This window comes from Pleurodeles waltl, chromosome 1_2 (assembly GCF_031143425.1).
Source record: "Pleurodeles waltl isolate 20211129_DDA chromosome 1_2, aPleWal1.hap1.20221129, whole genome shotgun sequence".
NCBI classification, from domain to species: Eukaryota; Metazoa; Chordata; class Amphibia; order Caudata; family Salamandridae; genus Pleurodeles; species Pleurodeles waltl.
In genome coordinates, this window is record NC_090437.1 from 469,493,331 (window position 1) to 469,565,419 (window position 72,089).

At 45.7% G+C, this 72,089-nt stretch overlaps 1 protein-coding gene across 2 annotated transcripts; it reads right to left on the reverse strand.

The window, feature by feature from the left end:
- Positions 1 to 19,725: 19,725 nt before the first annotated feature.
- On the reverse strand, positions 19,726 to 35,926 carry LOC138300963 (uncharacterized). 2 transcript variants are annotated; one of them, XM_069240915.1, is made up of 3 exons: positions 35,681 to 35,926; positions 30,018 to 30,117; positions 19,726 to 24,288 (listed from the first exon to the last, which is right to left on the reverse strand). In XM_069240915.1, exons 2-3 carry the CDS (start codon positions 30,072 to 30,074, stop codon positions 23,980 to 23,982), a joined length of 366 nt encoding a protein of 121 aa, XP_069097016.1. In that variant the 5' UTR covers positions 30,075 to 30,117; positions 35,681 to 35,926; the 3' UTR covers positions 19,726 to 23,979. The 2 variants fall into 2 exon arrangements, with proteins under 2 accessions (XP_069097016.1, XP_069097007.1); XM_069240906.1 differs by having other exon boundaries at positions 19,726 to 27,509.
- Positions 35,927 to 72,089: the final 36,163 nt, after the last annotated feature.

Consider the following 72,089-nt stretch of genomic DNA (forward strand, 5'->3'; position numbering starts at 1 on the left):
TCAGACTATGTCAGGAAGAGCACCCAAATAGAAGTTAAAAAGATACTGATCTGGGTGTCATTGAACCCCCCAGAGTCCCTGGGCTAGCCCAGTAGTTTCAGTCCCCAAACCTCACTCCAAAGGAGAGAAAAAGGAAATGAGGTTCTGTGTAGATTATAGTGGCCTCAACTCTGTTACAAAAACTGATGCACACCCTATTCCAAGAGATAATGAACTCATAAACTAGGGGCAGCCAAATATCTGAGCATCTTTTGATTTAACATCTGAGTACTGGCAGATTTGCCTGACCCTAGGAGCAAAAGAGAGGTATCCTAGTGGGCACTATCAGTTCACTGTTATGCCCTTTGGATTAAAAAATGCACATGCTACCTTCCAGATGTTGGTGAACAAAGACCTTGCTGGACTGGAATCGTTTAATACAGCTTATCTGGATGACATAGCTGTCTATAGTTCCATCTAGCAGGATCACCTGATCCACCTAGAGAAAGTTCTTGAGGCTCTGCAGAAGGCAGGCCTCACTATCAAGGCCAGTAAGTGCCAGATAGGATGGGGGGGAATTGTTTTCTTGGGCCACCTGGTTGGTGGAGGCCAAGTCCAACCCCTCTGACCCAAGATTCAGACCATTCTGGCTTGGGAAGCTCCCAGAACCCAGACACAGGTCAGGGCATTCCGTGGCTTGACTGGGTACTAAAGGAGATTTGTGAAGGATTATGGCACCATAGTTGCACCCCTCACAAAGCTAACCTCCAAGAAAATGCCCAAAAAGGTTAACTGGACAGTGAGTTGTCAAAGGGCCTTTGACACTCTGAAGGAACCTATGTGCTCTGCTTCAGTCCTACAATTACTAGATTACTCCAGGCAATTCATAGTTCAAACAGATGCTTTTGAAAGCATGATAGGAGTGTTTTTTTCCTTGGAAAATGATGATAGACATGACCAGCCAGTTGCTTTTATAAGAGAACCTATTCCCTAGGGAACACAAATGGAGTGCCAGAGAGAGGGAAGCCTTTGCTGTGGTGTGGGATCTGAAGAAGCTGAGGCCATACCAGTTTGGTTCTCACTTCATAGTTTAGACTGACCACAGGCCTGCCAGATGCCTACAACAGATGAAAGGTGAAACACCCAAACTGCTTAGGTGGTCCATTTCCCTACAGGGAATGGACTTTAAAGTGGAACACAGACCTGTGACCGCCCTTGCCAATGCAGATGGCCTCTCCGGGTTCTTCCACTTAGACAATGAAGACTCACTAGGGAAAGGGTAGTCCCATCTTCTTTTGTTTTTGGGTGGAGGTAGTATGAGAAAAGTGTTCTTTTTGACATGGTTAGCCCCCACTTTTTGAAATCATAAAGAAGTACCCCACGGGGAAAACAAACCAATCACACCTCACTCATACAAGCAATGAATCTCTCTATTGATCAGCTAAAGTCAAAGGAATCAGGGGTGAATTTTTTAATATAATTCCAAATAAAAACCCAAATCATACAAAGACAAGACAACCACATAAAAACTAAAACATCAATAGCACAAGATAAATATCGAGTAAAATTCAATAAAAGGGAGACAAACACAAGACATGTACAATAGTCTATAGAATAGAACTGTCCCAATATTGATAGGAATAGGCTTATCGATAATTATCAACACTCTTTATTCAATAAGAGCCTCCTTCTGTGGGTCCAGTAAAGGTAATGCGTTGACGCGTTTTGGTGGGCTTCCAAACCTTTTTCACCACCTTCTTCAGGACTATATATTATGCTCCCCAAGATGGTTCGATAAAACCTACATATAACACAATAGACTAAATATATATACTTTTCACATTTCATACCCCCAAATACACTATTTGATCCCCCAAGACAGCGAATTCATTCTCCAAATTCCAACCAGATTCCTTGATATTTATCATCACAGATAGATATTTCATTGAACCCCTTCCACATCCGACCCTGAACATAATTGCACTGGCATGCATGTATGTGTACATGAATGTCAGTGCATCATAATTCAAAATATATGTATATATCCCCACACTTACTACCTCCAGGGTATACCTCCAATTTACATTAAAAAGTTTTTCTAAAAAAGTTTTTTTCTTTTTTTTCCCCTTATAAAATTTTATTTGTATATTTATAAAGAACTAACTATGGAAACAGTCCCCATCACTCACCTCCATAAGTCAATTCAAACCATCCACACTTATACATATAGATACTTTCCTTCACATCCACAGTCTTTGTGAAGTATATTTCTGTATAAGTAGAATTAAAAAAACATAAATCCACTATTCAACATTAGACAAAGGCCCAAACACCATGCTGTGACCCATATAGTGGTGGAAATTCATCCATACTATCCTTTACCCATAGGTGCACACCAGGTTTAAATAAAATATTCCACTAGGTGTAAAAGAGAGACAGGATTTATACATATCCCACATGCAATTCAATACTGTTTTTAAAATTTTAACATATCCAAAATATCTTTTAATTTCATGGCATGCACTGGTCGTAGTCCTAAGACTTACCATGGAATCCAAATCTATTGAACTAGGTCAGAACCAAATATAAATCAACTGGTTCAAGCCTTAATTCTACAATGAGAATCAAACATTTAAAATTACAAAATTGCACAATGCTCGCATTATTTATAAAACTATAGATCAGAAATCACCCTGCTGCTACACTACATCACAATCCATTACCAAAAACCAATTTACTTAATCCTCATATTTCGACTATTCACATTTTATGTAGTCCTATAATGTGGCTAGACATGCTAAGTAAGACCCAAAGGCCCCTTCTAATCTAGCAAGTTCCATAAACTAACCTTTGAGACGGCGTTCTTATATTTTTCTTCTTTTCACTGCCGCTTAACGTTTATTCTGTGGAGAAACCCGGCTGACCTGACCTCAGCCTATTTATAGCGGGTGCACGTTTCAGACGAGTTAGGGCGGGAAGTGAAATCACTTCCTGTTTCATCGAATTCACTACCCGCCCGCACCACACAGGACGCTAACCTCTCAAATGCTTACTCGCGGCACCACACGGGTGCCGTATTTGAAACCAGATAAATCCAGCAAGGCGCCCGCCTCACTGGTCTATCAGAGGTGCCATCTTAGGGTGCCTCATAGTTACGAAAAAAGGCACTCACCTATCTCATCTACTACAACAGTATATAGAGGGGACCCACACCACCTCCATTGTTATATTTCTACTATAAATATATAAAAAAAGGATGTATAAAAAATAAACAAAACAATGATAAAAATACCAAAATAGTACTATACTAATCAAGGAAGGAGGAGCAGCTCAATACCAGAATTATACAATTATTATGTGATAAAAGACAGAATAACTCACTGATCAAACTGTGAAGAGCTAAAAACCTAAAAACCTCCACCTTACTTATTAAAACATATTTTCTATATCTACACATGAGCCTTAATATGCACCCTAATCTATATATAGGCAGCTATCTCCTGAATACAAAAAATAAGGGGTAAGGTATGAATGGACAACCAGATCTATCCAAGACAGCCTTACCATGATCAGAATCCTTCCTCTTTGCAATTTAAACCAGATTCAATGGTATCTAACCTAGTGATATACCACCATTCATGTTTTTTCCTAAGTAGCTCGCAGTTTCCACCTCTCTTCCTCTGGAATATTTTCTCTATAATGAACCACATAAAATCTGTTTCAGAGTGTTCACTTCTCATAAAATGTTCCACCAAGGGTTCATTGACCTTCTTTTTAGTTCGAATGGCGGATCTGTGTTCACATAAACGAACCCGCAATTCACGCCCCGTCTCTCCCACATATCCTAATCCGCAGGGGCAAAGAATCAAATACACCACATTCTTACTGTAGCAGTTATTAAGGGCTTTGGAGGTAATACTTACTCCCTTATATTTAATGCCTTTTTCCTCTAGACATTGATCACAACAACTACAATTGCCACATTTGTAGTTACCTCTAACTATATTACCAGTTAACCCCAACTGTCCAGTTTGCCGGTCCTCCCTATATGTATGGACCAATCTATTTTTCAAATTCTGGTTACGTCTGAATGCGAAAAGGGGCTTTTCCAACTTCATCTCATCTGCAGCATCTAATACATGCCAATTCCTATTTATCACATTTTTGATTTTATTACTAATCACACTAAATTGCCTTTCAAACACTATCCGTTTATTGTCGTTCCGTTTTCGATCCTGATTGAACATACTCTCTCTATCATAAAATCGGGCTCTCTTAAAGGAGTGACTAATTAACTTATTCGGATAACCCCTATTTTTCATTTTTGGTTTCAGCACATTTGAATGTTTATAAAAATCTTCCAAAGATATACAATTTCTCCTCAATCTTAAAAATTGTCCAAACGGGATACAATCCCTCTGGGCTTTAGGGTGATAACTCTTATAGTGAAGCAGGGTATTTTTGTCGGTAGGTTTTGTAAATAACTCTACCTCTAAACATCCATTATCAACCTTGATAGAAATATCAAGGAAATCAACCCCCGTATTACTGGTGTGGGCTGTGAAATGTAGATTCAGATCTCCCAAATTCAACCATTCAAGAAACTCCTGGAGCGTCTCCTGTGGTCCTTCCCAGAAGTTGTAGTGCCCAGGGCCCCTGCTGACCAGGTTCCCTGGGCCAGATCTCCTTTCCTAAAACTGTTGACACCTTGGCACAATTAGAGACACCTTTAGCCATATGTCCCCACTCTTTCCTTGCCAATTCTTGGGGATGCTGGACACTTGTCAAACACGGTTTTCCCAGCTACATGATGACCACTCTGAACACTGGATTGTTGGTGTCGAACAACTCAGAATGATAAATCCAAACTGGTACCACTGTTGGATGTATTACTAAATGAACACAGGGGTCACCTTAGAGGTGCCCCTTACAAAAGATAACTGGCATGGTTGCTGACTGGTTATCTGGTAGTGGCAGACTGGTTAGAACCAATCTGCAACCTTGGGTGAGAGATTCTTCTCTCTGGGTTTCAGACAAAGCCCTTCCTGGGTGGAGGTTCTAACACTCCCCTCCCTCAGGAATGTGCACTCCTTTGTCTTACCGCCTTTTGAAACTCGGCCTCCAAGCCTGCTGCTAGTGGTAGATACCTACCCCTGTTTCAAAACCTCACTTTTGGCGGGAGCAACGGCGGAAAAACTACACAAAAGATAGGAGGAGTGGCCCCACATGCCATGCACCCACCTCGGATGTGTTGCCCGCGAGGTGGACACTCCATTTCATTTGCCTCCATCTTGGATGAAAGGAAATTTGACAATCAGGTACAGGGATGTGACCACTGCCCACTGAAAATGGTAATTTAGTGGGTGTAGCTACCCTAAGGTAGATGACCTACTGGTCACTACCAGGTTTCCCCTAAGACGCCCCCTAAATTGAATATTTCGAGGGGAGCCCTAGACCAAAACTTTAGATTTGACAGACAAAAAGAAGACCAGCACGAAGAAGTACCAAAACTGTGGACCTGCAGAATCGAAAAAAAAGGCAACAAACCCTGCCTGCTGCACCCAGGACCCGACCATCACCTTGAGGAGCTACTGCACAACTCTACAAAAACCCCAAAGGATCTCCAGGCTTCGCCAATTGCCAGAGAACTCCCTTCAGGGTGGATGTACCACTCCAAAACCAAAGCAGAACCAGCAAGTCAGTGTGGGTTACTTCACTGACCAGCAGCTAACTCCTGAACCAGACGTTGCAGCTGGGCCAAACTTCCTCCCGACGACTGGGAGGACAAACCAAACCCTGCCAGCGTGCAAAGTTTGGTGGCACTACACGTTCTCATGGTCAAACTGTGCCAATACACGTGGTATTAGTCAGCTAACATCTGACACCAAGAAAAACAGCCAACCCGGAGCTGCAGAAGGACCAGGAGGAAGCCCCAGCCGAGGGACTTCAGAAGCAACCTGAACCTCCAGCCAGAGTGCCCCGTTGTCCTGTAAACAACCTTTGAGACAACTTGACTCCTGCTCCTAGGGCATCTTTGTGCACAGCTTCTGCTCCACAGTATTGCTCTGCATCCGGCCACCCTGGGCTCTGCACAAAAGAACCTGCTGTGCTCTTAGTCCCCCACCCCTTTCTACCTTGAAACACCAAGGGGACCCCAAGGATTTATTTTTAAACTTACCTGTGCAGTGCTTTTTCAAGTGGTCCAAGTGACCCTGCACCAGCTCCTGAGACCTTCTCCTGCTGCTCCCGCCAGAACAGGGAGCTGCCTTAACTCCAGCCAGCACAGTGTGCTCACTGAGAACCTCGACAAATCTGCAAAAGAAGAACTTGGTAAACAAACTGTATGATTTTATATGTGTTTTTAAATGTGATTTTTCCATTGAATCCTATGGTGCGTAATTTTGCATGAAAATACTATTTTTACTAAACTTCTTCAAAAGGTCTTATCTCAAAAAGTACCTAACCAGTTCTGATGAACTTTGTCTTAAAATGTATCTAAAAATCTGAAGTATTTTTATAAATAAGTCTCGAGTTATCCCTTTGAGAGTGAGTTGCAAGATTGATACTGTGAGTACAACAAATGCTTAGTACTTCTACAAGTTTGGCCTAACTGCTCGACCAAGCTACCTCCACAAATTAGAGCATTAGGAGATCTAGTTTTACCTCTGTAAACCGTGTGGTTGCATGGACCCCCTGCACAGTGTGCCTAGCTTTGGACACTACATAGAGGTCCAGCCTCCTACAAATATCACTTTGCAGTTGCTTTGACCCAGAGCAATACGGCAGAGAAAATGAAAATCACTGAAAAAAATGCAGCTAAAGCATTTGGCGAGGGTAAGTGCCGTAACAGACTTAAAGAACTTTAGAATCTTATGATCCATAAAAATTGTGGCTGTGTTTGGCTTCTAGCAAGTGATGTTGCCACTTAGCGAAGCCTCATTTTGTTGGTAGTAGCTCCCTCATAGCTACCGTGTAGTTTTGCTCCATGGGAAGCATTTTCATGAGTAGTAAGCTATGGGATGAAGGTAGCCAGTGTTTGGGTCCTTTTGAGACAAAACCTCCCTGAGAGCAACTTGCGAGGCATCGGCCTCCACAAAGAAGGGTTGATAGGGATCTGGATGCTGTAGTACTGGTGCTGATGTAAATTTGTATTCTGAGGTGAGGAACATTTGGTCAACTGCATGAGACCGGACAAATGGTTACCCTTTTTTTTTAGTAGCCAAGTTACCGGAACAACTGTCTGTAGAAGTTGGCAAAGCCAAGCACTGATTGAACTTAGATTACCATGGTTGTGGCCGGCCATGCTAAATCAGCTTCTACCTTTTTAGGATCCATAGTAATACCTGCAAGTGATAAGTGGTAGCCCAGGAACTTAACTGATCGTACATGAGAGAAACACTTCTCCTCCTTGGCGTACAAGGCATGTTCTCATAAATGCTCCAGAATGACATGCACATGTTGAACATGCTTGTGATTTGTTTTAGAATAAATCAAGGTATCATCAATATAGACAATTGCACATACATCGAGGAAGTCATGGAGGTCTTTGTGGGTGAAATATTGAAATGTCGCTGGGGCATTACAGAGGCCAAAGGGCTTTACCGTATATTCAAATAACCAAAACTTCGTTCGGAAGGCTGTTTTCCACTCATCACACATTTTAACCAGTATAAGGTGATGGGCATTGCACAAATCCAACGTAGTGTAGATGGTGGAATCTCATACCTGGTCTAACAGGATATGAACTGGGTTAAAGGTTACTGATTCTTTATGGTAGCCTTATTGACAATCCTGTAGATGGTGCAGACCTGTCATTCTGCATTCTTTTTCAGGACGAAGAAGAGAGGGAAATATTCAGGTGTGGTGGGGTGTCATATGAAACCTAGTTGTAAAAGCTCTTCAGAGTCATTTCGCGAGTACTGTGTCTCAGGCTCAGTGAGGGTGTATACCCTGCTTCAAGGGAGTGTCACCCCAGGAATGAAATCAATGTGACAGTCAAAGGTCTGGTGTTGGGGTAGCTGAGTTGATTTTGCTAGGTCTAATATGTCCTAGAAATCATAATATTCCTCATGCAGAGCTTCAGGGTGCATGGCTTGTGTAACTGTGCAGTGTAATGGTGTAATTAGAAATAGAGCCTCCTGGTAACATGTTGTCATGCAATTTGGAGAACCTAGGATTATGGTCCTTAACAGGCAATAGATCTTTAGATTGTGATACTCCAACTATGTTATTCCAAGAATGATCCCGAAAGTTTGGGGTATCAATTAAATTAAGTGTCAACATTTCAGAATGTCCATTGCCAAAACATGCGTTAATGGGTTATTGTTAAACCTTATGAGCCTGGCAGACAGTGCACAGCCGTCGCCTCAGTGGTTCAAATTAATTCTTAGCCACATGTGAGATTCCTAGTTTGTCAGCCAGAGATAAATGAAAAAGTTCCATGTGGCCCGAGAGTGGATAAGTGAAGGAAGAATTGGTCTCCTTTGTGGAGGTAATGACTGTCACTCTAATAGTCATATGCCGAGAAAATTGGTTGGCAACTTTAGTCAGGTATTAGGATATCTCATAGTCAAGTACTCTCGGAAAAATGATCTCCTAGTTGCAGAGAGCTTCAGTTTTCCTGCACCTTGTCTGGAACTTAAAATCTTGCTATGGTCTCTTTCTTTTTGGGCTTTACTGTGCAATCAAAGGCAAAATGCCCAGCTATGCCACAATAAAGGCATAAATTAGCTTTATGCCGTCTGTCCTTTTCATTTGTTGATAAAGGTCCTTCATAACACTAATTTGCATGGATACTGACTGAAGTTTTATCTTCCATTTCCTTTTTCTCAGACTTTAGGTTTACTACTCTGGTGTTGATACAGTATTTTCCCCTCTTATGCTCTCCAAGCCTATGGTCCAGTTTGACTACCAGATCTATAAATTCTGAAGGGTTGTCTGGTAAGTCTTCGATACGTGATGAGTCTTTTAGGTCATCCTATAATCTCCTATCAAATAAGGAAGTATGTTTTTCCCCTGGCCAATTCATTTCTGCAATGAGACAATTAAAGGTGGTAATATACATCAGGATGGCTTTTGTACCCTGATGTAGATTGAGTTACTCATTGTCACTGGACCGGGTAAAAACATGTTGTGTGAAAAGCCGGGTCATTGCTGCCTTAAAGGTGGTGGAATTGTACAAGATGGGGTCATTTGTTTTAATCAAAGGAATAGACCAATTAGCTGCCACTCCCCCTAAGTATGAAATAAATACAACCTTGGGTAAGTGTGACGTGAAAACCTGAGGGTTGCATAAAAAGTGTAGTTGACATTGGCTCATGAATACAGGGAATTTCACGCTCTCTCCATTGAACCACTTAAGGGTGGCCACTGGCACAGGTCTGGGTCTTGTAACAGTTACATGTAGTTTCTGATAGGAATGGGAAGGTGGATGGCATCTTATCATAAGTTTCCCCCAAACTTCTGTGGATTTAGAGTAGTACGGGGTTATCTGTTCATATGAACCGAATCATTTCCATCATCACACTATGTAGAAAGAGTTCAGCTGTGTCTGTGCTGGAAGCACCAATATGCAGTATTAAACACAATAGTCCCACTGCTACGCAGAGTCAATATAATAGTTCACTACATGCAAAGTTCAATGTGATTGTCCTATAGGAGATTTCCTGCTTAATGCAATCTGTATCTGCTGCTCTGCAGTTTGTTGTTCTTGAGGTAAGAAATCATCCAGCCAGAAAGCTTACTTTTACCTTCTTTCTGAAGCAAGAGCTTGATGAGTGACTTGCATGGACTCTGAATACCTATTGCGGAGTCAGTCTTCTTTCTGGGTTCTTTTACAGGAAGGGTTAGAGCCCTGGAATGCAGACTTTGTGAAACAGAAGTGGAGAGAAGAACTAAAGACAGGGACACAAATTGGAGTCTCTAGAGCAGGTAAGTGACAACTCTCCAAACGAGGCTAAGTCTGGATTTGGGCTCAGGGGTGGTGTAAATAGCTGCTTGACGAGCAGGTGGGGCCAGCATGCATGGTGCAGCAACAGTTTCTTAGTGGGGAACTTGACGTGCACATGGAGTGAAACAAAGCAGTTTGAATGTGCAGTTAGTGCAGATTGCTTTGGCCACAAGTTCCCTACTGCCACCATGGAAAAGGGTGTGTCTGTAAGCAATACATTTCTAATAGAGCCAAGTACAATGGAGTGATTGCCTACCACTGCTGCCTGATAGTGGTTTTATGACCTCAATCATACCAAACCACGAGCCATAGGGTGGCCCTTAGAAGATGCGACTGTCACAGATCCCATGTCCTTAAAAGCGGCTTGCACTATTGTATGTTCATGTTAATCACCAGTTTGGTAGTGGCCCCCCTCCCCATTGTCCTAGTATCGCAATAATGTAGTTTCTTGTATCACTTCATTGTGTGCCTTGATATGCTTCACTCAGTTTCCCCAGGTAGGAACCTAGGGTTATGGTCCTTGAGTGCCAATCGATCTTTGAATTGTGATACTCCAACCATGGTATTCCTGGAATGACCCTGAAAGATTTGGGTATTGATTAAATCAAATGCCAACCTTTCAGTATGTCCATTGTCACAAACTATCTTTAATGGGGTAACGTTAAACCATATGAGCCTAGAAGACAGTGCAGAGTCATCAATAATACAAACTGGTTCAGATTCATTTTTAACCACATGTGACATTCCTAGCTTGTCAGACAGAGATGAATGAAAAAGTTCCATGTGGCCACAGAGTCGATAAGCACAGGAAGAATCTGTCTCCTTTGTGGTGATAATGACTGCCACTGTGATAGCTATATGCTGAGGAATGTGGTTGAAAACATTAGTCAAGTAGTGTCAAGTAATGAGGGGCAAATGATCTCCTTAATCATGAGAGCTTCAGTTTTCCTGCACCTTGTCTGAAACTTCAGTACTAGTTATAGTCTTTCTTTTTCGGCTTTACTGCACAATCTGGGCGAAATGCCCACCCTTGCCACAATAAAGGCATAAATTAGCTTTGCGTCATCTGTCCTTTTACTCTGCTGATAAAGGACCCCTGATACCACCAATATTCATGGGATCTGACTCTGATGTTTTAAGACCTGCTTCCACTCATCTCAGACTTTAGGATTACTACTCTTGTGTTGCTACAGGGCTAGTTACTCCTACACTCCCCAAGCCTATGGTCCAATTAGACTACAAGATCTATAAATTCTGATATGTGATGAGTCCTTTAGGGTGCCCTATAACCTCCTATACAATAAGGAAGTATGATTTTCCTCCAGCCAATTCATTTCTGCAATGAGAACATTAAAGGTGGTAATGTAAGCCAGTAGGTGTCTTTCGTACCATGATAAAGATTGTGTAACTCATTGTCATTGGACTGGATAAAAACATGCTTTAAGAAAAGCTGGGTCATTGCTGCCTTTAAGGCTGTGAAATTGTGCAAGGTGGAGGTCACTTGTTTCAATCAAAGGACTAGACCAAATAGCTGCCACTCCCTCAAGTATAAAATAACAAAGGCAACCTATTCTATGTCTGATTTGAAAACATGAGGTTTTCTTTAAAAGTTTAGTTTTTTTTGGCTCATGAACACAGCAAACTTCGTACTGTCTCCATTGAAGCCCTTGGGGTGACCAACGTCACTGGGCTGGTTGTCATAACCAGTTACTGTCAACACCAGGGCAGTGCGCGCTCTATTGACGACTAGAATGCAAAAACCCAGCACTCTCAAGACAACGTAATTTATGCATTGTGCTGATATGTTGTTGTTTAACCTTTTGCATTGCAGAGTTTAATCCTGAAGACTTATTTTTAATGTGTTTACAAATACTGTTCATTTGCAATGTATTGTTGAGGCTTTCAGAGTGTGTTAGGGTGTGGTCGTTTGGCTGGGCCAAGACTGTATAAAAGGGAGCCAGCCCAGCTCCAAGTGCTCACTATTCAGAGGTCCTGGTGCAGAGCAGCAGCTACTTCCTGAGCTCCTGTCCAGGTGGCCTATTTGATCTTCCTGGCCTCTGCCCTTCATTCTTCATTGGTGATCCTTGTTCTGGGTGGTAAGACGGTGGTTGGGCTGATCTCCCGACGCCGTTATCAAGAACTTTCATATTCTTGGCCTAATTATTTAATGATTAACAGATTACTTTGCGCGCTACCATTTCTTGACATTTACATGGTGGCTTACGAATCGGCAAGACGCGCGATTCGTTTAATGGTGATTTAACCTTGATATTCATTGCGTGCTACCATTTCTTGACATTTTACATGGTGGCACTCGAATCGGCAAGACGCACGATTCTCTCTTCAAGCTTAATTCATGTTGTTCATTGTATGCCATTATTCTAAGACATTTATTAGGTAATATTCGAGTTGACAAGTTGTGTGATTTGTTTCCTGAATCCATATTGGGTTATTCATGGTGCACAAAGCTTTTATGGTGTTTACTATATATATGAAAATCTGCAATGTGCGCAATTCTTGTTGAAACATTTCAAGAGAACACAGAAGACCATAGTTTCTAGATGCAATATTGCATGGTCCTAGTTTGCATTCTCAAAAAAGGATTCATATGACTAGTTTAGAATTTATTCAGAATGTTTTCCTGATTCTCATGTAAAGGAAAGTACTTGAATTTGAAATTTTCATTTAATCCATCTTGATTCCCTTACAGGTATCCAGCCATCTTGAAACTTAGTCATTTTAAGCCTAATTCTTAGGTTGCTCCTGTTTTCAGAAGGACTAGGCTTAGAGTCATAGTCTAGTATTGATTTCATGAGATGTAATTTTCATATTGTGTTATAACCTTTTTCTTACTACAGGTCTCCTTCCCAGCTGTTCACTTCCTAATCCCCTCTTACCCTCTCTTAGCCTCTGTGATTTATCTATCAGAGTCTTGGAGCTGTTCAGTGGTGGACGTGTTGGGAACGTGCGCAGACCCCGAGGATCTGGTGACTCTGACAGTTACATGTAGTTTCTGATCAGAACGAGAAGTGGGGGGCATCTTTTCATAATTTCCCCCAAACTTGAGTGGATTTAGAACGGAACCGGGTTCTTTGTGTGGTGTCCCTCAATTAAGCAAGACTGCATTTACACTGTGATAACTCCCCTTCAACTCAGAATATTCCTTCCTAAGTCTTTGCATTTATCTGTGTAAATTCACCACTACTATGGCAAACTCTTCAGTCTCTGAGGTGTCCCCATCCAAGGTCTGTTAAAGACCTGGTATGTATTGTGAATTGCGACCCTCCATGTCATGGCCCAAAGGGAACACTAGTTTTTGTGGCTTAGCCTTCTGTTATTTGCCACTCACCTAAACTACAGGCGGTTCTGATGGAGCAACGATAGTAATCAAATGCCCCCGATGACTAACGGAGGTAGAAACTTCAGAGGGACACCGCACCAACAGTGGCCCCCAAATGTAAGGGGGGGGTTGTGATAGAGAGTGGAAAGAGAGTAAGTGCTTTCATGGATCTAGTTTGTCACCGGACTCTGGAGGGACTGCCGTCCAAGATTGCAATTCCTAATGACATTGGGCATTCAGTGGTGTGGCAATGACAACACCTGTAATGGCCAGACATATTACAAACTGGATGCAGAATTCAGGGTTATCGTATAGTCACTTCAAACAGCGCTCATGCACTAAGTTATAAGGGGAATAACCGTTCCTTTCCTGAGGCACAATAACAGCATATTGCACCATACACTTTTCATATGAACCATGTGATTTCCATCATTACACTATGTAGAAAGAGTTCAATTGTCTCTGTGCTGCAAACACCAATATGGAGTATTCAACATGATAGTCCCACTGTTATACAGAATTAATACAGTGGTTCCACTTACATGCAAATTCAGTGTGATTGTCCCACAGGAGTTAACAACTTTCCTGCTTAGAGCGATCTATATCTGCTATCTTCAGTTTGTTGTTCTTGAGGTAAGAAATTGTCCCTCGTTTTATTAGTATTGTTAAAGTATGCTTTCACCTTGCTTCTGAAGCAGGGGCTTGACTCGCACAGAGGCTGAGTACCTATTGCTAAGTCTGCTTTCCGTGTTCTTTAACAGGAAGCGTCAGGACATGGCCTTATACACTACAACGAAGGGTGTCAGAGTCTATTTATTAGGACAGGCTTGCTTATAATGATACAACAATATAACCATAACTTGAATAATAACTTCATCTTAAAACTTGTAACTCCCCTTTTGTACATCCTCACTTCAATCCACCAAGTGTCCTTGCTCACCCAATTTCCCCTTTCATTCCCCCACATCCCCTTTTCTTCGTACCCCCTGCCTGCCTCGGGCCTCCTCCCCAGTCTGTCATCCTTCACCTACTTCTTTTTCCCCCCTAGAAGGGTGGACAAGCCCGCATCTGACTATCCACCCTCCCCACCTACTGCCACCCAGCACAAACCCAGTTGGCGTTTTGCTGCCCTACCAGCGAACCCACTGCAACACATCATGCCTCTTTATTGCTTGCACTACGCCAAAATCTTTCCCCCCACAAGTTAGTAAGCATGAAACGCAATTCCATCAAATAGTGTGCATTCCTGATGTCCGCGAGATGCACACCGTCGTCCCTGAAAACCACCTGCTCTTCTTCCTTTAACCCTTCAATACCTTTATGTCCTGTGCCCAGCAGAACACCCTCATAGCCCTATTGACCTTCCTCTGGGCCCTCCCAATGGCCCCATGTTTCTGTGCTCCCCGCCATTTCCTTCTGGGCACAAATTCAGTCCATACCAAGTAAGTTCCATGCATGTTGCGCTTCATCAGTACCAAATCACGTTGTATGTGTTGCAGAAGGGTGAGCCCAGAGAGACGCACCAGGTCATTCTCTCCCAGATGTAAGACCAATACGTCGGGAGAACCCCATGTTGGTAAAATCGATGTGATAAAAGGAAGCAAATTGCCCCACCTCATGCCGCTCTTTCCCCACCACAGCACTTCATGCATGTTACTCAGGAGTCCCAAAGATCATCCATAGACCTGTTTCTCAGCAAAGCTTGCTGCTCAATGAATGAAAAAATTTTGACCAACCACATGCTTGCCTTCTGTTTCTCCGGGCCACCCACGCAACCTGGAAAGGAAAGAAATGTAAGGAGGTAGACAAAACAACCCTCCCTCCCCCGCAAGTTCACCCTTTAGGAAGCGCACTCTATCCAAATTGCTGAAAACCCATCTCCATGACTATTCAAGGCCTTACATATCTCTCACAGCACTTTGAACACCAACGACCAATGCGCCTGATCCTACCCCAATCTCACCCCAACCTGGCAGCTTCCGTCGCCGCACCAATTCTAAAAGAATGCGTAGCAAAATTTCCCGTCTGTCTACCCAGTCGCCTCAAACCCATTCTCATTACTGAGAAAAGCTGAAAAGATGTAACCCTCGCACCATTCTCATGAATAAACACACCCTCCCCTGTGTCCAATCTGGCTCCCCTGAAATTGTCCCATTTCCGTACTGGGCATGCTTTTGACACTCCCCCTTGCTCCAACCATACTACTGAAAAGATGGTAAGGTCCCACTATATGAGTGATATTTTTGATGTTTGATTGATTGCCTTGAATTCAATAAAGTTCATGGAAGAGGACTGCAAGAAGAAACTTTGTTACTCCAATTCAAGTTTTATTGTTGGAAGGCAAGTGACTCCTGGTTGAAATACAACAAAATGGGTCCCAAAGTAAAGCAGAAGCTCAGCCAACACGTGTTTCGCCCCACAGGCGCATACGCCAGGGCTTTCTCAAGGCTGAAAAAGCGAAGCATCATAAGACTGGGAATTATATTAAAAGGGGTTATGAAGAAAAAACACAGAAAAGTGGAAACCCAAGGTCCGTGAGGAGGGTTATACACCTCAAAACATAATTCTTCATTCCAATAAAAGCTTTTCAATGGTGATCCAAAAGAGTGAAAACATTAATTACAGGTGCTGTTGCGTGTGTCCTTTCAAGCCGAAAATTATATATGATGAAAAAATGAAGGGTGAAAAAAGACGTGAAGAGATTACCTAAGGATTTTTGATTGAGTAGCTGGAAAGGATGAGAATGCGAGACAAGTGTTAGTCTCAGAGCAGTATTAGTGGTGCCGGTACTGGATTCTACATCCGAATGGGAGAGCTATATAATTGTGCTAATTAGTACTACTCAGAAAATAGATAACGTAATAAAAAATAGATTTATGGCAAAATAGGTAAATGCAACATACCATACTATGTAGACAATATTTGGCTTACAGAACAATCAGCTGTATAAACACTATTTCAATAGATAATCTGCGAAATAGATATATAGGATCGTCATATAACGTGTTGTTAATCGGAAGTACCGTAGGTAGACAAAGGTGAATGCAATTGGGGAAAAAACAATCAAGATTATGGTGCTTATTTACAATATCTTTCTATGAAAAAATATATCTGTTGTATAGAGAATACGAGTGACTTCGGAGGTACAGAGTTAACCCAGGTATAAATAGATACTCACAAGGGAATACTTTACAAATGTACAAGTCATGCTCCAACCATATCCACTTGGCCTTACCCAATTGATCCGTCTTCGAGCGCATCAACCAGATACCCAACCTGTCACTGAGACGATGGACCTCACTCCTTTTCAAGCCGACCCCTTTCCCTACCCCCAACAATTCTGACACACCAAAAGCAGCAAAAAACATCCATATCATACATAAACGAAACAATGCCACTTCATGTGCATTAAAACAGCAAAATGGCAACACGTGTAAAATATCAAAGAGTAACGCAAATGTAATTGCTTCACGAACATGAACTACCCCTGCGCAAATTCTCCCCCACCCCTTCAACATTTTGCCCAAAACATCATTCCGAGCCGGATCACAACCAAAAAACAATTTTCCATAACACTCCTGCCAATTTACCCCCGATTGTGGCGGGCGATAGCTCCTTCTGGATCAAGAATACCACAAAACGCATCGCCCTGGCCTCTAACATTCCCTGTTCCTGCATCCAAAACTTCCCCTTGTAGACTTAAAAATCCTGAAATTCCAGCCATGCAAGTCGGTAACTCATGAGGGTGGAATCTGCTAGTGACCTCTCCACCAGTTGCATGACCATCACATGCCCCGCTCCCAAACGTCTGCCGGGACCGCCGTCTTGTGTTCCTCTGCACCGGGCGCCAACTGCCGGAAACACTGCCACTGTGAACGAGACAGGGTATCTGCAATAGAATTGTTTACCCCAGGAATATGTGCAGCCTTAAATATAATATTTAAAGTTAAGCAACGCAGCATAAACCACCTGAGCGACCGCAGCACCCTCAGATCCTTGGCTCTGTCTGTTTACCAACTCAACCACTGTCAAGTTATCAACATGAAACATCACCAACCTATTCGCCAGCTCATCCCCCCACACCGCTTATGCCACTAGCAGAGGAAAAAATTCCAGAAATGCAATGCTCCTCCCTTGCCTCAATCACTGTGTCGGCCATGTCTCAGCGTACCAACGACCATCCCAAAATATACCAACACCAGCTGCACCAGTCGCGTCCGAAAAAATTTGCACCCGCCACACCGCGTCCTCTTCCCAAAAAGACATGGAAGTGCCGTTGAAATTCGTCAAAAACCTGTTTCAAACATTGATGTCTTCCAGCAGACCAATGATCAACCTGATCCTGTGATGTGGTAGAGAAGCACATGACATTACCAAACCCATCCGCCTACAAAAAGTCCTGCCGCCCCTGACCACTCTGCATGCAAAATTCAGAAACCCAAGCAGCTGATGCGCCACTTGCAATTCAATTTTATGCTTCACCCTGATCCTCTCCAAAAATAGCAAAAACTTCTCCACTTTTGCTGCCGGCAGATGCGCTATGAGTTCCTCAGTGTCCAGTTCAATGCCCAAAAAGGTCAAAATGCAACTCTGGCCCTCTGCCATAGCCAGCCATTCAAAGTGCCGGAGCGCCTTGCCACACGATCCCGACTGTGCTGTACCTACGAACAGGAAATCATCTAAGTAGTGTGACACCGTCCGGTGCCCACTGACCTGAACAAAAACCCACTGCAAAAAGGTGCTAAAAGCCTCAAACAGCGCACAAGAAATCGCACACCCCATGGGAAGGACCCTGTCTACATAGATAGCCCCCCCCCCCAACTGCATCCCTTGCAATGAAAAATCATCTGGGTGAATGGGGAGCAATCGAAAAGCTGCCTTAATGTCACACTTGGCTAGTTCTGCCCTTTTCCCACAACTTCGGATGAGCCGAATAGCATCATCAACTGTGGCGTATACCACCCGGCTATCCTCCTGTGCGATGAAGTCATTCACTGACGCCCCTTCCGGCCATGACAAATGATATATCAGCCTGTAATCTCCCTTGTTCTTTTTCGGTACTACCCCCAAAGGTAAGATTCTTAAGTTCTCCATTGGCCACTCATGAAATGGACCCAATATTCTTTCTTCTGCCACTCCCTTGCTCAATTTCACTGCCACCACCTCCGGCATGGCTTTAGCAGATTGTAAATTTTCAGCCCATCTTCATTGCCTTGGCCCCTGATAGCCCACTCGGAAACCCTCTCTGAAACCCCATTCCAACTTTAGCGCTGTGTCCGTATCCGGTACACACACAACCAATAAAGTAGCCTCTCCAACTTAATTGGAGTAGGTGCCCTTTGGCCCAGTAGGTCCTTGTCCCCCCCCCCCCCCACACACCCCCCCGATCTTACATGGGTGCCTGGAGCAAAACCCTTTATTGAAATTCCAACACGCTCCCGAGGTGGATACCTGCACCCTCTGAGGCATATCCCCCACCCCGAAGCGGGGTGCTGCTGAAACGGCTTATAGACTACCGGGAGACCACTATCTGTGTGGGTGGAGGCCGCAGAAGGCGATGAAGCCACCCATTGCATCCACAGCTCCGAATCCACATCACTCCAAGGTTTCTCAGGGTTTATGTTAACTGGGGCCTGAAACTCCTCCTCGTAGTTTAACCATGCAAACCCCCCAAAATGCAATTGAGCCTTCCGGATAATGTCCATATATGTAAACATGGCCATGGCTCCTGTCAATGTATTTCTTACAGTATATACTGGCGTAGATCAAAAAGGCAGAGGTCCAGTTGTCCATAGTGATTGGAACACATGGTCTCCTCGCCAATTCCCACTCTTCTTCCTTGGATCCCTCTTTTGCCTGGATGTCCCTATCAATAGTTTAAAAACATCCACATATTCATGGTTCCAGATTTTCGCCTTAGTCTTGTTTGTGACATGTGACCCCAAAGGCATAGCAAGACCCATGTAAGGAAGCCTGTTCTTATGCCCCGCCCGCCCTTATCCTCCTCTGCCTTCTCCCCCTTAGCCCCTGTATCTCCTTCCTTGCTTTGTGTCGCAGTCTCAATACCCCTTGCGGCTTCCCCGCCGGCCTCTACCGCACCTGTAGAAGGCTGCACATGTATGGAATCGTCCCCCCACACTGTTGTATTGTGTTGCGTTGTCGCATAGGCTCTCATTATCCTAATGAAACTACTGGATTTTGAGCGGCAAGATCGTTCGCTGTGGACTAGGTCTGACCCACAGTGAAGGACCCTTGTCACTCTAAATCCGGGTTTTGCTCCGGCTAACTAGCAGTGCCTCATCTCTCCGAAAGGGAAGAGACAATTGGGCAGCCGAGCGCATGACATCTTAGTACTTCCCAGGGAAGTTGTGGTCACTCAGGTCAAACCGGTTCTCTCATACACAGTATGGTCTCATATAGAAATGACAAACGCAGTTTAAGTTTTAAAGATTGGTTTAATAAAACAACTGCGTTTTAGATAGCAAAGCGTGAGCTGCAATAACCAGAACTACACAACACAGTAGGATTAAAATAGTAACGATGAGAGTGAAGCACAAGAATAAGGCTATCATAGTGCAACTAGATTATGTTCTCTAGTTATATTCTGAGCACAGCATGTGAAGCTCTAAGCCTGCCTTTCAGGTTCCCCCGGGAGGACATCAACCCTCATACCTGAGCAAAGGCCTGTAATCTGCATCAGCATCTGCAACGGGGCAGTCAGCATCTAGTTGCAGGTTCCTGGTCGGAATCTCCCTCTAACGTGTACTAGGACTAGGAAGTGTTTTTATAACCAACACGCAGATGTTCAAAGAAAATGTCCCTACATAAGGATGTGTATTTTCTACGAATACTAGAGACTAAACTTCTACCACATTTACCGGCAATGTACCAGACTGTAGCCTTGACTGAAGCACAGGGCGATCAAGAATGCATTATTTGAGAACACAGTGCTGAACTAAGCTAAACAGTGTGATAGAGCAAAATTAAAACAAGACCGTAAAACTGGTTATTGTAAAGTAACAGTGCAAGGCTGGATAAAATGTATCTAGGGCAAAGTGCACAGCGGCCTAGTATGCTAAACTAACGTGCATGAAGCTATATTAAAAATGTCTACACTACACCCTCCCCTTGTCGGTAGAAAGTGGTTTAAGCCGAAGCTAAAATATCATAAAAACCCTATTCAATTTTAACAAGTTAAGAGGACACACAAGCATAGAAATGTACGATTTAAAACTGGGTATGCGGCCAAGTGCCGAATTCAAAGGATAATGTCAATTTAGAATAAGTCCAAATCAAGCATCAGTCATGGAAAGCAGGAGATTATCCACCTCAGCAGATGACAAAACTGGAAAATCCACACCAAAAACTATCAAGGAGCAGGTGTGTTCCAGAGCCCCAGTGTCAACCAAGGCGGCATCCCGTGCAGTGCCTACGAACAAGTTAATATCAACTTCCTCCAGGAAGGGTATCCCGTAATCAGCCTCTCTAAGCAAACGCAGCCGCAGTGCGCATGTCTGGTAATGAACCCTCATCGAGAACATCAACAGATCAGCATCAATCACTGGGGGGGCGTTGCTGTGAGAGACAAACGTCCAGTGCATGTTCAAAAGAGCACCAACAGCACCGAAACACAGGCTGCACACAAACCAAAACCGGTCTGAATGACAGAGACCAGTCATACCAAATGTTTCAGGAGTGTTGCTCCAAAGTGCTGCATCATGCGTTCACGACACAGCTGCGCTGATGGGAGCGCCCACATTCGTCCTTGTTGCGGCAGGACAGCCATTGCGGAAAAACAGTAACAGCAAAATGCCGGTTAATAAAGCCAAAGTTATCGGAAATCCCCCAAAAATGCATCAGAAAATTGAATGAATAGCCAAAGGTATTAAACCGAATATGAAAGAAAAGGTATGAACGAAACCAATACCAACAGCTTTGAAAAAATTTGCTAATCCAGCAGTGCTGGACGCATTAAATATACGTCCCATGAGTTCACCAAAGTGTCTCGGAAAGTTTGTATTTAACAGGGACTGTGTTTCCGCCGATGACTTTGCCACCTGAAGTGCGTAGGTCTTGCGTGCAGATGTAAGGGCCACATGCTTCTCAAACAATAAAGCATTCAGTCTACTTAACTTGTCAAAATTCACCTTGGAAGTAGTAATGTGAGGCCAAATATCTGCTACCTCCCTAATTTTAGCGGGGGGAAACTGCACATTCCCGCAGCATGTAACGATCTTAGTGACTGAAACAACGTAAACTATTCCGGCCCGCATGCCACAACAGTCTTCACTATTGAGGAGGACGTAGCTGCCGTTTGAAAGCACCTGGTACGTGCGTTTAATCAAGGGTACTGGAACTCCCTTCAGATAGCAAACCAAGTTTGCAACTGAGGCATTACACTCCCCATGCAAGGACAGCTGCTTACAAATCATTGAATGGCTGACTGAAGTCTCACATTCACTCCCACTAAGAAAGACCTCTTTCATGCCATTGAGACATTTGTACGAGAAGGGAAGCTCCCACACCTCATGGATGTAACTATCTCCCAACTTTTCATATCTGCCTACCGGAACATGTTTCAAACAAGAAGTGAATTGTAATGTTGAAATAGGCAGATTAATAACCCTGTGTATCAACCACTCTGCTGAGGGAATCTCGGCCATGGTAAAAAGCAATCTTTCTAACTTTTCAATGTTGAGCATGACATAAGTCGCCTCTTAGCCATTAGTTGTTGTTGTCGCGTCCAATTAAAGGAAACAAATATTTCCCTGGCACTGATGCGCTGCTACGGAACACAACCAGCCTTCAATGTCTGAAGCGTCCAACCCAACTTGCATAATGGACCTGGTCTGACTCTGTCCATGTTATAAAGAAGACATGTCAGATCGTATAATGTCTATAGCAGGAGAAACAATGTTGTTAATTGTATATATCCGGTTGGACAAGGTGTGAATTCCATTATCCACAACAGCAAATGCGTTTTTCCGATTGTCCTGATCTATCTGCCTTAGCCGGGCTGCAGCCTCTTAATGAGAAAGTTTCCATATTTCATTGTATACTTCATACAAGAAACGCTTCCTACGTGGTATCTTTGGCCCTGACAAAAAAATCTTGTAAGTCAGTGTTATTAGACATGAGAGTGAGATGTGTCTTAACTGCATCTAGCGAGGATGTTTTTAGCCATTGCTGGCACAATTTTCCTACACTATATGTTGTAATTTATTTCAGCATGTTCTGGTGATATATAGCGAGGGTCTAACCTACTCGTTCGGAAACCCCCCGAGGAGGTGACAACACGTTGATGACACCCGTTGGTATATATTTGCCACAATAACCACCCGCCTGGACGTGTCAGTGAAGTGTTAAATGTACCATTCTGGACCCATTCAACTCACTAAAAGTCGCATTTGTGTACTTTTACCAGTTATTAAATTTCACAGGGGCAGGTATGCTGGGCATGTTTAATTCTCTGATTGTAGCTAAGCCTAGGCAACTGGTCTGTTGTACTGTTTCCTAAAAAAAAAAAAAAAAATTGAACGGAATGAGACATGCTCTAAACAATGTTTCTCTACCCTTAGTTTGCCAACTTTTTGTTCCCCAAACACTTTTCAAATCAACATTTTTTTGACCAATATTCATAACCTTCAATTGATAACCGGGAAACAAAGGAGTCCGAATATATACATTTCGTGTTGGTCAACAACATTTGTTTATCCCTAGTCAGAGTTACCTTAAAATAAAATGACTCAGCATTCTTTTGATGATGCCCAGAAAAATATGTACATTTATCAAAATAAGTTTTTGAACTCCCTTGCAGGGGAGTTGGGCAATGTTCCCATTGCGTATAATCAAATATTGTTTTTGGACTGCTCGCTTTATGTATGAAATGATGCCCATAATAATTATAGCAAAACATGTTACCATAATTGTCTCTAAACTGGTAAACATCTTCATTTTCATAGACAGTGTAATATTGCAATTCTGTCATCGAGTCAACTGTCTTCACATCCCAATCATCAGATACAATGCCTGTTATTACTATATCATTCATAGATAACTTTAGCACATACGGTATTTGAATTATTTCAGTGGGACCGTCTATATCAAACAATACTTTATGCCACACAATCCCATCTGGAATTGCACTGCAGAAATGTTCACAAAGGACAAGTCTCTTCGAACCTTATGTGATGAAAAATGTGGTTTCAACACCTCCTTCACCTGTTAAACTGCTGATCTCTCGGGAAGGAAATTACCATGTATCAACAGAAAAAAGGTAATGACAAACCAAATCCAAAGAAAAAATGCTAGCATAGTCAATAAGAGCCACAGATAGTTCCATGGAAAAACAAAATACGTATCTTTAAGCCAGCGTATCAGCTTACGTGGACCTGGCAGGTCAGCAGTCGAAGAGGCAAACGAGTCCGATAGACCATTGTTGTTGTCGGCAAAGTAACCAGAGGCAGTTCGTGCAAAAGGCGTTGCCGTAGTCAATGGAGGAGTTGATGTTTCCCGCGGTGGTACACTGTAGACAGCACCATCTGTCACGTTTGTAGTCATGGTGACTTGATCAAATGTTTCTAAGTTGGTCGTTGTTAGTGGAACTAATGCAAGATCATCATCCACCCTCCCCAAGCTCGGAGAGTCAACAGTGTTGGTATAGACAACTTTAAGCGGAACTTTTTCTCCATTAGTGAGAGGGATTCGGGAACTACTGGACGTTCCTCTTGGTCGGCTGTGTAGAATCGGCGACATGTTGTAACTTGACATTGTCAATAGAAACAAAGCGTTTTTCTTTGCCACCTGGCAACGGGGGTAGAATAACAGTTCTGGTTCCGTGTATCCCCAACACAGGGACTGGTGCACGATAAGAAGAGCCAAATTCTTTTTTCACTGCAACCTTTTCACGCACAGGATCCCGAACCCTGGGAATCCAGCCGGTAGGTGTTACTGGCACATCCTTAATTCCTGTGGAGGCAGCACTTTTAGAAGAGTAATCTTCACGGAACTGCTGTAATTCCTGTAAAACAGTGACACGATCATTTATGTCAAAAGGTGTTTCCGCCACCTCCACACCAGGACCATCAAGATCCGGAACAAACATTTGTGTTCCGAACAGGCACTCATATGAAGTACGACCCCCCCAGGGACCTTCTAGGCAGGTTATTTAGTGTACTCTGAACTCCATACAGTTGGGTTAGCCAACTACAACCCGTACCTAAGACTCTGGCTGTTAAGGATTGCTTTAAATCGCGGTTTAATTGCTCCACAACAGAATTTCCCTTGGGATGAAATGGAGACGAGTACTGGAGCTGGACCCCCAATGAAGCCATGGTGTCCCTGAATGCCCTTGAGGCAAAAGCAGGGCCCTGGTCGAAATGAAATGCCGCAACTGCATATGTACCGACAAAGACTCTCAAATCTTTAATAACAGTCCGAGCGTCAGCCGAGCGTTGTGGCCACACCCACGCAAATCTGGAGCAGGAATCAACAGCGACTAGTTTATATTTGTATGCACTATCCAGTGTTAATGAACCGCAATGATCCAGGTACACACATTGTAATGGTCTGAGATTAAGAGGGGTGTCTGCGACAGGCAGATGCCACTCCCTCATGCACTGCTTTAATCAGTTGTGGTCTTACATCTTTGTTGGGGATGTTGGGTACGCCCACGCTTGGAATTTTAACTTCAGCGTTCAGCATACTTCCCATCAAGTATTGATATTTATTAGGAAATCCTTTAGTATACGGCGTACCATCAACCGTAGCTTTTATAGCAGCCATAATTTCTGTGTCTGGTTTGGAACTCAAACGAGTCACTGCAGCTACAGTGGCAACTGCCGACTTTGCGGCTTCATCAGCCAAAGTATTTCCAGCAACGTGTATTCCAACGTGCTGGTGTCCAAGTGTATGCACAACATGGACTTTGGGTAGCGTCTCTTCCAAGTCTGCTACCTTCCCCCACAGTAGTCTGTGTTTTATGGTTTTGCCTTTTGAATCTCTGAACCAATTCAAGCGCCAGTAATGCAGGTATTTATTAAAGGACTTGCCACAATAATACGAATCACAAACAATCCGTGTGAACTGTGTCAGATCTGCATGGTCTAGTGCCATTAGCAGAGCTTTTAGTTCAGCCAATTGTGCTGACCAATCCCCTAAGGTCTGTGTATAGGTATGTTGGGGGCAGAATTTCTCCCCCTCCATATAGCCGCTCACAACCGCACATGCAGTAGAATATTGATGTTTTGTTCCAATCGCTAGTTGCGCAGAGCCTTTGGTATACATGACTACTTGATATTGATCAATAGGCAACGTGTCAGTGGGAACTGGATATTCAACTTCATATTGTAGAAATTCCTGAGTTTGTAACTGGGGGTAAAAAATGTAGTCTACACCAGTGGCTGTTAAAGACGTAGCCCATTGTATCCATTGTGGGTGAAGTGCTTTTGCGTTCGGAACGCGAGCTTTTGTAACAGCCTCAAGGGCCAGAATAGGAGAAACGACAATGCGTTTTCCCTGGGCAAGAGGTCTCTCTTTAATAACAGCCCTCTGTACAGCAGTGAGAATTTTCTCTGTGAGTAAAAATCGTTGTTTAGCAGCAGAATACAAGTGTGACTTGTATGCAATCGGGACTGTCTCACCTTCATTAAATGTGACATAAGTAAACCCAATGACCCTAGTTATCACCCTGATGACCAAATGTGTCTTATTGTCCTGTGTGTGTAGATGTTTTGCTGCTAGCATATCTGCTTGTAACTCTCGAAGAGTATGTGTATGTTCAATTGTCCAAAATTTGCTTGAAAAATCAGGACGTATTCATTCATATAAAGGTTTTATGCGTGTAGCATAATCCGGAATGTATGTTCTGCCAAAATTTAGAAAGCCCAACAATGATTGGAGTTTCTCAATCGTATTTGGAGGTTGCAATTGTGCACACTTTTCTAAGAATTGTGGCGCTAGGCTCTTCCCTTCATTCGACAGCTCATATCCCAGGAACAGGACGCTGAGGAAGGCAATTTTTGATTTTTTGAAGTTAAATTTGTAGCCGAGTACGGCAAACCCTACAACAATGCGGGCTACGTGTCTTAAATGCTGTAGTAACTCGCCATCCGTAAGATATATATCATCCACATATGACAACGCTTCAGGGTCTAAATCGTGTAAAATAGCAGTCACACGAGCTGCAAACAGTCCTGGGCTGTTCTTATACCCCTGAGGCAAACAACAGAATTTTTCTGGGAGCCTACTGCGCTAAAGCTTGTTAAATCTCTGCTTTCAGGTGCTATATTCTGGCAGAAGAATCCATTCGAGATATCCAAAGTCGTTTCATATTTTTTCCTCACAATGTTGCTCATTAATGCAGTGCTATGCAAGTTTTGTATAGCATATGTACGTATATGTCCATTCAAATGTCTGTAGTCTAAGACTATTCTGTATGAATGGTACGGTTTAGCTACAGGAAATATGGGATTATTCATCGGTGAGAGACCGGGTTCAATCACCCCCTGGTATTCTAATTGCGTGAGTATTTCTATCACCGGTGCCCTTGCTTCATGTTTAATGGGATACTGTGGTTGTGGCTGAGGTTCACCTTTGATGGGAATTACATGGTATGGAGAATCCCTGTCCCACCCTACGTGATTTCTATATAACGCAGGTGCCTGTGCAAGAGCCCTATCTATAGAATAGGACTCAGCGAGTTCCTCTGGAACAAGGGGCGAGAAGGAAGGTTTAATAACCTCCTCCCCAGCTGGGCAGGTGCAGACAAAATCAGGCGGCCAATCTTGTTCGGCCAACAAAATGTCATATATTTTAACTACACGGTCCCAAAATATTGTGTATATGGTGTGTTAAATGTCTCCTTCCAATTGTAGAGTTACTCTATACACCCTATTGGGTTCGGAGACACGCATATCAGCTGTTTCTACCTGTATGAAGTCATCAGTTGCTTTCACCTCCAGATGCTCTAGAAGATTCTGGCGAACTATTGCGACCTCTGCCACGCTGTCTAGCAGTGCTAGAGCCCAGCTCTTGTTCTTGAAGAGAACCCCCTTCCTGAGTGGCATGTCTAACTGAGACTGCTGCCACTTTTTTCTTTTTTAACTGTTGTTTTTGTTGTACTGGTTTCTCTTCCTTCTTGACAGAAACCTCCGAAGAGCGTTGTGATTCCTGTCTCGGTTTCACGTACTCTGTTCTCCATGCTAATCGCCCACCTCTGTCATTTCTCTTTTCCGATGAGTCCTGAAAGGAACGAGATTGGCATGTATCAGTATATTAATATCTATCAGGCGTTTTTATATTCTCTCTATTTCTGAGAATATACCTATTCTGCGGGGTCTCGGTACGTGGAGATTCTCCCCTATCCTTTTTAGGTGTGTTTGTTTTTTCTCCCAGCGCTTCTTATTACCCTCAGGTTGTTATTTAGTATTGTCTTTATTAATTTTTCCCTGAAATTGAGGTTTTTGTGGTCTAGCCCCCAGGCTATCTCGACAGATAGTGGAATATGTTTCAGCTATTATTTTAGGCAGTTCCCGCTCCTGATCTTGTTGCGGAACGTCACGAAGACGCATACGCACCGCTAATGCAACTGCTTCCCCTTTAAGATTACTTAGGATTATTGAAGAAACCGTGGCAAAATTGCCCATCAGTTGCATTCCTAAATCTAAGGCCCGGGCAGCCCCGTATTCCTCTTGAATGTGTTTCAGCACTTCCGGTAGGTTTGCTAGTGTTGGTGTACCATGTGCTGTTGTATAGAGAGCGGCAAGTACTGTGCCCCATGTATTACAATGTTCCACTGTGGGAACCATCCCAAAGGGTAAGCACATAGTTAATATTCTATGTTTGTCCTGAGGTCCCGTATGGGGAAATACCGCCTCCAGCGTATTCATTTTTTGTGCCAGCCAAAACTGAGTCTCCTCTCGTTTTGCTGGGACTTTACCCATAATAGAGTGTACAGTCACCGGATATATATCTGGTGTTACTGCATGTGGTTGTGCTGGAGCAGCACTCGCTGGGTTTGTATTTAGTGTCTGTATCACAAATTGTACTAAACGTCTATATATTGCTGTTAATTCAGTATATAAGCTCAGCTACCGCCATGTTTGCAATTGCAGGATGAGTTGTATATGTGGCCAATAAAGGCAAGGTATGACCTTCATTACTTAGTGGACCTAACCTTACTGGTAATATGTTATGGGGTAGGGTGCCATCAAGCCAATTATTATGTTCTTGATAAGATAGAGGTATCTCTAAGTATGCGCACGCCCTGTACTGCCCAGGCGCGTTTGCAACTGTATATGTATGGAATGTATTTGTGTTCCCATCAACTGCTGGAAATGTGACCCAAGAATAGAACAGCTCTGTTCTATAAGCTGTGTGAGCGTCCACCACAAATGTGACTGGACCTCCCTGTGCTGTAAGTCCATGTGCTAATAAATGTGTTGTAAGTGGTTGTCTCATATCAAGAGCTATTTGTACAGCCTGGGGATTTGCCATTATAAAAGCACTACAGGTTCAGAGGAGGCACACCAAGACAGGGTCTTTTTTCCTTTTAAGGTTCAAGCTTGAACAACCACCCGCTGTAAATAGGGTTACCTATACGGCGGTGGTGGAAATCCTCAGTACCACGGACGTCTCTGTGTACGGAACTGAGGCGTCATTATATTATATGAGACCGAGATATACTGGTGGACCCGAAAATTAGAGCCTGACCAAACGTTGGCGGCGCCATGTCACGTAGGCTCTCATTATCCTAATGAGACTACTGGATTTTGAGCGGCAAGATCGTTCACAGTGTGGGGGACTAGGTCTGACCCACGGTGTAGGACCCTTGTCACTCTAAATCTGGGTTTTGCTCCGGCTAACTAGCAGTGCCTCATCTCTCCCAAAGAGAATAGACAATTGGGCAGCCGAGCGCATGACATTTTAGTACTTCCCAGGGAAGTCGTGGTCACTCAGGTCACAACCGGTTCTCTCATACACAGTACGGTCTCATATAGAAATGACAAAGGCAGTTTAAGTTTTAAAGATTGGTTTAATAAAACGACTGCGTTTTAGATAGCAAAGCGTGAGCTGCAATAACCAGAACTACACAACACAGTAGGATTAAAATAGTAACAATGAGAGTGAAGCACAAGAATAAGGTTATCATAGTGCAACTAGATTATGTTCTCTCTAAGTTATATTCTGAGCACAGCATGTGAAGCTCTAAGCCTGCCTTTCAGGTTCCCCCGGGACAACATCAACCCTCATACCTGAGCAAAGGCCTGTAATCTGCATCAGCATCTGCAACGGGGCGGTCAGCATCTAGTTGTAGGTTCCTGGTCGGAATCTCCCTCCAACGTGTACTAGGACTAGGAAGTGTTTTTATAACCAACACGCAGATGTTCTAAGAAAATGTCCCTTCGTAAGGATGTGTATTTTCTACGAATACTAGAGACTAAACTTCTACCACGTTTACCAGCAATGTACCAGACTGTAGCCTTGACTGAAGCACAGGGCGATCAAGAATGCATTATTTGAGAACACAGTGCTGAACTAAGCTAAACAGTGTGATAGAGCAAAATTAAAACAAGACCTTAAAACTGGTTATTGTTAAATAACAGTGCGAGGCTGAATAAAATGTATCTAGGGCAAAGTGCACAGCGGCCTAGTATGTTAAACTAACGTGCATGAAGCTATATTAAAAATGACTACACTACAGCGTGAGCCTTGCCTTTCACCCCATGGCGCCCACCAGTTTCCCTTTACCTTAAAAGCCCCGACAAGCCCCTGTGGCGTCCAGCCTTGGTCTACGCCTGCCTCCATCCTTGCGGGAGACCTCTTGTCCTTGGGCGGTAGACGTTGATGCCTGCAAAACATTCATGAAAGATGGTGGCAAAAGGGTGTGTGCCACCACCACCCCGCTAACCCCAATGGCTTCTTCTGCGTGGATCCCCTCCCCTATGCCAGATGCCTCAGCTCTCCCTGGCCCTGAAAACCCAGGGGCCCTCACCCCATCACTGACCCTCTTTCCCTTGGGACCCCCTAACCCTTTCCCCCTACTCCCTTTTTGACCCTTGGCTGGGGCCCCAGCCAAAGTAAGATCCAGGGGCTGTTCCAGCCCCCAGTGGTCTCCTGTCCCCTGTTCCTCTTGCCTTTGCAGGTCCCCCTGCCCAGAAAACTGAGCCAAGGGGCCTGAGTCACTCCCAGACGCCCCCCCCCCCATCTTCCAAAACCTCCCCACCCAGCTGCTCTGTCCCATGAGGTTCCCCTTGTGACCCCCATCAATAGAAACAGGAGGGGGGGTGGACGCGCTGCGTCCCCACCCCTTTTTCAGCTTCTTTTTTTCATCCCTACTGGGGCAAAGGCAAGCGGCAGTTGCCGCTGCCACCCCCCTCTGACGCCGCACGCGTCATGCCTACCCAGGCCTGGTCAAGGACACCAGGCCTGAGCAGTTCCCCTCAGAGGCGAAGCGCGGCCCTAACGGCATCCAAATCGTGGCCTAGAGTCATGACCTATTGCTGACACTAATTAAATTAAAACCTGCCTTACCCGCTCCTAACGATCAGCCAAACTTCACGCTGCGTGACAGCCAGTGCCGAAGAGGCTGATCGTTCCACCCCTACCCTTTCCCCAGCCTATCCTAACTATCGGCCGTCATTTCTGGCCCCGAATGCTCCCGCAGAAAGACTGGACTGCATCCAGCATTTCCACGGGGCCCCATTGGAGCCCTGGAATGCAGACTTTCTGCAGCAGAAGTGAAGAGGAGAACTGAAGCCTGGGTACAGGAATTGCAGTGTCTCTGGAGCACGTACGTGACAAATTTCCAAAAAAGGCTAAGGGTGGATTTCTGTTTAGGAGTGGTTTAAATAGCCACTTGATGTGCAGGTGGAACCAGCACGCATGATGCGGCAACAGTTTCTCAGCAAGGAGTCGGCCGTGCACATGGAGTGAAACAAAGCAGTTTGAGTGTGCGGTTAGTGCACATTGTTTTAGCACAAGTTCTCCACTGCCACCAAGGAAAAAGGTGTGTCTGTAAGCAACACATTTCCGAAAGTGCACATATTATTAACAGTATAATGGAGCACTTGGCTATCGCTGCCACCAGGAAACAGTGAAGCATATCATGACACACAATGAAGTGATACATGAAAGTGGACTATTGCGATACCAGAACAACGGGGAGGGGGACTTCTACTAAACTGGTGATTAACATGAACGCGCAATAGTGCAGGCCACATTTAAGGTTCTAGGATTTATGACAGTCGCACCTCCCAAGGGCTGCCCTATGGGTCATGGTTTGTGGGACTGAGTGCATAAAAACACTATCATTCCAGGGGTATGGACATGGGAAGCAGATTTCCAAGAACACTCTGAAGACATCTACCCTTTCCAATTGATTAGCTAATACAGTTTGCCGTGGATTCGCTTTGTGTCTAAGATGTGCTGCACTTCATATTCTTGGTGGGTCACCTAATAGAACTGTATGAGGTGGGGAATTCTTATGGGTATTTGGATGATATAATTTAATGAGAGACGAGATAACTGGATGCAGTGTATATTCTGTAGGTAATTGTAAACATACAGTGACAGGGGTCAGAAAGTACCTGATGGAAAAAGGTCAGATGAATCGTGGCTGTAATTTACTTGAGTCCTGTAGTTTGAAATTGCGTGTTGAGAGCCACACAACTTCTTGTTTATTGCCCTATATTTTGGCCTGTTCTCTCAAATTTTGATTAGCTTTTTACAAAATACTTCCTGTCTTGCCCTTCTATGTCTTGTAGTGTTTGCAAGCATTCAGGGACAGAGGGCAGTAGGGTAGAATCAGTTGGTGTTAAAATTAGGAGCGCGTGTGAGTGAAACCCTGTTAGGAAGAACAGCCTACATCAGTATACATGCTTTTATATGGGAACTCTACCAATGCGAAGGCATAATCCTTTTGACAGTTAAGAGTAGACATCAGGAACCTAAGGGGCTGTTCCAGGGACTGATTGACCCGCTCAGTCTGTCTGTCTATTTGAGTGTAGAATTCAGACGATAGGGCTACTTCGATTCCTAATGTGGTACACAAGGCCTTCCAAACTTTGGAGGCGAACTGTGGGATGGGTCGTGTGGGAAGACGTCACTGAATTCTTTGGCTGTGGACAAACCCTCTAAGGGTATAAATTGATCATCTTAGATAGCATGTCCACTACTACTAGATTCTGATGAGTCTATGATAAAGTCTAGACTAATCATGTGACATGGTGCTTGGAGGTATGCGTCACTGTTGGAGAAGACCAGAGGGTGCTAGGTGTTAGGCTTTATTGCGTGCATATAGAGTGCATTGGTAACATATGTCTGTATGTCACATTGCATAGTTTTCCATATCAATTCTTCAGACATTTTCCTACAGTTTTTTGGAATCCTGGATTCCATTGAATTATGGTTCTACTTGATCACTTGTCTTAAATTATCAGTGGGTATGTATTTTTTGTCATAATGGAAGAAGTATTAATTCCTGATATTATCCTTGGGGTTCATTGTTCACTCTTGAGAATCTACTCTGCCAAGCTCTTATGTTCATGAAAGTGTCTGCCTTTGTTACAGCTATAATTTTGTGGGAGGTATGACATTTGGCGGCAGGGTTGTAGCCCCATTTTCTACTGAATGACCCAGTCCGGAAAGAATATCAGTTTGCAGTTGCTTTGAACCAGGACGATGAGCAATGAGAATCAAAATCATTGAGATATGCAGCTACAGCGTTGGGCGGGGGTAAGTGCCTTCACAAAACTAAATAACTGTAGAATCGTATGATTCATTGAAAACATGATTGTGTTTGGCCTCTATCAAGTGATGTCTCCACTCATGAAGACTAATTTTATTGCTATTAGCTCCCACTTAGCTACTGTGTGTTTTGCTCTACAGGAAGCATTTTTGTGAGTAGTAAGCTATGGGATGAAGGTGGCCAGTTTTAGGTCCTTTTGAGACAACACTCCCTCTGACAGCAACTTGTGAGGCATCCGGCCCATGAAGAAGGGCTGATTGGTGTCTGGATCCTGCAATACTGGTGCTGATGTAAATTTGTGTTCTAAGGTGAGGAACGTTTGCACGCTGCATGAGACACTTTTTTTTTTTTTTTTGCAGTCAAGTTATTAGAACAACTTTGTCTGAAAACTGTGGTACAAACTCTGTAGAAGTTGGCAAAGCCAAGCACTCGTTGAACGTATGTTACCATGGTTGGGGCAAGTCATGCTAAAATGGCTTCTACCTTTTTGGGATTCATTGATATACCTGCAGGTGAGAAGTGGTAGCCCATGAACTCAACTGATTATACATGAAAAAAACACTTCACCTTGGTGCAAAGGCATGTTCTTTTACATACTGCAGAACAGCACACACATGTTCAACATGCTCCTGTTCTGTTCTAGAATAAGTCAAGATTTTGTCAAAGATAATTGCACATACATCTTGAAAGTGGTAAAGGACTTTGTGGATTAAATATTGAAATGCTGCTGGGCCATTACAGAGGCCAAAGGGCTTTATGGTTTATTACAATAACCCAACTTTAGTCCTGAACACTGTTTTCCACTCATCACCTTACTTTACATGAATAAGGGGATGAGCTCTGCGCAAATCCAACTTAGTGTAGATGGTGCAATCTCATAGCTGTTCTAAAAGGACATAAATCAACGTAAAGGATACAGATTGTTTATGGTAGCCAAATTGACCACCCAGTAGTTGATGCAGGCCTGTAATTCCCCATTCTGCATTGAAACAAAGAAGAGGGTAATATACAGGAGAGGTCAAGTGTCATATGAAAATTTGTTCCAACAGCTCATCGAAGTCATTTCGTAAGTACTGTGTCTCAGGCTCAATGACGGCTTATACCCTGCTGCAAGGAAGTGTCACCCCAGTAATGAGACAAATGCAACAGTCAAAGGTCTGGTGTGTGGGTAGCTCAGTTGCTTTTGCTAGATCTAAGATGTCCTGATATTCCTCATGCGGATCGTCAGGGTAGGTGCCTTGTGTATCTGTGCAGTGTAATGGTGTAACTAGACATTGAGCCCTCTGATAACATACTGTCATGCAAATTGGAGAATCTAGGGTTATGGTCCTTAAGAGCTAATCGATGTTTGCATTGTGATACTCCAACCATGATATTCCTAGAATTACCTTGAACGTGTGGGGTATTGATTAAATCAAATGTCAAACTAGTATTAATCGGGTAGTGTGAAACTGTATGAGCCTGGAAGACAGTGCAAAGACGTCAACTGCTCAAAGTGGTTCAGATTCATCCCTAGTCTCATGTGGGATTTCTAGTTTGTCAGCCAGAGATAAATGAAAAAAATGTATGGGGCCACAAATTCGATATTCACAGGAAGAATCGGTCTCCTTTGTTGAGGTAATGACTGTAATAGTCAAATGCCGAGAAAATTGGTTGGCAACGTTAGGCAGGTGTTGGGATATCTCATAGTCGAGAACTCAGGAAAAACAATCTCCTAGTTGCAGAGAGTTTCAGTTTTCCTGCACTTTGTCTGAAACTTAAATACTCGCTTTCGTCTTATTTTTCGTTTTGGGTTTTACTGTGCAGTAGTAGACAAATTGCCCGCCCTTGACAATGAAAGCATAAATTAGCTTTACACCATCTGGCCTTTTCCTATGCTGATAAAGGGTCCTTGATGCCACCAATTTGCAAGGGTTTGGACTCTGAAGTTTTATCTTCCCTTTCCCTTATCTCAGACTTTAAGATTAATACTCTGGTGTTGCTTCAGAGCTTTTTGCTCTTACGTTCCCCAAGCCTATGGTCCAATTTGAATACAAGATTGTTGAGGTCTACACAGTGAAGTCCTTAGCACCACCACGGAGGCCTTTTCCTTAGGTCTGAGAATCTCACAAATCAGATGAATTCATGTGAGTTTGACCCCAAAAGGTATTTATTCCTGTTTGTGCAGGTTTTTTTTCTTTCTTTTTACACTCCTTAACAGCGGTCTTTTAATAGTCCTTTTTATGTTCTTATATTAGTCTCTATCTTCCTTCTGTTTCTTTTTTTTCTTCATTATTCTCCCTCTTGTCTCTTTCAAATGGATCTCGAAGTCAGGTCACTGCCATACAGGAACATGAGGACAAAACAGAGGACAGAGCGGCAAAAGGTAAGTGTATTATTCTGGGGATTGGTATATTTTATGGTCTCTATAATGGGAAAGGTAAGTGAGGGTCTAGTGCCAAACGCGATCACTCCGTGAAAATTCACTTCACTTTGTGCTCATAGTATAATTGTGAATGTGCTTCAGAAATCATGCTTTCCTTAATAAACTTAATTTATCTCCTAGTTGTCCCTTCTTCGTTTATGGTAGAACCCCTTTCTCCCCTTCTTTTATTGTTGTTCCTTACTTTCTTCTCCCTTTTTTTTAAAATAGTGTGGTAGCAGAGCCCCAAATACGGGCACGCACCTGTGCTAGCCACGTCCCTCCTGGGACGTGGTGGGCTGCTGGGTCCCGAACGGGGCTTGTCAGTTTCGCCGGTGCTTTGCTCTCCCTCAACGTCCCCTTTATGCCGCTGTTCCACCTCCTCATAGTTTTGGTCCACGTCTCTTGTTCTGCTGCACGCTTCTCCTCTTCTCTCCGGGTGTTGTGGCTTCTCAGTCGTCTTCTCGGCGTCCTCTCCATCTTCCGGGTATGCGCGTGCCTTCTCTCATCTACCCGGCATTTCTTCTTCCGGGTTCTTGTTGGGGACGTGCTGACGTTGGCACAGCATTCCCTCTACCATGCCCCTGGGGCACGATCTTATCAGCCCAGAATCATCGTATGTCCTGGCAGGGTTGATTACCCTGTTACATTTGCTCCCCCTTGTGAGTGACTGAGGGGGTTATTACAACTTTGGAGGAGGTGTTAATCCGTCCCAAAAGTGACGGTAAAGTGACGGATATACCACCAGCCGAATTACGAGTTCCATAGGATATAATGGACTCGTAATACGGCTGGTGGTATATCCGTCACTTTACCGTCACTTTTGGGACGGATTAACACCTCCTCCAAAGTTGTAATAACCCCCTGAGTCCTGAATCTACAGGATGTCTTGAGAGATAATATGCAGTTACCATTTGTGATCCAGGGGACTGTTGTATCTGGCTGGAGGGCCATGAACCACCCTAATACTCTGGGATTGGTGTCTTTATGGTGAGCTAACCATGTTAGTGGGCCGCGGTTGGTGATTAGCGTAAAAGGATGCCCTAATAGTATTGCAAGCTTTTGAAGGCCGAGTTTATGGCCAGGCACTCCTTTTCTATAGTGGGATAGTGGTTTTCCCTCTGTAACAGTTTCCTACTAATACATACTATATACTATCGGATGTATCCTCCCCTCCTCATCACTCTGGGGAAAGTACAGCCCCCAGGCCCAAATCCGATGCATCTGTTTGTAAGCAGAAAGGCTTCTTAAAGTCAGGACAGTGAAGGACGGGTTTGGTTGTCAGGACTTCTTTAAGGGTTTGATAACTTGCCAGTTGTGGAGCCATTAATTCACTTATTTTATTTGGTTGTTCTTTCCTTAGGAGATTAGTCAGAGGGGCTGCAAGGGTGGAATAATTTGGAATCAAATGGTGGTAGTACCCCGCCATTCCCAAAAAGGACTGTATTTCCCTCTTAGTTTTGGGGGGTGGGATTTCAGTAATGGTGTAAACTTTGTCGAGCTGAGGCCGACAAATATATATATGTCCGCTCTATGTTATATCTAAGGTAGGCAATGGAGTTCCTGTCCATTCTGCATTTCTCTGGTTTAGACCTTAATCCTGCTTCTATTAGGGAGCAAAATACCCTAGATAGGTGGTTTATTTGTTGTTCCCAGGTTTCCCTATAGATGACTATGCCATCTAAATAGGCTACAGCATAGCCAGTATGCAGTATTAATATTCTGTCCATCAAACGTTGAAATGTGGCAGGGGCTCCGTGCAGGCCAAAAGGTAACACCGTAAACTGGTATAATCCTGGCGGGGTGGAAAAAGCTGTTTTCTTTTTACTCTGTGGGTTTAGAGGTATTTGCCAGTATCCCTTTGTGAGATCTAATGTGGATAGGTCTCGCGCCTGTCATAATTGTTCAATTAATTTGTCTACCCTAGGTATTTCGATAGGTATCAAATGTGGAAATGGCATTGAGCTGTCTGAAGTCAATACAAAAATGGATTGTTCCGTTTAGTTTCGGTAGGAAAACCACTGGAGAACACCATGGGCTCGCGGAAGGTTCAATTATACCAGTACTTAACATGTCTTGTACTTATTGTTCAACGATCTGTCTACGAGCCTCGGGTATGTGATAATGTTTTAATCAGATTATTTTCCCTTCTTTTATGATATTATGTTGGATCAAAGGGGTCTTCCCGGGATTTTTTGAGAAAAGATTCCTATGTTGTTTTAACACCTCTATAATTTGGGTTCTAGTTTTGTGAGGTAGGTCTGGATTAATATGTGGTATCCACTCTTGGAATTCACCTGACTGGGGACATAAAGTCATCTCAAGGGGCTTTACGCTATTTACGAGAAAGACAGAGCCTTTAGTTGGGGTTTGTATATCTTCCTCTTCCCACTTTTTAAGGAGATTGGTATGACATATCTGGGTTTTCTTTGGCGTTTCTGACACCTTCAATCGATAAGTGACTGGGGTTATTCTTTCTAGTATTTCATAGGGGCCTTTCCATTTTGCTAACAATTTATTTGCGGTGCTCGGTAAAAGTACCAGTACCTTATCCCCTATAGTTAACTCTCTTAAAGTTTTTCCTGTATTATAGTATTTATTTTGCTTCTCTTGGGCTTCTACTAAATGAATCCTGACATCTTCCCGTATCGACTGTATATGGGCCTTCAGCTGTTGGGTGTATTCGAGTATGTCTCTGCATTCAACTTCCTTCTTCTCCCATTGCTCAGCATCCATGTCTAGGGGAGTTCTAGGTTGTCTGCCAAAAACAAATTCAAAAGAACTTTGTCCGGTTGAAGCCTGAACATGAGTTTAGATGGCATACAAGACCAACGGCAACTTGCCCCAATCCCTTCCTGAGTCCGATATTGTTTTCTTCAGGAGTGTTTTGATTGTTTGGTTATATCTTTCTACCAAACCATCTGTTTGAGGAAGATGTACAGAGGTGCGAATGTGTTTTACTCCAAGTAGTTGGCATATTTGGGACATAAGGCGGGACATAAAAGGAATACCCTGGTCTGCCAATAATTCTTTTGGGAATCCTACTCGGGAATAAAACCCAATCATAGCATAGGCCACACTTTTAGTGCTCATGCTTGTGAGAGGAATTGCTTCAGGATAACGAGTAGCATAATCTACGGGGACTAGAATATACATAAACCCACATGAGGAGGGGTTTAAAGGTCCCACCAAATCCATTCCTACACGAGGAAAGGGGACATCAATATTGGGTAAAGGGTACAAAGGGGCCTTTCGGACCACCCCCTGGTTAATAAGTTGACACATGGGATATTGGGCACAGAATTTGCGTATGTTGGAAAATACCCCTGGCCAAGAAAAGCGACAGAGGAGATATGCCTCAGTTTTCTCCCGGCCATAATATCCTCCCCCAACCTTACCAAGTGCTAGATGGAATACTTGTTTTCGATATGGGGTAGGCACTACCAATTGAGTTTTTGGCGCATTATTATGCTGAACGGTCCTATATAGTAGTCCATTTTTTATAAGAAAATAAGGACCCACCTGACCCGTTGATTTCTGTGACAGCAGAAGCCCAGACGTGTTTCAATGCGGGTCTTCTCTTTGACAGACTCTGAAGGGCGGTGGAATCGATAAGATGGTCCTTTCTGTGACGAACAGAGGAAGAGGATTGTTTTTGACATAGGTTCGGTATTTTCTTTTGTTCTCTTTTTCCTTGCCTGCTTAATTTCAGTTTCTCCTTACCCTTTTCAATTGAACTATGGGAAAAAGGGACATCCTTGAGCCAAGAATCTCTACTATGTTCTTCGTTTGTGCTTTCAAGTAATTTGTGGAAGTCGTAATAGTCAGTTCCTATGATCAATTCCTCCACTAGATGAGGTACTATACCTAGTCTAAAGTTTTCTTCCCAACCTCTCCATTTTATACTGATCTCAGCTGTTGGATATTGTTTACTGTCACCATGTAAACAGTAAATGGAAACTGATTCTCCCTTCCACCATTGGTCCTCCGATAGTAATTCAGCCTTCATTACCGATTGACCACATCTGGAGTCAATCAGTACCTTAATGGGGTTACTATTTACTAGCATCTTTTTGATGTACTGTGGTGTATTTCGGCTTGTACATAAACCCCTGCCTCTAGTCACTCCTATTTCCATTGGTTTGGGTCTAGGTGACTTATGGGGACAGTTGCGTGCAATGTGACCACACTCTGCACAGTGATAACACTGCGGGATTTGATTAGGTTCCTTTTCTGTAAAGCGTATACCAGGAATACTCTCCAGACTATTCGACAACCGAGGTTTTGATAGATGACTGACGTTTTTGGCTACCATAGTTTGTCCTTTCAGTGGGGTCACTCTGAAATTGGGAGCTTGATGATGGGCACATGCCAGGTCTATGGCGGTGGTTGTTGTAATATTTGGGTGTTGTTTAATCCAGTTCGGCGTTTGGACCGGTAAGGCCTCTTAAAAACTGTTCCAATAATATTATTTGTATCACTTCTTCCCTACTTGTACCAATGGGGTTCAACCATTTCAGGCCTAGATTTTGTACCCTATAATAGAGAGCTCAGGGATTTTCCATAGGTGTCCATGTGGTTTTTCAAAACTTTATACAATAATATTTGGTGTCAAACCTCACTCGTTCCAGAATAGCCTTCTTAATATCCTCATACATAGTTGTTCGTCTCAGATTAACCGCTTGGTATGCGGCTTGTAAGGTACCAGTCAATAGGGGTGTCACATTTATCCTGTGGCCAATTTGCGGATGCGGCCACCCTCTAAAAGTTAGTGAAGAAGGCATCCCGGTCTTCGCCTTCCTGAAACTTCTGTAACACAGAACTGGGCACATTTGGATGGACTCGTGTGGAAGCTATGGTGTCAGTCAATTTTTGTATCGCTGTCTCATGGACCAATTGATTGTTCGCTATATAGTGGCCTGACTTTTGAGGGCAGTCTGCAACGTCTCCCTATCACTTCGGGTTTCCCTCAACTGCTCTTCCCATACTAATTATAAATGTATTTGACCCTCAGCGAGTTGTGTAATCATATCCTCCAAGGTGGGTTTTTCCTCCATGGTCCATTTTGCATATGGGGATATCCCACTTCTGACACCAGTATTTGGTGCGGGCTACTCAAGGAGGTCCTTAGCACCACCACGGAGGCCTTTTCCTTAGGTCTGAGAATCTCACAAATCAGATACATTCATGTGAGCTTGTCCCCAATGGGTATTTATTCCTGTTTGTGTGGTTTTTTTTTTCTTTCTTTTTGCACTCCTTAATAGTGGTCTTTTAATAGTCCTTTTTATGTTCTTATATTAGTCTCTATCTTCCTTCTGTCTCTCCTTTGCGTTTTTTTTTTCATTATTCTCCCTCTTGTCTCTTTCAGATGGATCTCATAATCGGGTCAGCGCCATACAGGAACATGAGGACAAAACAGAGGACAGAGCGGCAAAAGGTAAGTGTATTATTCTGGGGATTAGTGTATTTTATGGTCTCTATAATGGGGAAGGTAAGTGAGGGTCTAGTGCCAAACGTGATCACTCCATGAAAATTCACTTCACTTTGTGCACATATTGTAATTGTGAATGTGCTTCAAAAATCATACTTTCCTTAAGAAACTTAATTTATCTCATAGTTGTCCCTTCTTCTTTTATGGTAGATCCCCTTTCTCCTCCTCTTTCATTGTTGTTCCTCGCTTCTTTGTCCCTGTTTTTAAATAGCGCGGTAGTAGAGCCCCGAATACGGGCACATACCTGTGCTACCCATGTTCCCCCTGGGACGTGGCGGGCTTCTGTGTCCCGAAACAGGGGCTTGTCAGTGTCGCCGGTGCTTTGCTCACCCTCAACATCTCCTTTATAACGCTGTTCCGCCTCCTCGTAGTTTTTGGTCCGCATCTCTTATTCTGCTGCACGAGTCTCCTCTTCTCTCCAGGTGTTTGGGCTCTTCAGTAATCTTTCGGCGTCCTCTCTGTCATCTGGGTATGCGCACCTTCTCTCATCTTCCCAGCATTTCTTCTTCCGGGTTCTTGTTGGGGATGTGCTGACATCGGCACGGCATTCCCTCTACTGTGCCCCTGGGGCACGACCGTATCAGCCCCGAACCATCATATGTCCAGGCAGGGCCAATCACCCTGTTACACAGATCTATAAATTCTAAAGAGTAATTTGGTAAGTCCAAGATATGTGATAAGTCCTTTAAGTCATACTATAATCTCCTAGAAAATAAGGAAGTATGCTTTTGCTCTGGACAATTCATTTCTGCAATGAGACAATAAAAGGTGGTAATGTACATCAGGAGGTCTTTCGTACCCTGATGAACTTTGAATAACTCATTGTCACTGGACTGGAGAAAAACACATTTTGTGAAAAGCAGGGTGATAGCTGCTTTAAAGGTGGTGAAATTATACAAGATGGGGTCATTTGTTTATATCTAAGAAATAGACCCTTTAGCTGCCACTCCTCCCAAGTATGAAACAGGAAATGCAACCTTGGCTACGTCTGATGTAAAAATCTGAGGTTTGCATAAAAAGTGCAGTTGACAATGGTTCATGCACACAGTGAATTTTATGCTGTCTCCACTGAACCACTTAGTAGTGGTCACTAGCACTGGTCTGGGTGTTATAACTGTTACATGTAGTTGCTGATCGGAACGGGAAGTGAATGGCATCTTATCATGTTATCCCAAACTTCGGTGGATTTAGAACACGAAGGAGTCCTTCGTGTGGTGTCCCTTCATTGAGTGAAATTGGATTGACACATGATAATGTCCCCTTCAACTCAGAATTTTCATTCCAAAGTCTTTGCATTTCTAGTTAAACTTTGTGCTACTATGGCAATCTGTTCAGTCTCTGAGGTGTCCCCATCCAAGACCTATGCAAGAACTGATGTGTATTGTGCATCACGACCCATGTCGTCACCCAATGGGAACACTAGTTTTTGTGGCTTAGCTTCCAGTTCCAAGCCACTCACCTAAACTCCAGGCGGGAATCCCGCTGAAGACTAACTGAGTTAGCAATTTCAGAGGAATACTGCACCAACAGTCCCCAGAGGTAAGGGGGTTGGGATAGAGAGAGAAAGAACAGTGTGTGCTTTTATGGATCTAGTCTGCATCACCAGGCTCTGGATGGACTGCCATCCAAGGTTGAGACGGCTAAAGACATTGGGCGTTCAGGGGTGTGTTAGTGACAACACCTGTAATTGCCAGACATATAATATAAACTGGAAACAGAATACAGGGTTATCATATATCCACTTCAAACAGTGCTCACAACCTAAGTTACAAGGGTATTAACAGCTCTTTTCCTGAGGCAACTACTACAGCGTATTGCACAATACAATGTTCATATTGAACCTAGTGATTACCATCATCACACTGTGTAGAAAGACTTAAATTGTCTCTGTGCTGAAGGCACCAATATGCAGTATTCACCACCATAGTACCACTGCTTTGCAGAGTTCTTTACATGAGTACCACTGCTATGCAGTCAATACAATGGTTCTACTACATGCAAAGTTCAATGTGATTTTCCCATAAGAGTTAACAGCTTTCCTGCTTAGAGTGATCTGTATATGCTGCTCTGCAGGTTTTTTGTTGTTCTTGAGGTAAGAAATCATCCCTTGTTTTATTAGTAATGTGAGAGAGCATTTTTTTACCTTCTTTCTGAAGCAAGAGCTTGATGAATGACTCACATGCAGTCTGAATACCTATTGCCAAGTCTGTCTTCTTTCCATGTTCTTTTACAGGAAGGTTTGCAGCCCTGGAATGCAGACTTTGCAAAACAAAAGCGGAGAGAAGGACGGAAGCTGGGGACAGGAATCGCTGAGTCTCTGGAGCAGGTAAGTGATGAATCTCCAAATGAGGCAAAGTGTGTATTTCTTATCGGGAGTGGTCTATAGAGCCGCGTGATGAGCAGGTGGGGCTGACACACATGGTGCAGTAACGGTTTCTCAGTGGGGAGCTGTCCGTGCACATGGAGTGAAACAAAGTGGTTTGCATGTGCGTTAGCACACATTTGTTTGGCATGAGCTCCCCACTGCCACCAAGGAAAAGGGTGTGCATGTAAGCAATACAATTCTGATAGTGCCTATATCAACAGGACAATGGAGCAATTGCCTACCGCTGCCACCAGGAAACTCACTTCCTTTGTCCATGCCTTTTGCCAGATAGTGTTTTTTGCACTCTCTCATTAAACCACAACCCATGGGGGGGCCTTGGGAAGTGCGACTGTTGCAGATCATATAATCTTAAAAGCGGCTTGCGGGATCGCACGTTCATGTTAATCACCAGTTTAGTAGTGCCCCCCTACACATTGTTTTGTTATCACAATAATGAACTTTCTTGTATCACCTCATTGTGTGTCCTGATATGCTTCACTCTGTTTCCCTAGGTAAGAACCTAGTCAGTCCTGCTCTTTAAGAGCCAATTATTCTTTGGATTGTGATACTTCAACCATGGTATTCCTAGAATAACCCTGAAAGTTTGGGATATTGATTAAATCAAATGCCAACCTTTCAGTATGTCCAGTGTCAGAAACTATAGTTAATGGGGTAGTGTTAATCCATATCAGTGTGGAAGACCATGGAGAGCAATCAATAACTCAAACTAGTTCAGATTCATTCTTAGTCACACGTGGGATTACTAGTTTATCAGCCAGAGATACATAAAAAAAGTCCCATTTGGCCCCAGAGTCCATAAGCACAAGACAAATCTGTCTCTTTTGTGTCGATATTGACTGTCACTCTAATAACCATATGCTGAGGAATGTGCTTGTCAACACTCAACGGGTATTGGGAGATTTCATAAATGAGAACTCACAGAAAAATGATCTCCTTAATGCCGAGAGCTTCAGTTTTCCTGCACCTTGTCTTAAACTTCTAAACTCACTACTGTCGTTTTTTAGGACTTTACTGTGCGATCATGGGCAATGTGCCTGCCCTTGCTACAATGAAGGCATAAATTAGCTTTATGCCATCTGTCCTTCTACTCTGCTGATAAAGGGCCCCTGATAACACCTCTGGTGGTGTTACAGGGCTTGTCACTCCTACACTCCCCAAACCTATGGTCCAATTAGACTACTAGATCTATAAATTCTGAAGAGACCTCTGGTAAGTTCATGATATGTGATGAGCCCTTTAGGTCGCCCTATAATCTCCTATAGAATAAAGAAGTATGCTTTTCCTCTGGCCAATTCATTTCTGAAATGAGAAGATTAAAGGTGGTAATGTAAGCCAGTAGGTATCTTTCATACCCTGACAAAGATTGAGTAACTCATTGCCATTAAACTGGATAAAAACATGCTTTATGAAAAGCTGGGTCATTGCTGCATTGTGCAAATTGTGAAATTGTGCAAAATGAAGGTCACTTGTTTCAATCAAAGGACTAGACCAAATAGCTGCCACTCCCTCAAGTACGAAATAACAAAGGCAACCTTCACTATGTCTGATTTAAAAACTTGAGGTTTTCTTTAAAAGTTTAGTTTTCATTGGCTCATGAACACAGCGAATTTCATATTGTCTCCATTGAACCCCTTGGGGTGACCAATGGCACTGGGCTAGGTGTCATAACCAGTTACATGTTGATTCTGATCAGAATGAGAAGTGGAGGGCATCTTATCCTAATTTCCCCGAAACTTGAGTGGATTTAGAACAGAATCAGGTTCTTTGTGTGGTGTCCCTCAATTGAGTGAAACTGGATTTACACTGTGATACCTCCCCTTCAACTCAGAATATTCCTTCCTAAGTCTTTGCATTTATCTGTGTAAATTCACCACTACTATGGCAAACTCTTCAGTCTCTGACGTATCCCCTTCCAAGGTCTGTTCAAGACCTGATATGTATTGTGCACTGCGACCCTCCATGTCATCGCCCAGAGGGAACACTAGTTTTTGTGGCTTAGCCTTCTGTTACTTGCTACTCACCTAAACTCCAGGAGGTTCTGATGGGCAACGTTAGTCCCCAAATACCCCAGAGCACCAACTGAGGTAGAAATTTCAGAGGGGCACCACACCAACAGTGGCCCCCAAATGTAAGGGGGGGGTTGGGATAGAGAGAGGAAAGATAGTATGTGCTTTCATGGATCTAATCTGCGTCACCGGGCTCTGGAGGGACTGCCGTCCATGGTTGCAACTGCTAATGACATTGGGCATTCAAGAGTGTGGCAATGATAACACCTGTAATGGTCAGACATATATTACAAACTGGATACAGAATTCAGGGTTATCGTATAGTCACTTCAAACAGCGCTCATGCACTAAGTTATAAGAGGAATAATTGTTCCTTTCCTGAGGCACAACAGCATATGGCACCATACACTTTTCATACGAACCATGTGATTTCCATCATTACACTATGTAGAAAGAGTTAAATTGTCTCTGTGCGGCAAACACCAATATGGAGTATTCAACACGATAGTCCCACTGCTATGCAGCAATAATACAGTAGTTCCACTACATGCAAATTCAATGTGATTGTCCCACAAGAATTAACAACTTTCCTGCTTAAAGCGATCTGTATCTGCTACTCTGTAGTTTGTTGTTCTTGAGGTAAGAAATTGTCCCTCGTTTTATTAGTGATGTTAAGAAAGTATGCTTTCACCTTGCTTCTGAAGCAAGAGCTTTATGAGGGACTCGAACGGAGGCTGAATACCTATTTTTAAGTCTATCTTCTTTCTGTGTTCTTTTACAGGGAGCGTCAGAGCCCTGGAATACAGACTTTACATAGCAGAAGCACAGAGAACTGAAGCTGGGGATAGGAATTGCCGAGTCCCTGGAGCAGGTAAGCAATGAATTTCCAAACAAGGCTTCGGGACACACTTACAGTGACACCAATCATTAGTGTAAAAGGTCATTTATTTAGGACAAGATTTAACCAGAATACATCATTTAAACTTTCAACGTATACCCCAACATTAAAGAACCCCAACTCTTTAAGATTTCCTTGCTCATCTTTCTCTCTTCCAAACCCTCTCTTCGCTTCTCCTCCCCTAGACACTCCCCTATTCCTTTTAGGCCCTACTTGCTTCGTGCATCCCCCCACTCTGATCCTTCACCTCCTTGTTTTTTTTTCCCTTGGAAGGGTGGTCAAGCCTGCATCTGGCTCTCCACCCTCCCCCATCTACTGCCAACCAGCAAAACCCACTTGGCGTTTTGCTGCCTCACCCCAGGAAAAAAACACCCCTTCTCTCTATTTTTTTTTTTTGGGAAACCACTACAACCTAAAACATTTGATTGTTCCCTGAACCACAACTTCACACCCCTCAACTCCCCTACCAACAACCTTAACTCTGTTAAGTAGTATGCGTTTCCCAACTGAGACAAGTGCACCCCGTCCACTCTGAACAGTGCCTCATCAACCTGCAACAGCTGTTAGCTAGTAAGCTTAGCCCCTGTCCCATGTACAAACACCCCATTCTCTCCTGACATGTGTAGCCTTTGCTTAAAAGTCATCCATTCCCCCACCGGGCACACCAACACATCCCCTCCCCTGTCAAGCCATACCTATTTCCCTTTCCCCAACTGGTCCATCTTCGAACGCCTGAGCCAAATACCCAAACGGTCCCCATGCATACAAACCTCCCAGACCTTCACCCCAACCGCATTTTCCTACCCCCAGCAATTCAGACACTCAGAATGCTCCAAAAAACATCCAAACCATACACAGGCGAATTCAAGCCAATTCGTACTCATTCGTGCAGCATACTGGCAACACATGCAATAGCTCTAGAAGTAGTTCAAAAGTGATGGGCTCTCTGGCTGATTTACCCAAACTGGCCCTAACCGTGCCCCAACCTTTGAACATCCTACCCCCCTCAATCAGAAAAAGCACGAAGCGTAACACGCGTGCCTCGAGATCCTGCGGTCCTTGTGACCAAAAATTGCCCAAAAACAACTCAAAAGATTGAAACTCCAACTATGCAAGCCTTAAACTCTGCTGATTGGATACCGCTAAGGACATTTCCACCAGCCCCGTGATCATCACACCCCCCACTCCCACATGTCTACCGGGACCACAGTCTTGCTCCATTCCACTCCTGGTGCCAATTCGCAAAAAACTTTGCCACTGTGAACGAGACAGGGAATCAGCAATCTCGTTGTAAACCCTGGGTATGTATGCAGCTTTGAAAATAACATTTAAAGATAAACAACAAAGCATAAACTGGCGCAATAAGCGCAGCACTCAGAGGTCCCTTGCTCGCTGTCTGTTGACTAAATCAACGACTGTCATATTATCCACTTGAAAAACCCCTGTCCTGTTAGCTAATTCCTGCCCCCAAACGGCCAGTGCCACCAGGAGTCGAAAGAACTCAAGGAAGGCAATACTCCTCCCTTGCTGCAGCCATTGCGGGGGCCATGTTTCCGCGCACCACCTCCGTCCCAGTAAAGTCCGAAGCCAGAAGCTCCGGCTGCATCGGAGAAAATGTGGACTTGTCACACCGTGTCAGTATCGCAGAAAGACATGGATACCCCATTGAAGTCTGCCAGAAAGGCTTCCCACACCTTAATGTCTTCTCTCAGGGCCAACGAGACTTGTATCCTGTGGTGTGGTAGCACTACCCCTGACATAGCTAACCCCAATCGCCTACAGAAAGTCTTTCCTCCCCTCACGACCCTGAACGCAAAATTAAGGTAGCCCAACAGCTTTTGAGCCATTCCCAGGTCCATCTTGCGGAGCACCCGCACCATGGCCATAAATTCCTGCATCTCTTTTACTTTCAGCGCTGGCAACCTGGCCACCAGAGTGTTCGCGTCCAATTCAATGCCCAAAAAGGTTAAGACTGACAACAGCCCTTCCGTCTTTTCCGGAGCCAAAGGCACTCCCATCCGTTGAGCTAGTCCCTGAAAGGCTGCCAACGCCCACCCACAGGCCCCAGATGTGGCTGTCCCTACAAATAGAAAATCGTCCAGATAGTGGGTCACCGTCCGGTGGCCACTTTGCCTGACAAAAACCCACTGTAAGAAGGTAGTGAAGGTTGCAAAAAGTGCACAGGAGATTGCACAACCCATGGGCAGCATCCTGTCAACATAAATGGCCCCATCCAGCTAAATACCCAGGAGGTCAAAATCTACTGGATGTATTGGTAGTAACCTGAAAGCCGACTGTATGTCTCATTTTGCCATCTCCGCACCTCGCCCACACCTTCTGACCAACCTGACAGCGTCACCCACCGAGGCGAAGACCACTTCCGGTGCAATAAAATCATTGACAGACGCTCCCTCAGGCCATGACAAATGGTGAATCAGCTGGAACTCACCCAGTGCTTTTTTGGGCATGACCCCCAAGGGGGATATCATCAATTGTGCGCTTGGCCAATCATAAAATGGCCCTGCAATTCTCCCAAGCGACACCTCTTTCGTCAATTTGTCCCACACCACCTGTGGCTGTTCTTTTGCAGATCGCAAATTGTCTGCCCACCTCCTACTTCGGGGACCCTGGTAGCCCACCCGGAAACCTTCTCGAAAACCCCACTCCAACTTACAAGCCTTATCAGAATCTGGATAAATGCGTAACCAAGGCAGCTGGGTCTCTAGTCTAATTTGCGTAGGACCCTTTCGGCGCAGTAGCGCCCTGCATGCCCCATCCTCTGGACGCCCTCAATTGCTCCGCTGGACTGGAGAGGGAAAAACATTGGGTGACTGGATGATGGCCCCCGCACTTGAAGCAGTCATGTTTGAACCGACATGGCTGCCGTGAGCAGAAACCTTTATTGAAGTGCCAACAAGCCCCCATGGTGGGCACTGGGGTCTTGTTATCCGTGCCCGCCCCTCCTTGGGCGGAATGAGACTGAAAAGGCTTGTAGACTACTGGCAACCCACTTGCCGTATGCGTGGACGCCAAGGAATGAGCCGAGGCAATCCATTGCATCCATAATTCTGGATCTACGTCCCCCCCATGGCTTCCCCGATTGACGCTCACCCTAGCCCTGAACTGTTCGCCATAGCTCAGCCATGCGAAGCCCCCAAAATGCATCTGCACCTTCCGTATGATGTCCATGTATTTGAAGAGCGCTATGCTCTGTCCGGATATTTTTCACAATAAATACTGGCAAAAATCAAAAAGGCTGACATCCAATTATCCATCGTGATAGGAACCCTGGGCCTGCCCGCTAACTCCCACTCCTCTTACTTGGATCCCTCCTTGGCCTGTATATCCCTATGCAAAAGCTTAAAAACATCTACATATTCATGCTTCCAAATTCTCGCTTTTGTTTTGTCCGCCACATGTGATCCAAGTGGCATAGCCAAACCCATGTAAGGGAGCCGCTTCCTATGTCTTCCCCCTTCCTTGTCTTCAGTCCCTGTGCCTTCCCCTGTCTTGTGAGTGACGTTTCTGTAACTGTTGTGGAAGGGACCTCCTTAGCGTTATTCACGTCTCCCTCCTGTCCAAACCCAACCACGGTTGTCTCCAGCACTGACCCGTCCCCCACACCAATGGACTTGCACGTGCATGAACCCTTGGCGACCTCCCTCACCCCAAATCGACCACCATCTCCCCTTACCTCTGTCCATCGCCCCCAAAGGCCGCGCCGCTTTCTTCAATAACCGATCCCGCGCCGTCATTTGAGGCACTCCAGTTGGCCCTTCAGCCGACCCGGTGTCCTGTAAAACAAAAGCAGAGGAAGATATTGCGCCGCACTTGCGCCCTCACCCCCCCCGTGACACCGCTCATCTCCTCCTCACGAATCTCTCCTTCTTCCCAATCATCCCATTCTTCATCATAATCAAGCTCCACCTCATCATTGCCTTCCCACTCACACCTGTTCGCTACATAGCCCTTCGGTTTCGCTGACATCTCAGCTGTTGCTTCCTGTCCCACATGGTGCAAACCATCTATGTGGTACCCACGATCCAAGGGTGTAGAGAAGGCCACCGCAGACCCCTCTATTGCTTCAGACCAACGTGTTAGGACCGTGTTGTGCCCCGTTGCTGTCGCCTTTCTTCTGCCAACCTCAGCTGCTGGCATTGACCTGCTTCTCCCCACGTGGCCGTGTGCACCAATGGGGCTTCCCACGCCTCCTGGCCCTCCGGCCGCACAAGCCTCCTGGCCCCTCCCTCCCTCGGTGTGTGGCACCCAAACCCAGCTCCCCGCACCTGAACTGGATGGCTGCGGCCCCCTGACATCAGGTACCTCCAATGCCCTCTTACTCGTCTCGCCTATGCTCCTAACTCCTCCCGGTCCTTGCACAACTGGGCCCATCTGGCCTCAGTTTCCGCAATGACCCTGCGTTGCTCCCTGATCCTAGCTTCCGGGTCCCATGCCTCCCAGCCTCCCTGTACCAGAGTGCCTGAAAACGCCGGCCCCCCGGCCCCTCACCCGCCCTGGCCTTGGGTATCTTGCCCTGCCTCGGTGCAGATCTGGGTTTGGCCGCCCCACCGCCCTTTGCGGTGTATTTACCACATTTTTTTGCCGGGGCCCCCTGTGGGGGAAGGGTCCTTCTGGGGCAAGACAAGTCCAAAGGGGCCCACCAGCAGCTAGGCCCTGGCATGGGCTGCCCCCCTGCCTCTGTGTGTAAATCAGGGCCCTCGCCCCTAACCATATCTATCTGTTCCCCTGGGGGCCCAACCTGCACTGAAACTGGGCCTACTTCCCCAGTGGCCCCCTCTGTCTCCTGGCGTGAGGCAGATTCTCCTTCATTTATAGGCTGCGGGCTTGGAGCGCCTCGCCCCCCCACAATATTGCCGGATTCCTGGGGGGGCCCCCCGTCCCTGTCCCCTTCCGAGTCTTGTGATTCACATGCGGCAATAGCAGCTGCTACCCGGCTTGACACTGCCCGCGTCGGCTGCATCATTCTGACCCAGGCCTGGTCCAGAACCCCAGGCCTGAGCAAGTCGGAGCGGCCGGCTTCACCCAATACGCGAAGCGCGGCCTTTACCGCTTCAGTGTCGTGGCTGGTTGCCATGGCGCTGAGCAGTGACAGCGGCGAGAGCTGCGTATGCAATTCAAAAGCAAAGGCCACAAAGCCTCGCGGCCCTAAAGTAATGTAAGCGCGCACACACACTCGCCTGCCTAAACCAAGTTCCCCCAACCAGCCAAATTCCGCTCCTCACAACGGTCAGTGCGGAAAGAGGCCGATCACCCCTCCCACCCCCCTTTTAACCCCTAAACCTAAAACCCTCCCCCATTTACCTGTGGCCAATCCGGCTACCTTGTGCCACTTCCTGTCCTCCCGAACATGCCCGCGGAGAGACTAGAGCGAGTCTCTCTCTCCGCGAGCCCCTCCAAAGCGTGGATTTCTGTTCAGTAGTGGTTTAAAAAGCGGCTTTATGAGCAAGTGATGCCAGAATGCATGGTGCAGCAGCAGTTTCTCACGAGAGAGCTACCTGTGCACATGGAGTGAAACAAAGCAGTTTGAATGTGCCGTTAATGCACATTGTTTTGGCACAAGTTCTCCACTGCCACCAGGGAAAAATGTGTGTCTGTAAGCAATACATTTACAAAAGTGCACATATTAACAGTACAATGGAGACCTTGCCTACCACTGCCCCCAGTGAACAGTGAAGCATATCATGACACACAATGAAGTGATACGAGAACATTTAAGGTAATAGAATCTATGACAGTCGCCCCTCCTGAAGGGCCTCCTTATGGGTCATGATTTGGTGGGATTGAGTGCAGAAAAACACTGTCGAGGGGCATGGACAAGGGAAGCGGGCTTCCAAGAACGCTCTGAAGAATTCTAAGCTTTCCAATTTATCAGCTAATATAGTTTGCCTTGGATACGCTTTGCCTCTACGATGCACTGCACTTCATATTCTTGTTGGGTCACCTAATAGAACTGGATGAGGTGAGGAATCCTTCCGGGATGGATGATATGATTTAATGTGAGGTACATGAGTTGCAACTGAATGTAGTTTATATTCTGTAGGTAATTGTAAACGAGCAGTGACAGGGGTCAGAATGTCTCTGATGGGAAAAGGTCAGATAAATCGTGACTGTAGTTCTCTTGGGCCCTGTAGTTTGAGATTGCGTCTTGAGAGCCACACAAGATCTCCTTTTCTGTACGTCGGTTCTGGGGTTCTATGTTTTCGGCCTGTTATTTCATGTTCTCTTTAGCCTTTACAAAACACTTCCTGTCTTGCTCTTGTATGTCTTGTAGTGTTGCAAGGGTTCACGGACAGAGGGCAGTAAGGGAGGTTCGGCTGGCGTTAGATTTGAGAGTGCTTGTGGGTGAAACCCTGTTGGGAACAACAGCCTATAGCAGTATGCACGCTGTTTTTATATGGGAACTCTACCAATGTGAAGGCATGATCCTATTGACTGTGAAGAGTAGCCATCAGTCATCCAAGGGGCTGTTCAAGGGACTAATTGACCTGCTCTGGCTATTTCAATTAATAATGTGGTACACAAGGCTTTTCAAACTTTGGAAGTCAACTGTGGGGTACGATTGGATATTATCTTAGTCGGGAAACCATGTAGTCTCACTGTGTGGTGTAGAAAGACGTCACTGTATTTTTTAGCTTTGGAAAAACCCTTTAAGGGTATAAAATGAGCTATCTTAGATACCATCAGTGAGTAAATACATTTTGTCATAATTGAAGAAGAATTAATTCCGGATACTGTCCTTCAGGTGATTTGTTAACTTTTGAGGATCTACTCTGGCAAGCTTTTACCATGTTCACAAAAGTATCTTCCCTAGTTACAGCTACAGTTGTGTCAGGAGGTATGATACTAGGCTGTAGAGTTGTAGCCACATTGTGTACTGAATGACTCAGTCTGGAAAGAATATCAGTTTGAATTTGTTTTGAGCCAGGATGATAAGAAATGGGAAAATCAAAATCGAGGACGGTAGGCAATGAGAAAATCCAAATCATTGAGAAAATGGAGCTAAAGCATTTGACAAGAGGTAAGTGCTTTCACAGAACTAAAGTCCTAGGCAACCAAATTTAGAGGGAGAGTGCACAATCACTGGGGTCCTGGTTAGAGGGATCCCAGTAAAAACAGTCAAAACATACTTGACAGCTGGCAAAAAGTGGGGTTACCCATGCCAAAAAGAGGGTACTTTCTTACATAATCCCCCAAACGAAGGACAATAAGACTAACTTTGGCCAGATGAGTCCTTATTGTCTAAGTGGAAATATCTTGAGAGTACCTATGCATTGGAGTGGTTACTCCCAGTATTGTTTTCCATGATTGGCCCCTTCGCTGTGGGGAGGTGGACCACCCTATCAGTTTGGATTTTTGTCTTGTAATGTGCCTAACCTGTGGGCCCTCTAGTATACTAATTGGAGGTTGTGGACTTAAGGGTATTAGAGCAGGGAAGGATTGTTGTCCCTGTGGCTCTTCAGTAGGGCAGGAGTGCTGTCCCAAGGGGTGTAGGGGAGGACAGGGGTGCTGCCCTAAAGGCTGTAGAGGAAGACAGGATTGCTGTCCTACGTTTTCTTGGGTGGAGCAGAGTTGCTGCCCCAAAGTTTCCACGGAAGGACAGGAGGGCTGTGCGAAGTTGTCTAACGTAGGACAGGCTTGCTGTTCTATACTAGGTTCCTTCCAGATTGATTCTTTTACCCATAGCAACTCAGTAGTTACAGCCTTAGGCTCCTGTGTTACAGGTTCCACCAAGGGGGTGGGTTCCTCCCTCAGAGGAGGGTGATCCTCAGTGGGAGTTTAGACTGGCGGTAACACTGTATCCTGCCTGTCTCTGTTCTTAGGTGCATACTAGGCCATTATTTCAGGCTCCAGTGTTCCTTGCTCTTTAGCCTGTGTTGTGGTTAAGACAAGGAGGTGTTTAGGGATGCCCAGCATTGCTGCATTAGTTTGGAAGTTTACTTCAGCCCAAGCTGAGGTCTCCAAGTCATTACCTAGGAGGCACTCTACAGGTAAGTTAGAAGACACTACAACCTGTTTAGGGCCAGTAACCCAATCCCAGCTAAAGTCTACCATACCTATGGGGAGGCACTGAGAGGAGGTATTCACATCAGTGGCTTGGTACCGGTGACCATGTAGGTATTCGGGTGACACTAGTTTTTCAGTTACTATGGTGACACTGGCATCTCTAGGCCTCAGCACCAACACCATTTATCAAGGGGTGCTACTTGTACTTACCCATATTAATGAGACAAGCAGCTAGGGTGGCAAGGCCGCTGCCACCCTTGGAGACAAAAACTATCTCAGAGGTTTCTATGTCTACCCCAGGTCCCACTACAGTCCCAAAGCTGAACCCAAATACACTTTGGGCTTACTACTGCTACCACTGTTGCTACTTCTAGGGGTGCTAGGGGTACTAATTATAGTAGTCGTAGTAGTAGTGGTAGCAGGCTTGGTGCTATTTTTAGGATAAGTACTGTCACCTGCTCAATGGCCTGGTTGCTTACAAATGAAGCACCAAGGTTTCTTGTTGGAATAGGACTTAGATCCACCCCCCATGAGAGTTTTTTTGTGGGCCTGCAGTGGATTCGTTTTGGTGGTCTTTGTCCCCACTCTTGTTCTGATAGTTACCAGCTTTCTTTTTTTTGTGGTCACCACCTGTGTGTTTTTCTACTCACCCTGGTGTGGACCCACTTGTCTGCCTTCTTTCCCAATTCTTGGGGAGAGGTCAGATCAGAGTCCACCAGGTACTGATGCAGCTGATCAGGTATACAGTTATTCAAAATGTGCTCTCTTAGAATCAAATTGTAGAAGCTCTGATAGTCACTCACTTTGCTCCCATGCAGCCAGCGTTCCAGAGCTTTAACTGAGCAGTCCACAAAATTTACCCAATCTTGGGAGAACTCCTTTTTTGGTTTCCCTGAATGTGATGCTGTATTGTTCAGTGGTCAAACCAAAACATTCTAACAGTGCATTTTTGAGTGCTCTATAATTGTTTGCCTCTTCCTCTCTGACAGTGAGGAGTTTGTCTCTGCGTTTGTCAGAGGAGATCCACAAGATTGCTGCCCACTGTCTTTGGGGGACCCTCTATACTTTACAGGCCCTCTCCAAAGCAGTGAACCTTTTGTAAATATCACCTCCCACCTTGTAAGGTAGTACTATCTTGCTCTGGTTCCCAGAATCATAAGAGTCCTCCCTGATTCTGGTGTCCCTAAAGCTAAGATTGCTGCCACCTTGGGGTGCTAACCCCAAACCCTGTATTTTCCTTTCCATTGCCAAGCCCTCCCTATCAAAGGCTTGCTGTTGCTGCTGTAGCCTCAGCTTTGCCTCCTCTAGCCTCAGTTTCTTAAGCTCCCTATCTAAAGAATCTTCCTCTTAGGTGGAGCAGTGGCTCCCCTCAGATATTGAGGAGACATGGGAATTGACAGAGAACCTTTCCCTTCTCCTAGGGACTCTCTGGACCAACCCCCTAGGACAAAAGGCGGGCCTACTGAAGTGACCCCCCTCTCACTGCCTGCAGTGGTCCTAACAGGGCTGCGGTGTTCCCCAGATTCTTCCTGACCCTCCCTAGTGTAGCCTAAATCTACCTTGTCTGGGACTGGAGGGTCAGTTTCTACTTCCTTCTCCTGTCTGCCTGCATTGTCAGCCTGGAGAAGTAACCTTAGAAGCAGACTTATTGGGATTTCTCCCTGTCTTTAGCTTTCTAGAGGCACACATCTCCCTCAATTCCTGGAAAGTGAGAGTCTATGGCCTGAGAGGTGTGCTCTACTGAAGACATTCTTTCTAGAGCAGTGTGGATACACCTAACTCCTCTAACAATTAGGCTCCCTAAAGAAGTTTGGAGCAAGGGCTATGCTAGAACCCTTGCTTACCCAAACTTAGTTGTCAGGATTTCTATTCTCCTAAGTGTAGTGTGTACCTAACAACTATTAATGGTCATTCTTGTGGAAAGTAGCCAGCGCCCGAGTTATAAGGCAATTGCAAGTATGTTTATACCACCGCGGCACCACCAATGTAAGAAGCTGGCCTGGTGTTTGGTGGACACCTATGGCATTATCACCTTATACCAGGTCTAGGTAACCCCTTTTAGTAAAGTGTAGGGAGTGTCTAGGAAGCTAGGGCTCTCTAGAGGTAGCTGTGGATAAGTAGCCAAGACTTATCTAGGAGACATGTAAAGCTGATGTAATACAACTACAGTCACACAGTACTTAAACACATGAAAGAACCACAGTGTTACACAAATACTAAAATACTGTATAGGCAACACCCTAACTGGAGGTAAGTAAGCACACTATTATATACACATTAGAATTAAGTAAATAGCATAGAAAGCAATAGTCATTGATAAAAGCAATAGCAAATAGTGAGGGCCCTAGCGTGAGACTCAACCATATTTTAACAAAGTGAAATGTGAAAGGCAGTCCCACATAAAAGGATGTAGAATCAGGAGAAGGGAGCTGGAGGAACTAGGAACCCCAAAAGGTAAGTACCACAGTGCTCCTCCCAGTGACCTGGAGAGTACCTGGGATTCACCAAATGCAACAGGAGAACTTTGGAAAAGTATTGTACAAGACCCAACCAACACTGGAAGAACCCAAAGGTGGCTCCTGGCAAAAGGGGACCTGTAAAGGAAGGGGACCAAGTACAGTTTGAGTTGAAGTATCGGTGGTCACTCCCCTTTCCTTTGTTCTGATTCATGCCAGAGCAGGGACCCGGGGATCCCTTGACTGGTGCAAACCAGTTTATGAAAGGAGGGCACCAAATGTGCCCTTCAAAGCCTACCAGTGGCTTGGGGAGGCTATCCCTACCAAACTATGTAACACCTATTTGCACGGAGAGAGGGTGTTGCCTCCCTCTCCCACAGGAAATCCTGAGCTGGTCAAGCAGCAGGAGGGCAGAAACCCATCTGGAGGGTGGCAGCAGCACAGGCTTCTTGCAAAACCTAGAAGACTGGTAGGAGCAATATTGGGGGGGGGGGGGGGGGTCCTTTAAGGAGCCCCCAGAGTGCATGGACTCATACAGCCAATACTGGCAACAGTATTGGGGTATGATTCCGACATGTTTGATACCAAACATGCCCAGGTTCAGAGTTGCCATTGTGTAGCTGGACAAGGGTAGTGACTTGAGCACCCATGGGTGGCACAATACATGCTGCAGCTCATGGGGAACCCCTGGTGCCCCAATGCCCTGCATACCTAAGTGGCATATACTAGGGACCTACATGGGGCAACAGTATGCCAATTGTGGGGTGTGCAAAGTCCTAGGCAACCACATTTAGAGGGAGAGTGCACAATCACTGGTGTCCTGGTTAGCAGGATCCCAGTGAAAACAGTCAAAACATACTGACAGCAGGCAAAAAGTGGGGGTAACCATGCCAAAATCGTCTATATCAACAATTGCTCATATATCAAGGAACTCGTGAGGGTCTTGGGGAATTAAATACTGAAAAGCTGCTGGGGCATTACAGAGGCCAAAGGGCTTTACGGTGTATTCAAATAACCTACATTTAGTCCTGAAGCCCGTTACCACTCATCAACCTACTTTACGCGTATAAGGTGATGTGATGTGCAATGCGCAAATCCATTTTAGTGTAGATGGTGGAATCTCATACCTGGTCTAACAGAACATGAATCCAGGTAAAGGATATTAATTCTTTATGGTAGCCTTATTGACCACCCTCTAGTCAATGCTCACCTGTAATTCTCGTTCTTCTGGACGAAGAAAAGAGGGAAATATACAGGCGAGGTGGAGTTTCATATGAAACCCAGTTCCAATAGCTCATCTAAATAATTTTGAAAGCAACGTTTCTCAGGCTCTGTGAAGGCATATACCCTGCTGCAAGGTAATGCCATCCCAGGAATGAGATCAGTGCGACAGTCAGAGGTCTGGTGCGGGTGGTTTAAATGGCTGCTTGATGATCAGTTTATCCTGGCACGCGTGGTGCGGTAATGGTTTCTCAGTTGGGAGCCGGTCACTCACATATTGTGAAATGAACCAGTTAGCATGTCCTGCTAGTGCACAATGTTTTGGCATGAGTTCCCCACTTCCAGCAGAGAAAGCGGTGAATCTGTAAGCAATGCATTTCCTAAAGTGTATATATTATTAACCATACAATGGAGCAATTGCTTCCCACTGCCACCAGAGAACAGTGAAGCATATCATGACACACAATGAAGTGATACAAGAAATTACATTATTGTGATACCATCGTAATGGAGAGGAGGGCCACTACTAAACTGGTGATTACCATGAGCATGTAGTAGCATGAGTTGCTTGTAAGGTCATGGGGTCAATGATGGAGGGGGGCACAAAAAACTGGTTTGTTCCATTTTGGGGGGGTAGGTGTGTGGCCAATGCCTGAGTGTAACCCCAGCACCACTTTCTTTTATCACCAAAGGCAAACTCCCAGGTGTCTGGTGGACTTTCTACACCCCCGGGGGACCAATTTGGGGCAATTTCTCCAAGACAGACACTATTGCCCATTCTCAGGGGTGTTATATTTTGATGCCAGGGTAGGGCACATCATCCTTTTGTTGGTTTTGGCTCAATTTTGAAATGCCTGGTGTTTAGTTCTGCTGTTCCCCACTAGTGGCAGATTAGGGGTGAATACCCCTATCCACCCCCCACCTTGGGGGAAGTATAATTGGCCGTGGGGCGGGGGAGAGCATGGGCCAATGTCCAGGGGGCCACTGCCCCTCCTGAAAAATACTACAAAACTATAGTCTCTGGTGTCTAGTGGGCTTTCTGCTCCCCTCAAGCGGGGCATATTGGGGGTAATTGCCCGAGTCCACGCTCAAGGTGGACAGAAAGGTGGTGAGTGCCCTTTTGGGGTGGAGGCATGGCCTTGCCAATGTTGGGCAGCACCCAATCCTATGTGTTATTTCCCCCTGGTGTGTAGTGTGGTTTCTGCCCCTGTGATAAAATTGGGGATAATTGCCGTTTTGGCCCTCAAGGGGCAGCAGAAAGACTGTCTCCATATTTGTTTGAAGGGGCTTGGGTCCTCGCAATTCCTCCAGGGGGCAGCCTCCACCCCTATATTTATTTTTATTATCCAGCCTGTTGTCTTTTGGGCTTTCTACCTGCAGAGGGGCAGAATGGAGGTAATTACCCCAGTCAGACCTCCGGGGGAGTTAGGGGGTCGGGGAGGAGAAGACCGTCTATCTTCTTGTTGGTATAGGCGTAGTTAGAAATGGGGTCTTTGGTTGGCAGTCAGGTTACCCCCTGTCCAAGCAGGGACCCCCACTCTAGTCTGGGTAAAAAAGAACCACCCTCAGCTAACCCCTGCTTACCCCCTTGGTAGCTTGGCACAAGCAGTAGGCTTAACTTCAGAGTGCTAGGTGTAAAGTATTTGTACCAACACGCACAGTAACTTAATGAAAACACTGAAAAATGACACAACACAGGGTTATAAAAAATATTTCTCTAAACAAAACAAGACCAAAATGACAAAAATACATAATACACAAGTCAAGTTATCAAAAAAAAATGCATAAAGAGTCTTCATGTAATTTTAACCACAACGCTAACACTGTTAGCATGAAAATTTACCCCGGGTGTGTCAAAAATAACCTGCACGTGTGAGTGTGCGTTGAAAAGGGCTTGCGATGCGTCAACATCACTCAGGAGTGAGACCTTGCGTCGTTTCTCCTTCAGTCGGGTCAGCGTGCATTGTTTCTTCTCTCTGCAGGAGAGCGATGCGTTGATCCGGTCAGCACTCTCGGGTCCGGGCAGGCCTTGCATCATTTTTACACGCCCAGCAATGTTTGCGTCAATAATCCATCCGCACGATCTGAAAACCATGCAGTGTTTCCCCAGCCGCGAGCATCGATCCTCCGGTTGTGTTGCAGCATTGATTTTCAGCCGTGAAGCCGGCAGCGCGCCAATTTTTCAGCCGCAGATAGGAGTTGTGTCGATCTTTTACCCGCACGGCAGACTGTGCGTGGATTTCTCACTCGTCTCTGCCAGCTTCTCCTTTCAGGGTCCCAGGAACTGGATGGGCACCACTTGGCATAGTAGGTGTCTCAGCAGAGGCTCCAGTTGCTGGCAGAGAGAAGTCTTTGCTGTCCCTGAGACTTCAATAACAGGAGGCAAGCTCTAAATCAAGCCCTTGGAGAGTTCTTCACAAGAAGGAAGGCACACAAAGTCCAGTCTTTGTCCTCAGGCAGAAGCAGCAACTGCAGGATAGCTCCACAAAGCACAGTCCCAGGCAGGGCAGCTCTTCATCCTCAGCTCTTCAGCTCTTCTCCCGGCAGAGGTTCCTCTTGGTTTCCAGAAGTATCCTAAAGTCTGTGGTTTTGGGTACCCTTCTTATACCCATTTTGCCCTTTGAAGTAGGCTTACTTCGAAGAAAAGTCTCTCTTGTTTGTGAAATCCTGCCTTGCACAGGCCAGGCCCCAGACCCACACCAGGGGGTTGGAGACTGCATTGTGTGAGGGAAGGGCAGCCCTTTCAGGTGTGAGTGAACACTCCTCCCCTCCCTCCTAGCACAGATGGCTCATCAGGAAATGCAGACTACACCCCAGCTCCCTTTGTGTCACTGTCTAGTGAGAGGTGCAACCAGCCCAACTGTCAAACTGACCCAGACAGGGAATCCACAAACAGACAGAGTCACAGAAATGGTTTAAGCAAGAAAATGCCCACTTCTAAAAGATGTATTTTTAAATTGTGAGCTCAGAGACCCCAAACTCCACATGTCTATTCACCCCCTAAGGGAATGTACACTTTAATCATATTTAAAGGTAGCCCCCGTGCTAACCTATGAGAGGGACAGGCCTTGAAACAGTGAAAAAATAATTTAGCAATATTTTACTGTCAGGACATAAAAAACACATTACTATGGCCCTCTTTACAACCCTGGCGGTTGGTGATAAAGTGGCGGTAATACCGCCAACAGGCTGGTGGTAAATACTGCCAAATTATGACAATGGAGGAAACTGCTCAGGCAGCCAGCCATTTTAACACACTGACCGGTAGGGCGGAATCAACAGGCACCACGGCGGTAACCGCCTATAGCCAGGTGAAAGACAATGTTCCGCCCACTGTATTAATACCCAGGAAACTGCCACCTTTTCCTGGGTGGTACCAACAACATCAAAAGCCTGGCGGAAACAGATCTCAGAAGTCAAAGGACTCTCCTGTGGAGACTCGGGCAAGAACAATGACGCCATGGAGCCCGAGCTGCACATATTCCCATTGTTGATTTACGTCCTGCTCCACTACGAACACCAACGACAGTGAAGAAGACCACAGTGAGTACATCCGCCTAGCACACAGGGGAGGGGGGAGGAAAAAGAGTGACGCACACACACAACAGGCAACACCCTACCCCCAACACAATACACACAATCAGATGCAGCAACATAACATATTTACCCTGTACCCTTCAGGAATAATGCAAGGACAACTCCAATAGATAAAAGTGAGTGTAATATGATAAAATAGTAGCAATAGGTTAATCCAAATAAAAAAGTATATACATATTTACAAATGAAGGGACACTGCCCAGTCCTCAATGTTTGTGGGCCACAGGGCCACATTACAAAGTCCAAGGCCCCACTCCTTCCTGCAATAACACGGAGAGAACACTGCAGGGGCATCAGGTCGAAAATAGGCAGGCACCTCAGGTGGATGGGGAACGGGGGGCACCTCAACCGTAAGATGGTACAATGCCACTGGTCCTTGAGGGGGCAACATGCCCTGTGCTTGGTCCTGGGGTGTGCAAGGCCACAGTCTCTCAGGTGGATGACTTGCCCACATGCTGTGGAGGGGGCATCGTGCCCTGTGATCTTCATCCTGAGGAGGATGGGGTGAGTGGATGGCTTCTCCACTGGTTCTGGAGGGGGCATTGTGCCCTGTGATCTTCATCCTGGGGAGGATCGGGTGAGTGGGTGACATCTCCACTGGTTCTGGAGGGGGCATTGTGCTCTGTGATGCAGATCTTGGAAAGTGCAAGGTCACAGTCTCTCATACCCACAGGATTTGTAGGGGGCAGGCCGCATAACAGCCCATGGAGGCAGGTCTACAGAATGTCTGCCAGCAGTGACAGCTGTTCGGTGGTGCTGGTGGTGGTGGTGGCGGCGGTGCTGCTGGCGGAACTGATGGTGGTGGTGTGGGGAGGGTCCAGCCCATCCCTTGTAGCCTCGGATGGCTGCCCACTGGTGCTGCTGCTGCTGCTGGTGGTGCAAGTGGCGCAGCTGGTGGTGGTGGTGGGAGGAGGCTCCAGCCCATCCCCTGCAGTCTCTGATGGCTGCACCACCATGGTTGGTGGTGTGGGCTCCGACAGTCCCAGCACCAGGCCCCTTGTCCTTACTGCCTACTGGTGCAGGTTCCTTGCCCTTCCTGCCAGGAGCTGGGGATGGCTCCTTTTTGCAGCAGCTGGGGGTGGCGCCTTGTTCCTTTTTGCAGCAGCTGGGGCTGGCTCCTTGCCCTTCCTTCCTGCAGCTGGGGCTGGCTCCTTGCCCTTCCTTCCTGCAGCCTGGGGCTGGCTCCTTGCCCTTCCTTCCTGCAGCCTGGGGCTGGCTCCTTGCCCTTCCTTCCTGCAGCCTGGGGCTGGCTCCTTGCCCTTCCTTCCTGCAGCCTGGGGCTGGCTCCTTGCCCTTCCTTGCTGCAGCCTGGGGGTGGCTCCTTGCCCTTCCTTGCAGCTCTTGGGGCAGGCACCCTTTCCGTCTGGCTGGCTGGTGGCCGGGATCCTTTTCCACCTGGGGTTGCTGGGGACACTACTGTGCCCGTGGAATGGGTGGCTGATGTGCTAGCCTGGGTTTTGACCACCCTGGCCCGACGTGAAGGACGGGGGGAGGAGGGGTAGGGAAGAGGTCAATGGTGGAGAGGAAAAGCTTCTTAGGGACATTGGGGCGGGGAGAAGGTGTGGGAGTTGAGGAAGAGGGAGTGGTTGTAGGAGGTGTCAGTCTGCTGTGGTTGGGTGCAGGTGCATGGGCTGGATGCTTTTGTGAGGTGGATGGCTGTTTGGTGTCTGAGTGCTTGCGTTTGTGTACTTTGGGAGGAGGGGGCACAGACACAGTGGGAGAGGACACAGGGGACATGTGCATGGCTGTGGGGTTGGTGACTGGCAGTGAGGTGTGTATTCTGATAAGTGTGCTGGTGATGGGGATAGTGGATGAGGATGTAGTGCATGCAGGTGTGACTGTAGATGCAATTGGGAGGGACGTGGAAGTGGAGGAGGAGGAGAAGGAGGGGGACACAATGGAGGCAGTGTATGTTGGTATGTCTGCATCTGGATGGTGTTTGTGTGAGTGCCTGTGGGATGAAGTGTGGTGCTTGTGTTTGCCATGTCCACTCTTGTGTGTTGTCCTGTATGCATGCTCGTCTGCCTGTGTGCGTGAGATAGTTTGGTGTTGAGGGCAGTGGGATTGGGTAGAGAAAGTTGGAGGGGGGAGCGTGGAAACAGGACAATGGCTGCTATCAGCGAGGAGGCCGGAGCCTGGATTGATCTCTGTTGGGTTTCCAAGCCAGTGTGAATGCCCTCCAGAAATGCATTAGACTGTTTCATTTGGGCTGCCAGCCTGTGGATGGCGTTCACAATGGTTGACTGCCCAACAGGGATGGATCGTAGGAGGTCAATAGCCTCCTCACTCAGGGCAGCAGGGCTAACTGGGGCAGCACCTGAGGTGCCTGGGGTGAAGGAAATGCCCACCCTCCTCGGTGAGTGGGCACGGGCAACACGAGGGGCTGCTGGGAGGGCTGTGCTGTTACGGGGTGGCGGCTGTACATGTAGCTGGGGTGGGCACAGAGGTGTTCGCTACCACCAGGGAGCTTCCATTGGAGGAGGTATCCATGTCCGAACTGTCCTCTCCAGTCTCTGCTGTGGTGCTCCCCTCTCCCTCCGTCCCACTGGTGCTCTCGCAGTCGGTGGACTCTGCCTCCTGGGTCCTGTGGGATGGAGCTCCCTCCGTCGCTGGTGCCTCTGCTCCTCCGCCAGATTATGCTAATGCACATAAGGACATGATGACAAAAAAAAAAGTGGGGGGGAGACAAAAGATACACTTGGTCAATGGCGGCACCAACACCACCGTTGGCATACACAACACACCAACACAGAGGGAACAGCCCTACGCACTAGGTAATGCACTACCAGTTACAATGCTAGTCACCAGGCCATGGGTAGAGACAGATACCGTCAACTGCAGCATACCTGGGACCCACACACCCCTGCCCAGTAGTGGATGCCTACTAGCTAGGTTGGAGGAATTTCACATCAGAACCCTGCCCAACATGGGACCTACTCTGCAATGTCAGGCCTGGTCTAGGGGCACCTACAGGCACACATCCCCCTCCCAGGTACCACCCCACCAGGTGTAAGTAGTAATGTAGGGCACTGTACTCACCCCCTTGTTGCTGCTGTGATGCCCCCAAGTGCCCATCCAACTCCGGATAGGCCACTGTCAGTAAGCGGGCCATCAGTGGGGTCAGGGTTCGATGGGCACCCCTTCCTTGTTGGGAGGCCATCCCCAGCTGGGCTTCCACTGTCTTCCTTGCCCAGCATCTCAGGTCCTCCCACCATTTGCAACAGTGGGTGCTCCGTCTGCTGTAGACCCCCAGGGTCCGCACGTCCTTGGTGATGGCACGCCATATACCCTTTTGATGGGCGCTGACCTGCAGAGGAAATACACACAGGGAAAGGTCTTAGTCAGACCGTGCTGCCTGTTACACTCATGGCCCACCATGCCCCTTACCATCCCCATTAGCACAGACATGCCCCAGCATACATGCTGCACGCAGCCCAGGGCCTATCCACCAACCCCTCCCCCCCCCCCCCCACACACACACACACACACACACACACACAAGGTCTTCACACACAGCACTCACAGTGAACTCACCTTTTGGTCTGGAGGCCCATAAGGCAGTTAGGATTGGGGTAGGACCCCATCCACCAGTCTCTCAAACTCCGCTGAGGTGAAGGCAGGGGCCCTTTCCCCAATCACACGATCCATGGTAGGTTCCAGACACAGGTGCCATCAGCACTTGAAGTGTAGGTCCTCTTCTGTTGAAGGTCAGATAGCAAGTGAGTGAACAGATACAAAATGGCGGTGACGTCCGTGGCGGTGCATACCGTTATCGCCGGCGTACATTACCATTGGCCACTGTTCCCCATAGAGCCCAGAGATAACCAATGCGGAGTTGCACGACGGTTCCCGACCGCCTCTAGCAACAGCGCACAACGTCAGCAGAATTACCTCACTTCCACCTGTCCCTCCATACAGACAGGCAGATACCATTTCAGGGGAGGGGGGCAGGCCAGGGATCCTAACTGCGTCACAGTTCACAATTTTACATTCAGGACATATGCCACCAAAATATTGTAACAATCACAATATGCATTGAACTGTAGTGGTTAAAATGCACAGATAATGACCAGTGGCTCACTCTTTTGCCCCATAGCAACCACTGCAGATGAATAGGAGATGGAGACATCCCCCTGGGTACCGACCCTTTGTGGACTTGGCAACAATGGAGGACAAGCACATTATCCTCACCTATAGACTTCACAGGGCCACAATCACAGAGCTGAATGCCCAATTGTAGCCTGACCTGATATCTGCTATCTTTCACCCCACTGGAATCCCCCCTCTTTTGCAAGTCCTGTCTGCTCCATTTCGTGGCAACAGATTCTTTCCAAGTGACAGTGGGCTTGGCAGCAGGAATGTCACAGCCAATGTTCTCAATAGTGCTGACCAGAGTGTTGTGCATGTGCAGCTACATTGTTTTCCCCCAGGTGGAGGATTTGGCCACAGTGATGGCTGACTTCTATGCAGTAGGACATATCCCCAACATCATTGGTGCGATTGATGGGACACATATTGCATTTGTCCCCCCCCCTGGAAATTGAAAAAGTTATCACTCGATGAATGTGCAGATGGTGTGTTTGGCAGACCAGTACATCTCCCATGTCGCTGCTCAGTATCCTGGGTCGGTGCATGATGCTTTTATCCTGAAGAATAGCAGCATCCCAAATGTGATGGCCCAACTACAGAGGCACAGGGTGTGGCTATTAGGTGACCCTGATTCCCACCCAGGGAATGTTGGTGTATGGGTATGGTGTGGGACATAAGGGATAGTGTATGGCTAACTGTTGTCCCTCGATATTTGCAGGTGACTCTGGTTACCCCAACCTCTCATGGCTACTGACCCCTGTGAGGAATCCCAGGACAAGGGCTGAGAAACGTTACAATGAGGCACATGGGCGAACAAGAATGATAATTGAACGTACCTTCGGCCTCCTGAAGGCCAAGTTTTGGTGCGTCCATCTAACAGGTGGATGGATCCCTGTGCTACTCACCCAAGAAGGTCTGCCAGATAATCAGGGCATGCTGCATGTTGCACAACCTTGCCTTGAGACGCCATGTGCCTTTTCTGCAGGAGGAGGAAGCTGGAGATGGCCGTGTGGCAGCAGTGGACCCTGTGGACAGTGAAGATGAGGAGGCAGAGGATGAGGACAACTGAAGCTCAGTCATTCATCAAAACTTCCAATGACACACACGTAAGACAGTGTTATTTCACATTTCATTGACAGTTTGCTGTGTGACATTGTCACTGGCAGGCTGTGAGTTCCTACTTCTATGCCCACTCACTGTACCCATTGGCATCTCTTTTTGCAAACATTGGTGCCCCACTATTGCTCCTGGTGTGTTCACTGCAGCCAACTGCAGGTCTTCCCTATGTATACATTACTGTACCATAGAATTGCAATATTTAGAGTTTGTTAAATGAATACACACTTAAATTATTTGACATACTCCATAATTGTATTTTTTGAAGTGTGTTTATTGTAGTGCTCTGACGAAAAGGGGGAAGTGCTATGGGCTGAGGTGATGATGGAGAAAGGTCCAGGTTAGAGTCTAGTATATTTGTTACACAGGTTCATTGTCCAAGGGGGCATAAGAAGGGGAGCAATGGCAGTTCAAGGTGGACAGGGTGACTGAGTGGGACACAAGGGTGACAATCAGGAAAGTCTCATTGCCTGGCGGGCGCCTTGGGAATAGTCTCTGGCTTCTGCCTGGATCACATGGAACATTTGCGAGGTGGTTCTCCTGCAGGGGGAGGGGTACTGGTGGCCTGCTGGTCCTATGGCGGGGCCTCCTGTCCACTAGTGGCAGCGGAGGTGGAGGGCTGTTCAGTGTTCTTGCTAGTGTCAGAGGCCTGCTAGTATGCCACTGCCTCCCTCATACTGTGGGCCATGTCTGCCAGCACCCCTGCAATGGAGACCAGGGTGGTGTTAATGGATTTCAAGTCCTCCATGATCCCCAGGTACTGTACCTCCTGCAGCCGCATGTTCTCCTGTATCGTGTCCAGGATCTGGCCCAGCTTATCCTGGGAATGTTGGTATGCTCCCAGGAGCACGGTGAGTGCCTCCTGGAGAGTCGGATCCCTGCGCCTGTCCTCCCCCTGGCACACAGCAGTCCTCCCAGCTTCCCTGTTGTCCTGTGCCTCAGTCCCCTGAACCGTGTGCCCAATGCCACTGACCCCAGGTCCCTGATCATTCTGTGTTTGTGGGGTCGCCTGGGGTCCCTGTAGTGGTGGACTCACTGCTGATTGGCGTGTCCTGGGGACAGAGGTATGGGCCCAATGGGTGAGTGCTGTGGTGGTGTTTCCGAGGGGGAGGCTCTGTGGTGGTATGAGACTGTGCCTGGGAAACCGACAGTTTCAGAGGTCACTGATGGGCCAGGTTGGGTATCCAGATCAGGCGACCAGAGTTGCTGTCATCACTGTGGGCCTCTTCTGTGGGGGGACTGGATATTGCTGGCACCTCTTTGCCGGTGACATTGGCTGGGATACGTTTGGGGATGTAAATGCACTGTTATTGTTTCTGTGTGTGACATATTGTGCATGGGTGGCTTGCCCTCTATGGTTGTTATTGACCTGGCAGCTTTGCCTCGTGTGAGTTGTTGTTTGGTGGGCCAGCTGAATGTCTCTAGTGTGCATGCCATAGTCATAGGTGTCCATGGATTGGTATGGCATGCAGTGCTTGGCATTGGGATGAGTGGGTCGTGATGGTGGGGTGTGTGGGGAGTGGTGGAGTGATGGGAGTGATGGGAGTGAGGTTAAGGGTGGGAGTATGTGATGGCATGCAGGTAGGGGGTGATAGCAGTTAAGAGTTGACTTACCAGAGTCCATTCCTCCTCCTACTCCTGCCAGGCCCTCATGATGCATGATTGCCAAGACGTGCTCCTACCATGTTGTTAGTTGTGGGGGAGGAGGGGGGGGGGGTCCACCACTAGTCCTCTGTACTGTGAGCTGGTGTCTTGCTGCAATGGAACATACCTTGCCCCATAGGTAGTTCCACCTCTTCATGATGTCATCCCTAGTTCTGGAGTGCTGTCCCACGGCGTTGACCCGGTCCACGATTCTCCGCCATATCTCCATCTTCCTAGCAATGGATATCTGCTGACCCTGTGATCAAAATAGCTGTGATTCAACCTGGATAATTTTCTCCACCATGACCCTTAGCTCCTCCTCCGAGAATCTGGGGTGTCGTTGTGGTGCCATGGGTGTAGTGTGAGTGGTGTGGGTGAGGGTGTGTAGGGTAATGTGTTGGTGTGTGATGTAAGATGCGCGGGTGGTGTATAGGTGATGGTGGTATGTGGCTCTGGTTGTGTGGGCGGTCTTGCTGTCTCTCTGCTGGCAATTATTGGTATTCATAAAGGGTTGTGGGTAATGTGGGTGTGTGTTTTATAGTGGTGTGGGTGTGTACGGATGTCAGGTGTGTGTTATTTAAATTGACCAATGTGATGTTTTGTATATATGTGTGTGTATTTTGAGCGGGCGGTATGTACCACCATTGAATGTCCGCCGTGGTGATTCGTGGGTCATAATTTTGTGGGGTATTTCTGTTGGCGTAACGGTGTGGGTTTTGATACCGCCAGTTTATCACTAACCTTTGGGCTGGCAGACTTGTGTATGTGTGGCTGTATAGTGACGGATTGGTATGTGTGTGTCATAATATGGTTAGCGGATGTTCGCTGCTGCGGCGGTATGTTGGTGGCAGTCAGCATGGCGGTGAGTGAGATTTACTGCCAAAGTCATAAAGAGAGCCAATATGTCCTACCTTAACCATACACTGCACCCTGCCCTTGGGACTACCTAGTGCCTACCTTAGGGGTGCCTTACATGTAAGAAAAGGGAAGGTTTAGGCCTGGCAAGTGGATACACTTGCCAAGTCGAATTTACAGTTTAAAACTGCACACATGTTACTGCAGTGGCCGGTCTGAGACATGATTACAGGGCTACTTAGGTGAGTGGCACAACCAGTGCTGCATGGCCACTAGTAGCATTTGGTTTAAAGGCCCTGGGCACCTGTAGTGCACTTTACTAGGGACTTACTACTAAATCAAATATGCCAATCATGGAGAACCCAATCAACAATGCAATTTACACAGAGAGCATATGCACTTTAGCACTGGCTAGCAGTGGTCAAGTGCTCAGAGTTCTAAAGCCAACAGAAACATGTCAGAAAAAATGCGAGGACATAGGCAAAAAGATTGGTGATGACCCTGCAAAAAGGGCAAATTCCAATAGGTGTATACATGCATGCGTATAGATGTATGCATGTATATGCATATATATATATATATATATACATCGTGTATGTATATATTAAAAACAATTCATTCCCTGGTTTCTAGTGGTCTCTTTGTACCCCGAACCTCCCTCACCAGGAGTGCTGATTTGGCAGTATTCATGGCTCCACTCATGTCCTGACCAATGGCCCTATCCCTCGACTTGCCTGCTCACACCAGCCCGCTAGCTATCCATTCACAACCCTATCTTAACAGTTTCAGTATTGCCGACATTTACCTAGGCCACACTGAGTTAATGGGCTGCCATTCTTTTTCTTTAAACCTGACAAGTGCAACTGGTTTCTGATTGGTCTTTCTTTTAAACCGCGTGAAAAACGGCTTCACCATCATCAGTTTAATGTGACATTCCAGACACCTTATCCAGCTGCCACCAAGCAGATGTTTCTCCTACACCAATCACTATATAAGTGCATTAATCTTGTAAATAAGAGTATCCCTGACCTTGCCTGTCTACCTTTTTTTACTATCAGTATTTTCATTCTCCCAAATTCACATTTTATCCAGACCAACTAAACTTGACATGGTTTCTATTCTTTACGTCAGGGGTTTCCAATGTATGTTTGGGAAAGACTTTTGATTCTTTAACTCATGTCCTGGATCCAACTCTTGCAGACATTAGTTCACATTTAATTACTCAAGAGTCCCACAAAATAGGACCCTTAATGTTTAGTTGCTGCATTACGTGCCAATATTAATTTTCTCCTATGCTTCTTTAGTCAGTGATTAATTCTGATTTTAAACATCTATTGGTAAAGAGGTCTCCGCTAACTCTATCAAAGGTCCAACTCAAACCTACTTTGCACCCATTCTGTTAACCTTAGATAACAGTTTTACATGTCAAAAGACACATGCTCTATAAGATAATGTGAGGTCAAATTATGTTCAAACTGACCACACCATGTCTCTCTGGATCCTAAGCACAAAAGACCCCACGGTTTAACCAAGGCAGGCTAATTGTTGCTGTGAACTTAAATGGTGAAAATAAAAATGTTCCTAAGGTAAAGCAAAACGTCAAATACAACTCAGTGAATGTCAGAAAGCTAGTATGACACTAAAAGAACTATTGGGAGACACTACTGACAATACTAAAAATCAAATTTATGCATTTTAAAGAAGTGATTTTTAACTTAACGTCTAATGGTTTCCCTTCAAGTCCTCTTGTAATTGCCTGTATATTTACTTGCAATAATAGCTTGCTTTTAATGCAGCCTTTCATACCATACTTTCGTCTGAAGTGTTAGAAATAGCAAATGTGCTTTATTAAGGATTTAATAATATTCAGTTTACCAACCTCAGAAAGTCATGTCTCCATTGCTAAGACTCTAACGTGACTCTAGGACACTACACGTCAGGAGTGAGGGTTCAGCTAAAAAGGTCACGGTCCTGGCGTACATAACACTTAAAATAGAACTTGAGAGATGGTGGTGAAAACCGATATGTATATGAAATTTCACATTCAGTGACATTTGGGGAATATGTACACATCCCATGAGCAAGCTTGAAAAATGTTATAATAGGGTCAAAATAAAGGTCAGTCAAAACAATTGTCAGGTAGGGTTAAAGGGGCCATCATTGGATAGTGTCAAATTAGTCCTCGCTCCTCCCCGCCCCAAACCCACACCTCCCCCCCCCCCCCCAAAAAAAAATGTTTTCCTACCTTCGAAGGCCCCTATAATGGTCAGTAAAAGTAGTTATTTTTCAGAAATAGACACACATCTGTCAAGATGAGGTGTAGCCTACGCCTAGCCTTAGACGAAAGCTACTGAAAAACATAGGTATCCTACCCCCAAATAACCATTATGAAGCCCTCAACTCCAAACTAAGTTTAACAGTAGATCAAACTTTCTTACTCACAACACCTCACCCACTAATTCCCCACACCTCACCCACCCCCTTCACGAAACAAAAGTGTAGTAAAGATCCACAAAGGACAACAAAGGTGCTTGTTCAAATTGAGAACAAAACACACATGTACTCAATTGTGTTTTTTTACGTTTTTGTGAAATGCAGCTGCTTCATTCGATTAGGATTTTTCAATGTGTACAGTAATTGGAAACCCTTAATTTATGATGTGCCCAAATAAGGATCTGTTCTACCATGGGATTGGTTACTATCCAAGTAAGCCAATCACATCTTGCATTAGATGTCAACTATATAATGTATTTTCTAAATAGTGATCAGAAAATATTATTTTCTGCAAGACAGCGCGATGAACGTGATATAAACATTATGCCTAATTTGTGACACTGTGCACTGAAAAGCTATTTCTGGTTTAAGTTGCTTGGTCACGGCTGAGCCGTT

What these genes read in the sequence shown, in the direction of transcription:
- LOC138300963 (XM_069240906.1), bottom strand. Translation starts at nt 26,012, where the DNA reads ATGCTAGCAGCAAAACATCTACACACACAGGACAATAAGACACATTTG.